This window comes from Saccopteryx leptura, chromosome 3 (assembly GCF_036850995.1).
Source record: "Saccopteryx leptura isolate mSacLep1 chromosome 3, mSacLep1_pri_phased_curated, whole genome shotgun sequence".
Taxonomy (NCBI): domain Eukaryota; kingdom Metazoa; phylum Chordata; class Mammalia; order Chiroptera; family Emballonuridae; genus Saccopteryx; species Saccopteryx leptura.
The window spans coordinates 309,718,461-309,790,549 of NC_089505.1; the positions used below are offsets into that span (position 1 = coordinate 309,718,461).

General features: G+C 39.9%; 2 pseudogenes; one reads left to right on the top strand and one right to left on the bottom strand.

Annotated features, from left to right (window-relative positions):
• Window positions 1-6,333: 6,333 nt before the first annotated feature.
• On the bottom strand, window positions 6,334-30,950 carry LOC136398541 (large ribosomal subunit protein eL31-like; annotated as a pseudogene).
• Window positions 30,951-55,644: 24,694 nt separating this feature from the next.
• Window positions 55,645-57,387, top strand: LOC136398542 (AP-2 complex subunit mu pseudogene; annotated as a pseudogene).
• The last annotated feature ends 14,702 nt before the right edge of the window (window positions 57,388-72,089 follow it).

The window sequence follows — 72,089 nt, forward strand, 5'->3', positions numbered from 1 at the left end:
TTTCAATACACACTTACATAATACAGATTCTGTATCTGTGTGCCCTCTAAGTAGTGGTTTTGATTTCAACTGAAGATTTGAAAGTTTTTATTTTCATGAAACTTTACCCTTCCTCCCCTCTTCTGGCAAATGAACCATTGAAGAAAAAGTATGAAAGGAGAGTGATTCTGTACTCAATTTTGAGATTTCAGACTATTCATTTTAGTAGTTGCCTCTATGCAGTCTTATTCGGTTCAAGTTTTCTGGTTTGAGGTTCTTAAATATAATTGTGCAAGGGCTCTGTAGTGTTAATATTTTTGTGCTATGTATAGGCAGTTTTCCAGAAGTAAACCTAAAACTAGAAATTAAGTGTGCTCTATAAAATCAATATCAATAAATCTGAATTGCTCTAAAAAAACTTGCATGTTATGTGAAATTTATAAAGATACGCTCATTTTCCATTGTGTTTTGTTCTTTCAAGTTAAAGAGAGGTTCATCTGGTATGGTGATTGGAGGTGGTAGAGGACATGGTAGGGAGAGAGGAAGGTATAATTCCTAGATGTATATGGTTCAGATTCAGAACCCTTCTTCAACTTATTGAACAAAATTATCCATTAGAATATTCAATGTTCATTATACAAAATTAATATCATGTGGATGCATTACTCTAAAATTAAACCCAGCTCAGTAATAAATTAATAAGTCAAATTGTGAGCAACAGAAAAAATTTCCAGCTAAATCTTAGACTGAAGATATGTGGTCTCCTAAGAGCTCATTCCAGAAAACTGACTATCTTTGCTAACTTTGCCACTATCTACTATGATGCCCGTCACAGTGGTTCTTGAAGGGGTTGAGGAGTGTAGTATGGTTTTCAAATCACTGGGGGCACATTCAAGCTTTTTGCCCACACGTTGCCATGGTCATAATAAGGGAACAGACTATTGATTGTACTTAGCCTGCTGGGTCCAGGGCTGCTCAATGTCTTCCAGTGCTCAGGACAGTCCCAGATCTAGAGGATCGTCCTGCCCCAAAATGCAAGTAGAGAAAAATTGGCAATATATTCAGTGCATAATAGTAATAATGCTATAACTTGACTGATTAATAAAAATTATGTAATATTTGATCAGGTATTTTACATTTTATCTGTATATATCAATAGCTGGCTCAAATTTTAAAGCAAATTGGGACAAGATATTTTGTGTTATATATTCATTAAATCCCCTAGTGAAAGTATGGTAGCCACTAGGAAATCATAAAGTCCTAAATCACTAACAGAGAGGTGCTTCTTCAATGACTGACAGATGCTCCAATGCAAGGTGGTTTGATCAGTCTGAAAAACCTCTGTTCCCAAAATATATACTAAAGGTAAGAAACAATTATATTTTATTAAACTGAGTCAAACAAATAATGACTTTTGAGTAAATATAATGAATTACTTAAATTAATATTGAAAATTTTAAACTCCATTTTTCTTTAAAAAATTTTTTTTTGGTCAAACAATCCAATAAAACAATGGGAAGAGGACATGAATAGACACTTCTCCCAGGAAGAGATACAAATGGCCAACAGATATATGAAAAGATGCTCAGCTTCATTAGTTATTAGGGAAATGCAAATCAAAACTACAATGAGATACCACCTCACCCCTGTTAGATTAGCTATTATCAACAAGACGGGTAATAGCAAATGTTGGAGAGGCTGTGGAGAAAAAGGAACCCTCATTCACTGTTGGTGGGACTGTAAAGTAGTACAACCATTATGGAGGAAAGTATGGTGGTTCCTCAAAAAACTGCAAATAGAACTACCTTATGACCCAGCAATCCCTCTACTGGGTATATACCCCAAAAACTCAGAAACATTGATACGTGAAGACACATGTAGCCCCATGTTCATTGCAGCATTGTTCACAGTGGCCAAGACATGGAAACAACCAAAAAGCCCTTCAATAGAAGACTGGATAAAGAAGATGTGGCACATATACACTATGGAATACTACACAGCCATAAGAAATGATGACATCAGATCATTTACAGCAAAATGGTGGGATCTTGATAACATTATAAGGAGTGAAATAAGTAAATCAGAAAAAAACAAGAACTACATGATTCCATACATTGGTGGAACATAAAAATGAGACTAAGAGACATGGACAAGTGTGTGGTGGTTACCAGGGGTGGGGGGAGGGAGGACAGGGAGAGAGTTAGGGGGAGGGGGAGGGGCACAGAGAACTAGATAGAGGGTGGCGAAGGACAATCTGACTTTGGGCGAGGGGTATGCAACATAATTTAATGACAAGGTAACCTAGACATGTTTTCTTTGAATATATGTACCCTGATTTATTAATGTCATCCCATTACCATTAATAAAAATTTATTTAAAAAAAAAATTTTTTTTTGGTGAGAGAGACAGACATGAAGGGAGAGAGATGAGAAGCATCAACTCGTAGTTGTGTCACCTTAGTTGTTCATTGATTGCTTCTCATCTGTGCCTTGTCTGGGAGGCTCAAGCCAAGTCAGTGACCCCTTTCTCAAAACAATGACCTTTGAGATCATATCAATGATTCCATACTCAAACTGGCAAGCCTGCGCTCAAGCCAGATGAGCCCACGCTCAAGCCAGTGACCTTGTGATTTTGAACCTGGGACCTCAGTGTCCCAGGGGAGATGCTCTATCCAATGTGCCACAACCAGTCAGGTCAGCAAAACTATTTTTCCTCATGAATCATAATCTTCCTTACAACTCTATTTTTTTTTTTTTTTTGTATTTTTTCTGAAGCTGGAAACGGGGAGAGACACTCAGACAGACTCCCGCATGCGCCCGACAGGTATCCACCCGGCACGCCCACCAGGGGCGATGCTCTGCCCACCAGGGGGTGATGCTCTGCCCCTCCGGGGCGTCGCTCTGCCGCGACCAGAGCCACTCTAGCGCCTGGGGCAGAGGCCACAGAGCCATCCCCAGCGCCTGCGCCATCCTTGCTCCAATGGAGCCTCGGCTGCGGGAGGGGAAGAGAGAGACAGAGAGGAAGGAGGGGGGTGGGGGTGGAGAAGCTAATGGGCGCTTCTCCTATGTGCCCTGGCCGGGAATCGAACCCGGGTCCCCCTCACGCCAGGCCGACGCTCTACTGCTGAGCCAACCGGCCAGGGCCACAACTCTATTTCTGATTAAAACACTTTTTTTCTTTATTTTAGAGAGAGAGAATGAGAGAGAGAGCTAAATAATGATTTGTTTTTCTATTTATTTATGCATTTCATTCATTGGTTGACTCCTATATGTGCTCTGACCAAGGATCAAACCCTGGTCATGTTGGGGTGACGTTCTAACCAACTGAGCTACTTGTCCAAGGCCTATTTCTGATTTTTTAAATGCAAAAGTAGGAAAAGTAAAATTTAGATTGTTTTCCTGACCTTTTTGCTTTAGAGAAATAACAAGCCAGGGGAAAGACATTTTTACTAGGAACAAAGCCTTTTGAGCATTGTCTTTCAGCAAGTTTGGTCTGCATAGACGGCATTCCTAGCTTTCACTGACCCTGTAATGCAAGTTGCTAAAAGTATAAAATTTGTCTTTTTCTGGCTGCTACTCAGGTCACACACTGTCTTGCCTTATACTTGTGACCAGTTGAAAGGTATTTGTGCTACATAAGGATGGGCCCATGAGGGGATAGCCTGTTAAGTTACCTTTGTCAGAGGAAAGGAGCCCAAGGCAGCGCTGTGTGGAATAGGAGTGTTTGCATTTTGTCATGTGGATTCAGACATGGCTATAACTTTAGAGATCAGTGCATTTTGTCATGGTGTGGATTCAGACATGGCCATAACTTTAGAGATCAGTGATGAGTGGTGACAGAACGACCCAGTCAGCTTTCAGTTTGGATTATTTGGAGTTAAAAAAGCCCTGACATAAACAGAGATAATGTCAAAGTACTTGTGCCAGTAGTGAATCTGATGTGTCTTTAAAATAAATCTTTTTCTCTTAAATTTACCTGTGCTTGTTTCTTATTTGTAACCTGAGCACAGCAGTAACAGAAATTGGTACCAGGAGTAGGAAGGATATGAACCACCATCTTATTTCACTATTAGTATCTTTATGAACATAGGGAGTCCCATCAGAGGCACATTCTAAAAAATTATTATTATTTTTTATTTATTCATTTTAGAGGGGAGAGAAAGAGAGAGAGAGAGAGAGAGAGAGAGAGAGAGAAGAGGGAGAGGAGCAGGAAGCTTCAACTCCCATATGTGCCTTGACCAGGCAAGGCCAGAGTTTTGAACCGGCAACCTCAGCATTCCAGGTCGACGCTTTATCCACTGCGCCACCACAGGTCAGGCCAAGAGGCACATTCTTTTATAAATCCAGCTATATGTGCTGGGGAGAGAGAGCATTTAAGTCATGTGGGCGCTTCTGCCTACCATTTCTCTTGAATATTCCCCTGACGGGTGTTAAAACGAAGACGTTAATCTATAGGTCCTTCAATTGGTCAAGGATTCTTTGTGCCTATAGTGTGAGTTTTGCATCGTACACAGTGTGATTCTGGTGTTTAAAGATAAGTACTTTTTTTTTTTTTTAATACAAGATGGCCTCAAATGCAAGCCAACTACTTCATCTGGTGCTCACCCAAAGGATGAGCCATCTGTTTGAACACTGAGGAAAAAATTGGCTGTGTTGGACATATTGAGAGTCTGCTTCCAACATGGTCTGTAAATGTTGTATACTGTATTTTAAAGGTGACTTACATTTCCAAGCATAATTTTGACTCCATGAAGTTTTTTTCTTGTGTATACATCTCTGTATGAAATGCAACTTACTAAAATAAATGCTGCATCCTTCCAATTTTCCTTTGTTACTAGAGAAATAGATATCTGCAACAATTTTTTATCTTCTAAGGTATATGGAGATTTTAAAAAATCATTTCCTTAAAAGAATTAGTGACCTGAATATAAAGCCAGGTTTTGAGAAAATATTTTTAAAGTTTATATATAGTTATAGATGACTCATACAAAGTCAGGGCTATTACAAAATTTTATCAAATTGTGTATTCAGTGAAGAAGTACTAATCATGGCAGCAACCTTATAGGTTACCCTCTGTCATCATCTTTCGTCCAGCCTTGGAAACTGTGTGCAGGATTGACTATGGCTAGAAGTTGATGCTCTAGACCAGCGATTAGCAATTCTTTTCTACAAAGGACCAAGAAGTAAATAGTAGTAGTAAATAGCAAAGGACCAAAAAAAGGTTTTCAGGCTATAAAGTCTATTGCAACTACTTACCCCTGCAGTTTTACCAAGAAAGGGGCCATGGACAGTATGTAAACACAGGAGTATGGCTGTGTTACAACAAAACCATTTATATAAAGAAATGACAGGTTGAGTTGGGCCCACTTGCAGCTCTGAGCTAGAAAATGATGCCCTGGGCAGAGGTTCTCAAAGTGTGGCTCCCAGATTAGTAGTGCTGCCATCACTAGAAACCTGTTAGCAATGCAGATTCTCAACCCCCACCCAACAGGAGCTACTGAGTCAGAAAGGCTGAGGCCCAGCAAGTCCTGGTTTAACAAGACCTCCAGAGGATTCTGAGGCATGCATGTTGACGTCTGAGAACCGCTGCTCTGAAGTTTAAAACTACACAAGAAGATATTTCTGGTAGTGTTACTATTGGCGCACAAGGCAGTAAAGTAATTTGAGCATTGACAACTGTAAATACTATGAAGTCAGAAAGTAATTGTATACTTTTAGTAAGGAAATAGTTGTTTTTCCAATTTCTGAAATTGTTTCCGTTTAAATGTATTCTAAATTTCTCTTGCGAAAAAAGTTTTCCTATCATCATATGTACTAAAATCTGTGAAAATAGTACAAAGACATTAGGCCACTTTCAAGCAAGAGAAACCCAACTTTAATTAAAGCCAAAAGAATGCTTTGGTTCATATAGACATACCCCTGAAAGGGCAGAACTGAATCAGCCTGAGGGCTGGCTGGGTCTAGAGAGTTGATGCCACTGGAACTTGTGCCCACACTGACTGCAGTTTTGCCTCCACAGACTATGTTGGAAGGGCTTTTCTTAAATGGTGAGGAACAAGGTTCAGGTCACTCCAGAATGTTCCCCATCTAGTGCTGCAACAGAGTCAATAAGGTCTCCTTCCTAGATCTGTCCATTGTCCAACCCTGGACCAGTTTCATGGCCAGGGTGGAGAGGTACCCTGTGACTCACCCAGCCACGTGCCATCTCTGGGGCCCGGGAGATGCACGCTCTGTTAGCAGAGAGCAGCGAAGAGCAGCAGCACGGCTGAGACCTTGGGTGATCATTGGCAGTTGTGTGCTCCCCTCCTTTGTTTTTTTTTTTGGCAGTTTAATAACTTTATTTTACAGTCAGCATTTAGTTCTCATCCACATTAGTTGTTTGTAGATTTTTGAATGTGGTGACAGGTAAGTAGGTGACCAATGTATACAGCTTATTTGGTGAAACTTCATCTTCATTATATTTTCTGGACAACTGCACCTAGATACCTATACAGGACATTCCTAATTCCTTTGGCCCAGAAGCTTTGCTGAGCCTGGTGTCAATGTACACACATCTGGATTTCCCATCCCCTTCATGGCAAATTTCTGGATCTCTCTGAGGACTCAAGGAGCACCCTTCTTGAAACCCATCCCATGGATGCTCTTGTAAACATTGATGGTGTACTCTGGTACCTTGTTGGTGGCAGAATGGCCCTTCTCGCCACCCTTCTCTGTGGGAGCCCTTTTGCAGGGCTCAAGTTGGAAAAGCTACCTCAGTGTACTCTGGTTTGTAATCACATGGGATTTTTAGGCCCTGTTTCTATCTGCAGATGAAGCCCTTAGCCTATAAAATTTTTGTGGGTTTAAGATTAGCTGCTCTCTTTTTGATTGATGTAATTGGTCTCTATTCATGTTTCTGCAGTTTGATCACATTGTTTGGCACTGCACTCTTCACTGTGCTGTGCTTGTACTGTAGGCTTACCATGGAAGTGTTGTCAGGGGAACACTGATTAATCCTCCCATGGTCAGGAACTTCTCCTAGCCAGATAGTCCTGTGGCAAGTGTTAAATTCTCAATTCTAGACTCTCTGTGTCCTGTAATTGCAGGACTGATTCTGTCTTGCTAATTAACTTTTAGTGTGGCTTGTAGATGATGCTCATGAAACAAGTGAAACGTGACAGGCTTACACTCCATAAAGAAGCCCAAGTAAAAGCGACTATTCTATACATGGTTAACTCTACTTGGGACTTACTGCCAGATTGATGTAGGGTCCTAAAACACATGCTAGGAAGAACTCTGTTCTCCTATGTTTTTTCTGACAGTATGTGAATAATTTTTACCATCCATCAAGGATCAAATATTTTATCAGAAATATTTCCTGCCCTGGCCGGGTGGCTCAGTTGATTAGAGTGTCATTCCGATACGCCAAGCTTGTGGGTTTGGTCTCCAGTCAGGTACATACAAGAATCAACCAATGAGTGTATAAATAAGTGCAGAAACAAATCAGTTGTTTCCCTCTCTCTTTCTTCCTTCCTCTCTCTCTAAAATCAATAAATAAAAAACGCAAAAGTATATTCTTTTCAGCATAAATTTTGGAGGCAACATCTACTCAATGTGAAACATCTTATATATGAAAAACTCAGAGTTGAGAGGAATAGCAGCAATTCAGTTCTGCCCTGTCACCCGATTGCTCTGGTGGCCATCAAGTCAGCCCTTTCCAGGCAGCCCTTGGTTTTCAGACAACTCTGGGTATCAGAAAGCTTCCTTGTGGTCACCCGGGCATCTGCGTTGCTGCTGGCGCTCGTTGGGTTCTCTCGGCACAGGCTCAGCAGGCTGCTCCGTCTAGCGTCCTGTCTACTCCCACCCCGCTGTCCCCTCTCCAGCTGAATTTGTAGACATGTTAGACAAGGAAGTGCTTATCGGGTGATACCTTTTCACTGTTTTTTTCTCTTCAATTAAAATTTCTATTTCTGGAAGCTTCTTATTAAAGCCCTAAAATGGTCAATCACCCCTAGTAACACAAATTTAGGAATATAATCTTTGACTAAATGTTTTTATTTTCAATTGCATTTGTTTATGCTTGTGAAACATGAAAAAGCTTTTTTTTTGTGACAGAGACAGTGAGAGAAACAGAGAGAGGGACAGACAGGGACAGACAGACAGGAAGGGAAAGAGACGAGAAGCATCAGTTGTTTCAGCTCCTTAGTTATTCACTCACATGTGCCTTGACCAGGTGGCTACAGCAGAGTGAGTGACCCTTTGCTCAAGCCAGCGACCTTGGGCTTCAAGCCAGTGACCTTTGGGCTCAATCCAGCAACCATGTGATCATGTCTATGACCCCACGCTCAAGCCAGAAACCCCAGGCGCAAGCTGGTGAGCCTGTGCTCAAGCCAGATGAGCCTGTGCTCAAGCTGGCGACCTTGGGGTTTCGAACCTGGGTGTGTCCCAGTTTGATGCGCTATACACTGTGCCACCACCTGGTTAGGCTGAAAAAGAGCTCTTAAAGAAAGGGAATGTGGGCCCTGGCTGGTTGGCTCAGTGGTAGAGCGTAGGCCTGGCGTGCAGGAATCCCGGGTTCGATTCCTGGCCAGGGCACACAGGAGAAGCGCCCATCTGCTTCTCCACCCCTCCCCCTCTCCTTCCTCTCTGTCTCTCTCTTCCCCTCCCGCAGCCAAGGCTCCATTGGAGCAGAGTTGGCCCAGGCACTGAGGATGACTCTGTGGCCTCTGCCTCAGGCACTAGAATGGCTCTGGTCACAACAGAGCAACGCCCCAGATGGGCATAGCATCGCCCCCTGGTGGGCATGCCTAGTGGATCCCGGTCGGGCACATGTGGGAGTCTGTCTGACTGCCTCCCCGTTTCCAACTTCAGAAAAATAATAAAAAATAAATAAATTAAAAAAAGAGAAAGGGAGTGTGAGGCCCTGGCCAGTTGGCTCAGTAGTACAGCATTGGTGCGGTGAGTGGATGTCCCAGGTTTGATTCCTAGTTGGGGCACAAAGAAGAAGCAACCATCTGCTTTTCCACTCGTCACTCTTCCCCTACTTTCTCTCTTTTTTCTCCTCCCACAGCCATAGCTCAATAGGTTCGAGCACATCTGCCCTAGGCGCTGAGGATGGCTCAGGGGAACCTCTGCCCAGGCACTTAAAATAGCTCAGTTGTGAGCATGGGTCCCAGATGGGCAGAGCATCAGCCCCAGACAAGGGTTGCCAGGTGGATTCTAGTCAGGGCGCATGTGGGAGTGTGTCTCTCTATCTCCCCTCCTTGTACTTGGAAAAGAAGAAAAAAATAAAAGGGGAGTATGAGTTTGTTGAAGCTAAGGAAATTCTTACTTTTGAAATAAATTATTGTAAAAGTTGTATTATTAGAATATAGAAAAGTCCAGAGAAGTTTACTGTTAGAACAATGGTTTGCTTTAAGCCATTAAAGCTGTGGTAAGCATGTGTGAGTGTTACTAGGTGACCAGTTAGTTACGAGACAGCGCAAGTATAGTAACAGTTTTTTAGACTTCAGTATAATATTTTGGGGTTAATACCAGCATACGCCATGTAGAAAACCATACTTATGTCCTGAACTAAAATTATACTTTTAAGGTTATTACTAAGTAATATATACACTTAGTTAAAAATATCAACTGATGTTAAATGGTTTTAATAAATAAGAAGTCAAAATCTTCCATTCTATCTTTAGTACCTATCCAGAGGTAGTCACTTCTTGACTGTTCTAGTTTTAATTCTGAAGGTGGCTAACCCCAGACCAAATAATGTTCTTACTTCTCTGTTTCTTGCTGTCTCAAATTTTGACTATGTTAGTCAATTTTTTAAAAAATTTATTCATTTTAGAAAGGACAGAGAGAGGGAGAGGAGAGAGAGACAGAGAGAGAGAAAGGGGGAGGAGCAGGAAGCACCAACTCCCATATGTGCCTTGACCAGGCAAGCCCAGGGTTTCGAACCGGCGACCTCAGCATTTCCAGGTCGATGCTTTATCCACTGCACCACCACAGGTCAGGCCGTCAATTTTTAATATAAAAGATGACTCCCACCTTTTTCTTCTGCCTCTTCCACTGAGTTTTCTAATTATGTTATTATTTTGTTTCTTCTGGAGGTGCTTACTTTTACAACTTTAACTAATGTACTTAAACATCTATTTTTATTCCATTAGCCTTAGACAGTATCTATTAATACTCTATGGAATCAGCCTTCTCTTGCTCCCAGTGATTCTTATCTCCTCGTATTTATGAATAGGGATGACCTGTGTCTCACATTGAATAGGGATGACCTGTGTAACCAATAGAGCATTGCAGAAATGATGGTGTACGACTTCCAAGGTTAGGTCATAAAAGACATTGTGGCATCTGCCTTGCATCTCTCTTAGATCATTTGTTCTGGGGGAAGTCAGATCTCCTGTCATAAGGACACTCCAGCAGCCCTAAGTGGAAGTCTATGTGGCCAACGACAGACTTCCTGCCAATAGCTAGCACCAAATTTTCCAGCCATGTGAATGAGCCATTTAGAAAGCAGAGTAGGCCCTGACCGGTTGGCTCGGTGGTAGAGCGTCGGCCTGGCATGCAGAAGTCCCGGGTTCGATTCCCAGTCAGGGCACACAGGAGAAGTGCCCATCTGCTTCTCCACCCCTCCCCCTCTCCGTCCTCTCTGTCTCTCTCTTCCCCTCCCGTAGCCGAGGCTCCATTGAAGCAAAGATGGCCCGGGCGCTGGGGATGGCTCTGTGGCCTCTGCCTCAGGTGCTAGAGTGGCTCTGGTCGCGACATAGCGACGCCCCGATGGGCAGAGCATTGCCCCCTGGTGGGCAGAACATCGCCCCCTGGTGGGCGTGCTGGGTGGATCCTGGTCGGGCGCATGCGGGAGTCTGTCTGACTGTCTCTCCCCGTTTCCAGCTTCAGAAAAATGGAAAAAAAAAAAAAAAGAAAAAAAGAAAGCAGAGTATTCAGCCCCAGTCAAGCCTTCAGATGACTGCAGCTTTTTTTTTTTTTTTACAGAGACAGAGAGAGTCAGAGAGTGGGATAGATAGGGACAGACAGACAGGAATGGAGAGAGATGAGAAGCATCAATCATTAGTTTTTCGTTGTGACACCTTAGTTGTTCATTGATTGCTTTCTCATATGTGCCTTGACCGCAGGCCTTCAGCAGACCGAGTAACCCCTTGCTCAAGCCAGCGACCTTGGGTCCAAGCTGGTGAGCTTTGCTCAAACCAGATGAGCCCGCGCTCAAGCTGGTGACCTCGAGGTCTCAAACCTGGGTCCTCAGCATCCCAGTCTGACGCTCTATCCACTGCACAACCACCCGGTCAGGCTCTCCTTAATCTTTTAAAAAAGTTTAAGTGACATAGAGGAAAGGACTCTTGGCAATAAATAACGAGCATCAGTAATTTATAGGTCAATTTCCATACTCTATCTTCCCTGTGAACCAATTGTCAACACAATGTGACTTTTCTGAACCAGTTTGTTTTACTATGTTCAGAGAGTAGCCTTTTGACATGAGCACTTGAAGACAAAGAATGCAATGAGTAGATTTTACCTGCTGAATAAGCTGGAAGCATAACCTCTGACATTAATAACTTTTGTTTGCCTTTCTAACCTATTGTGCACTTGGCTCTAATCAGAGTATTACAGGGTGGTAGCAGTCTTTCTTGAAAATCTTAAAAATTATCTCTGCTTCGATGGCTTTTGTCTCTGGAAGCAGGAACACATTCATCATTTGGACCTGAGAAATGGATCAGTCCATCCTCCCGGCCAGAGCTCACCTGCAGAAGCTGCAGCCAGGAAAAACCTCTAGCAGGAGTCCGTAGGTGAGGGGCAGCTGCTGATGCCCATGGCTGCTGGCTTTGGGTTTATCAAACAGGCACGCCTGATGAGATTGCCAAGGTTATTTCCGGCTTTGACATTTTGTCATGTGACAGACACTATGTATGTTTGATGTTAATCAAGAGTCAGTGCAGACTGTATTGGTCCTTTAAAAAAAAATCTCTTCACCTGATAGTCACACCTTATTAGTAATGGACTAGGTTCTCTAGGGGTTAGAAGAGACATAAAATCTGTGTGTCCCCTGCATTCCTGTCCACACCTCAGTGCATTCTCTCTTCTGTCTCTTCCTCTACTAGACTGTGGCTGCTTGGGAACAGCTTGCTCCCTGCCGGTGCCAAGCACGGCACCTACATGCAGTAGTGCTTACAAAGAATCTGAACTACTGAGCTGCATAATTCTACCTGACCTTCAATTCTGCGCTAAATTATAACCTTAATATAATTGTCCTTACTTTTCCTCCCATGTTTGGAAAAACCTGTTACTCAATGTATTCTTATGCTCTTTTATCTTAATAATAAAAAAATAGATTTATGTTGAAAAGAAATTACCAGTTTGTTTCTTTTTTTCTGGTTGAGATGCTAATTTTCTTTAAAACTCTTTGGAGGAGGAGAAGAAAAAATTCAGGATGCCCATTAGCAATCTGAATTTTAAATAAACAATAAATACATTTATAAATTTTATTGATTTTAGAGAGAGAGGAGGAAAGACAGAGAGAGAGAGAGAGAGAGACAGAAGTGTTGATCTGTTTCTGTATGTGCCTTGACTGGGGATCAAACCAGCAACCCTTGCATATCAGGATGATGCTCTAACCAACCAAGATATCTGGCCAAGGCAATAAATACATTTTCAATAAATATATATGTACCAATTGTTTTTCCTGAAATTCTAATATAACTGGATATCCTCAATTTCCCCCCCAACTCGAGCAACCAGGTGCTCCTCCTGGTCAGTCTAATATTTTATCTCAAAGCCCTCAAATTTAGGTTCTACAGAACCTAATGGAGAGGTAGCATGTTCAAGGCCATGATCTGTCTCAGAAGATATGATCTGTGAGGTCAGAGCCCCTCTCTTCACATAGAACCAACTAAATTAAAACCAGAGCCCAAAATACACCCAACTGAGAGCGTATTAGTAGCCTGCTTTCCCACCTTCCTCTAAAACTGACTCACTGTATGCAGTGCCGAGCTGCTGAGAGACGTTCATCTGGCTGGGAATGTGAAAGTACATTCTAGATCTTGTTCATGGGGTTCTGGAGAACAAATATGAGGGGTCTCATAGTCTCTTTTTTTTTTTTAATTTTTTTTTTTTTTTGCATTTTTCTGAAGCTGGAAACAGGGAGAGACAGTCAGACAGACTCCCGCATGCGCCCGACCGGGATCCACCTGGCACACCCACCATGGGGCGACGCTCTGCCCACCAGGGGGTGATGCTCTGCCCATCCTGGGCGTCGCCATGTTGCGACCATCCTGGGCGTCGCCATGTTGCGACCAGAGCCACTCTAGCGCCTGGAGCAGAGGCCACAGAGTCATCCCCAGCACCCGGCCATCTTTGCTCCAATGGAGCCTTGGCTGCGGGAGGGGAAGAGAGAGACAGAGAGGAAAGCGCAGTGGAGGGGTGGAGAAGCAAATGGGCGCTTCTCCTGTGTGCCCTGGCCGGGAATCGAACCCGGGTCCTCCGCACACTAGGCCAACGCTCTACCGCTGAGCCAACGGGCCAGGGCCTTCTCTTAAAACATCCTTTGAAGTCCTTCTCAAATGGGAACTATTATACTTTCTCACATTTACTGGGGACTGAAAGAGGGGGGGAGTAGGAAGCAGATTGTGCAGTTTGTTCTCTAGTTCTTCAATACATACTTAGGACTAACAAGAATTTCTACTTTTCCCCCCTGTATTCCTTTCGCGTTTATTGTGACCCTAAAGCTTGGATACGTATGGAATTCCTGTAAGTCCAGAAATGGTATGGGAAGTGAGCATGAATTAGTCACTGTACTTGACAGTGGGTTTGGCAGCCATATATTCAACACATCCCCGCATTTTACAGTAGCATTCGCCCACCAGGATTGCAGTCAGCCTCTGAGCAGGGATGAGGATACTTAGGATTCTGACATGTTTTCCAACACCACCAAGTGATTCTCTGACACCAGCTGGGTGTCCTATGATTCAACTCAGTTCTGATACCATCTGGAGAGAGCATCAGATCCTACAGGTTAAGAGCTAGCTCAGTCCCACAAGACTGTGTCCACTTCAGATGCCCATGCAAGTCCAGGTTGTCACCTGTGCTTCTGACTATCTAGCTATTGATGAGAGGTTTTAAAGACCTCTTCCTTGAGTTTGATTAATTTGATAGAGCTGCTCACAGAACTTAGAGAAATGTTTTACACATTAACTTACCTGTTTATTATAAAAGGAGAAGTAACCAGGTCTAGGCAGATGGAAGAGATGCACAGGGCAATGTCTGGGGAAAGGGAGCAGAGGCCCCATGCCCTCTCCAGGACCTCCACTCATGTACCAACCTGGAAGCTCTCTGAACCCTGTCCTTTGGGGTTTTTCAGGAGGCTTCAGTACATAGGCATGATTGATACAATCCTTGGCTACTGGAAACTGATTCAACTGCCAGCCCCTTTCATTGAACGCTCCAACCCTCCACTCATATGAGTGGCTCCATTGGCAACTACCCACCCCCAGCCTTTGGTATTTTCCAGAAGTTACATCATCAACATAACAGGAGACATCTTTATGCTCTCATCACTTGGGAAACTCCAAGGATTTTAGGAGCTCTATGCCAGAAATAGGTTGAAGAACAAATATATATTTCCTTTTATAAATCACAATATCACAATACTCGTTCCCCTTTCCCTGCTCTCACTCTTCCCTGTTCCCAATCTTTGTGTGTGTGTGTGTGTGTATGTTAAATCTGACATTATCACACTCCTCGTTCACCTAGTAGAAACCAGGCTGGCCTTGATACTTTTGGTGGGTGTTCCAATCCCGACTGCACCTATTGTGAAGTCGTGTCATCAGGTGAGTTCACACGTCCTGCCCAGGGGTTCATGCTTTGGAGGTGACTGGTGCTCACAGATGTGGGGGAAGGGTGCTCAGACAGAGAGCTCAGGCTATGGAGGGGTGGTAGGGCCCATCTTTTACCTTACCGCCACTTGGCGAAGACCACAAATCACTTCTTGCTATGTATTTTGGGATTATTTTCAAGTGGCATACAGCTTTGGAAGTACAGGGCCTGGAATTAGGTTGAAACGCCATGTACATTTATCTTTTAGGTAGGGGACTTTAACTTTCTCGTCTAAATTTTATTATTTGGTGGCAGAGATAATGCCAACCGTATGCATGAAAAGTTAGTTTCTTTTTTAGTGATGATTGCTTTAACATAGGATTTTAATAACATCTTTTGTAGTAATTATTGCCTAAGCAGTGGCAAAAGCATTTTGTTTATCAAGGTAACAACATTTAAAAGTTAGAAGACCTTGAACTTATAAATAAACTTAGTAACAGGTTTAATATGTTAGAAGTATAATGTTGTATACATTAAGTTATATTTTGTTCTGTCAAATGAATGGCTTTAAGGAAAGTCTTTTCATATTTGGCATAAAGTCCTTCTCGGGAGCTTTGCCTGCTCCTGAGCTTTGACTGCATTACTTAAATAATCCACGAGATGGCAGCAGAGAAATGTTCATTTAAATTTATCATCTACACAGAGGTTGTTAGAAGTCCACTTTAACAAAAAATAGGCTACTCTTTGTAATTTGGTCCTTTCCAAGCTTAGAGTCGTCAGTGAGAGTTTTCAAACGATTTCTGAGGTCTTTTATGAGAGCTGTAATGAGGATTTTATTTTCTTTATGCATTTAAAGCCGTTTTCCTTGTTTACCACATTTTGCAATGAGTCAGATCTAAATGTGATGCAGTGTACACACCAGTCTATGTGTTTCTGTCACAGTTAGCATTCTCATGAGTAATCTCAAAAAATCTGGGAACAATAAACTTTGGAGTCTTACTGAGTGCGTCCTGTGCGGTGATTTACCATCACTTAGCAACAAGCAAGAAAGAATTCTCAGGTCTTGGGACCTGAGCTTGCTTCTATCTGGGGGAGTGACGGTGTGTGGGGTCAGAAGAGAAGGAGTGCAGGGGGAAAGGATATTTCCATAGAGACTGCAGTTTTCACTGAAATTGATCTCACCTTTACATGACTGTCTTTGTGTTCACTTATTTGTTCATGTGGGTTATTGGAGTTAGCAATAGATAGTTGCAGGTGCTTCTGAGCAAAAAGAAAAATTGTTTTTCTGTGAACCACCCCTGGTTTTCTAATTTTAGGGTTTCATATTTCTTATGAAGTAATAAAATTCCTACTATGTCTGTTGTATAGATATAATTAATGACAAATTAATTATCGTTACTCTGTGCCATTTATTACTTTGGATTTCATTATGCCCGAAGCTTGGAAAACTTAATTACACACACGGTGCATGCGCACACACATATGAACATGGTTTTTGTTTATAGAAATAATAGATGCTTGTCACAAACTTTTAAATCTTGTAAGATTATATTAAATAGAAAATGAAGTTCTCCATAGTCCCCTGAGGCAGTTTGTTAATATCTTTCTAAATGTGTCTCTATGTAAAGATATTTACATTTTTAATAAAATGAGATCGTACTTGTTTTACTTTTACTATACCATAGACATCTTTCTATGTCTAATTTTTACAAGTTGTGTATTATTTCATTGTATGTTTGTGTCACAATTTCTAACTAACTCTTTTGATGGACGCTGTTTTCCATGTTACTTCTTGTTGCTGTGACAACAATGTCATGCCAAACAATTTTGTATGTTTATCCCTGTGAACTTAAAATCTAAACTTTTGACCAAAATTTTTCAAAATTTGCACATCTACCATTGAAATTAATAATAAAATTCTATAATTCCATCGTAGCCAGAGTGGAAGGAGCTTGTACATTAAACCTAAGAACATGTTGATTGATAAACTCTTTTCTCTTTTTCAAGTATTCGGGTGAAGCCTACACTTGAAGTGGCAGCAAAGGACAGAAGACATGCTTTCTCAAGTTTTACATTGTGTTGTAGAGCAGTGATATTTATAAAAGTCCTCTCCTTTCCTTGCAATGTCTTTACACCTGTGCTACTCTGGCGGGGCAGGCTCACAGCGCACTGGGCCGAACAGGGTCAGGTGCTGGCTTTTATCTAGACAGCCGGGTGCTCTCCCCAGGAAGCCTTTCTGTGGTTCTTCCAGGGTGGGGAGATCAAGGAGATGGAGGTTGAAAGTCTGGAAACGCAGAGGCAAGTTTTCCTGAAGGAGGGACTCAGGACCCTGGAATGCACTCCCTCCCGCGGTCCAGCAGAGCCGGGTCTATTTGCCTTCAGGGCACAGCGAAGACCCATCTGTTTACTGGAGCATGGACCGGAGTGGTCGCCGTATGGCGGCTCCCCTCACCCTCGAGCAAGGGGAGCCGAGCAGGATTGGGCGGCAGCGGTGTCTGATCATCTTTGCCACTTCACATGGGGGGCGGGGGGCTGATGCTGGCAGAGGATTGTTTTACAATAGGGCTTGTCAGCCAAAGGATGCAGACTCCTATTTGTTCCACATGACAGATGATAAGCACGTTATACAAATGGTAGAAATGAAAATATAAGACAACAAACGGTTACATTTCTAATTCAGAACTCTTTTCCAAGCCCGTGATTATTTTATTATTTATTAGAACTTTTATCTTATTGGTTATATAAGCCGAGGATAGGGTACTCCCTTTTTTTCCCCTTTCTGGCATTGTATGAACTGGAAAAAATGATCTGACACTTTACAAAATCCCTAGATTTGCAAGTAAGACTTTTAGAGACAAGTTCTTCTGAATACTGTCTGTGTCTTCTCATTATTCGTACACACTAACTTTTCTTCTTGTTCCACTTTTGAATTGTGTCTGATGTCCTAGTCTGGACTCCTAGCTGTGTGCCTGGTGTCTCAGAGGCGCTTTTAAGGTTCTGAATGCACTGACTGCATTATTATTTGTGACTTTACAAGCAAAATAACATGGCTCTGTTGCTTATGAATAAAACATATCAAAAGGTAGAACTATTGAACTGCAAAAGCTCTGTTTTATATGTTCTGTATCTCTATGAAGTTTTAGTAGTAACAAGAGCAAAAGCCATTCCACAAGTCTGCATTGTGCCAGGCACTATTCTTGTTACTGTTATGTGAAAAAAAAATAGACACAAAATCTTGCCCTCGGGGTGCTGGATTTTCATTCGGTAGAGACAAATAATAATCAAATAAATCAATCTTAGCCTATTAGATGGTGGTCAATGCCAGGGTGAAAAACAAAACCAGGAAAGGGAATGACTTGCATCTTTAAGTGGGGCACTCAGGGTAGGCCTTGCTACTAGGATGAGTAAGATGATGTGTGAAGGAGTTGATAGATGGGGAGAGGGTGACCCAAGTAGGAAGGATTGCAAATGCCAGGACCTCAAGAGAGCAGACTGCCTTGTGAGCGTGTGGCTGGAGGGCAGGGAGTAAGGGGGAGAGAGGGATGCGGGCCAGAGAGGGCAGAGGCGGGACTTCATGGGCCCTTGTAGGTCATGCAGGACTTGGCCGTTCATGGAGTGACTTGGGAGCCACTTAGGATTTTAAGGAGAGAAGGAAAGTGAGATGATTAGATTTTTAAAAGGATTGTGGAGCTGCTATGTTGAGAACAGATAGGGTGTGGCACCTGCAGTGGTGATTGCTATAATCCTAGAGGGGATGGTGGCCCACCTGAGGCAGAAGCAGTGGACGTGGAGATCCTGCATATCTATTGAGGGTATATATGCTGACAGAATTTCCAGATAGTATGGGATCTACCTAATTAATAAGACTCCATGGGAGGAGAAAATTTTGGAAATGATTTAAGTGAATGGAGAAGAGGAAAAAGAGAGGCTTAAAGTGCAGAGTGGGGTAAGGTCTTTAGGGAGGGGGAGACTTCGGAACATGGAAGGAAGCTAAGGAATTCTGGTAATTTGTAGCATCTTGATGAAGTGCACAGTGAAGACTTCTATTTTTCAATTACAGTTGACATACAGTATTATATTAGTTTCAGGTGTACACCCCAGTGATTAGACACTATATAACTTACTAAGTGATCATCCTGATAAATCTCATACCCATCTGACACCATACATAGTTATTAAGATATTATTGGCTATGCTGTACTTTACATCCCCATGACTGTTCTGTAACAACCAATTTGTACTTCTTAATCCCTCCACCGTTTCCACCCATCCTCCCAACCACCTCCCATCTGGCAATCGTCAAAATGTTCTCTGTATCCATGAGTCTGTTTCTGCTCTGCTTGTTTATTTTGTTTTTAGATTCAATTGTTGATAGAGAGTATTAATTGCCATTTTATTATTCATATATTTTTTTCTTCTTTTTCCTAAAGAAGACCCTTTAACATTTCATATAATACTGGTTTGATGGTGATGAACTCTTTTAGCTTTTTCTTGTCTGCGAAGCTCTTTATATGTCCTTTGATTCTAAATGATAGCTTTGCCAGGTAATCTTGGTTGTAGAATCCTTGCTTTTCATTACTTTGAATATTTCTTGCCAATCCTCTCTGCCTGAAATGATTCTGTTGAGTAGTCAGCTGTCTTATGGGAGCTCCCTTGTATATAACTAACTGATTTTCTCTTGCTGCTTTTAAGATTTTCTTTGCCTCTAACCTTTTGCATTTTAATTATGATGTGTCTTGGTGTGGGCGTCTTAGGGTTGATCTTGTTTGAGACTCTGCACTTCTTGGTTTTGTTTGTCTATCTTCTGTACCAGGTAAGGAAAGTCATTATTATTATTATTATTATTATTATTATTATTTGTGTGTGACAGAGAGAGAGAGAGAGAGAGAGAGAGAGAGAGAGAGAGGAACAGATAGGGACAGACAAACAGGAAGGGATAGAGATAAGAAGCATCAATTCTTCATTGCGGCTCCTTAGTCTCCTTAGTTGTTCGTTGATTGCTTTCTCATATGTGCCTTGACTGGGGGATGGGGGAGTGGGGGCTGCAACAGAGCGAGTGAACCCTTGATCAAGCCAGCGACCTTGGGCTCATGCCAGTGACTTTGGGCTTCAAGCCAGCGACCTTTGGGCTTAAGCCAGTGACCATGGGGTCGTGTCTATGATTTCACACTCAAGCCAGCAACCCCTTGCTCAAGCTGGTGAGCCCACGCTTAAGCTGGATGAGCCTGCGCTCAAGCTAGCGACCTCAGGGTTTCGAACCTGGGTCCTCCATGTCCCAGTCCGATGCTCTATCCACTGTGCCAACACCTGGTCAGGCTGTCATTTATTTTTTTACACTGGTTTTCAATTTCTTGCTCTCTCTCTTTCTTCTCCTTCTGGAACCCCCATGATGTGAATGTTGGTACATTTGAAGTTGTCCCAGAAGCTCTTTTTCACTATCCTCATTTTTCTGTATTATTTTTTTCTTTTTGCTTCCTCATATTCCAAATTGCTGATTTGATTCTCAGTTTCATCTGCTCGATTGATTTCATATAAATTATTCCTCATTTTAGTTAGTGTATCCTTCATTTCTGGCAGGTTCTATTTTATGGTTTCATTTTTTTTAAAATGCTGTTGGACTTGTAAGTTCATTGAGCATCCTTATAACCAGTGTTTTGAACTCTGCATCTAATAGATTGCTTCTCTCCATTTTGTTTAGTTTATTTTTCTGGAGTTTTGTTTTGTTCTTTCATTTGGAACATATTTCTTTGGCTCCTCATTTTGGTAGACTAGGTAAAGTCACAGGCAAAGAGCAAGTGACCTTCTCTTATTTTAATTAGAAAAAGTAAAGGATCACTGCTGTGTTCTTAGATGATAAAAAGCTTCCACAAGAGGAGGAATAGGAGGAAGCCAGTTCAGACAAGAGTCTAAGATGTCAGTAGTACCCTGCAATTGGCAAGAATGCTAGAGTTACCCTCTCTTCCAAGGATCCTGGTATGATTAGAGATTATGTTTCTTAGCACTCCTGGGAATAAGTTTTGGGCAGAACAGAGGGGAGAGGTACAAGTATAAATTAAAATGAGGGAAGGAATGCCCATGAAGTTTATATTTATTTTTAAAAAGTATTATAAATAACCAGTTGGTGAATAAAACTCATCAAGTTTTGCTGTAACAGGGCATACAATGGACATAACTGGTCTATGGAAAGAGGGTTTTTCTTCACAGAGAAATGTTGCCTTTGGTAACCGCTTGCCTAAAATTCATTTATTCATTCAACAAAACTTAAGTCTTGCTATGTGTCCATCATTGAATTAGATTCTGAGAATACAAAACTGAGCAAGTTATGAACCTTATCCATAAAGTACAGGCAGTTTAATTAGGGGAGAGCCATTCAAACAAGTAATTGCAATACAGAGTGGTACATTCAATAATCAAAGTAAGAAAATCATTTGGGCTTTGTCAGATATTTAAATGCCTGCTTTACCACATCCTTCCTGTGTCAGCTTGGGAAATTTATCTATGATTCTCAACCTCCTTATCTAGAAAACTGATACAATAATTTCTTCCCTTCATGTCAGATACAGGGCATCAAGTTGTGCTGAGGCTTGTGGCAACAAAACAGCATGAACAGTAAAAAGTTTGAAAAAAAATTAGATAAGGGCTTTTCTCAAATAATGTTTTTTACAGTAGGAGAGTCAAGTAAGGTAGAGCTAAGAGACCTTTGACTTTTTATTATTTTATTTTATTTTTTAGGGGGAGAGAAAGAGAGAAATAGACAGGGACAGACAGAAAGGTAGAGAGATGAAAAGCATCAACTCATAGTTATACCACCTTAGTTGTTCACTGATTGCTTCTCATATGTGCCTTGACCAGGGGGCTCCAGCTGAGCCAATGACCCCTTGCTCAAGCCACTGACCCCTCGCTCAAGCTGGTGAGCCCTCACTCAAGCTGGCAACCTTGGGGATTTGAACCTGGGTTCTCAGCATCCCAGGCCGATGCTCTACTCACTGTGACACCACGTAGTCAGGTGAGAACTTTGACCTTTTAAATTTGTATAATATCCTTATTTAAAACACTGATATCTGTTCTTTCCATCCCATCCATTTCAAATGCCACCTGATCCAGGAGACTTCTGTGTTGCCAGCAGTCTGAGCTCTCTCACCTCTTTGACTTTCCTTAGTACTCTTTTGCCTTTTATTTATTTTTTGTGTGTGACAGAGACAGAGAGACGGGCAGATAGGAACTGACAGACAGGAAGGGAGAGAGATGAGAAGCATCAGTTTCTCATTGTGGCTTTTTAGTTGTTCATTGATTGCTTTCTCATATGTGTGTTGACAAGTGACCCCTTGCTCAAGCCAGTGACCCCACACTCAAGCCAGCGATCCTGTGCTCAAGCTGGTGAGCCCGCGCTCAAGCCAGTGACCTCGAGGTTTTGAACCTGGATCCTCTGCATCCCAGTTCTACACTCTATCCACTGCACCACCACCTGGTCAGGCTACTCTTTCTGCTTTGTTAACTTTCTCTATCATCATCTGTATTTTTAGCCCTGAATGAAAAGTTGCTTGGGGTCAAGACTTACGCCTTATTCATATTTGTATCCTTTGAGAACTTAGCTCCATGTCTTACATATCTTGTATGTAGTAGATGATATCTCCTTTTTTTTTTTTTTTGAGAGAGAAACAGACAGGAAGGGAGAGAGAGAGAGATGAGAAGCATCAATTCTTTATTGCAGCCCATTAGTTGGGCTCGAGCCAGTGACCATGGGGTCATGTCTATGATCCCATGCTCAAGCCGGCAACCCGTGCTCAAACCGGTGACCTTGGCGTTTTGAATCTGGGTAGTCAGCATCCCAGGCCGAAGCTCTATTCACTATGCCACTGCCTGGTCAGGTCGTATTTATGAAATTGAATTTGGTTAGGCAAGCCATTTCTTGTCTTATAACCTTAGAATAAGAGCTCATCTGAGGTTGAAAAGGGTTCTGGATCATTGAATGAAAACAGCCCTTGCAGGAGATCATAATTGTTCAAAGCTGGTTATTGTATCCTTTTGAGAAGCAGGTTTTGCTTTGTTACTGCACTCATGTTACCACGACAACCTTAACTTTTGGCACTTTCTGAATATAGTGTCCTACTTAATTTCCTTCATTTGGCTCACATAGTAAAGGGGAATTTGCAGAAGTGATTAAATTAAGGATTTTGAGAGATTATTTGCAGAAGTGATTAAATTAAGGATTGGCGAGATTATTCTGGGTTGTCTGGGTGGTCTGATGTAATCTCAAGTGTTTTTGTAAGAGGGAGGAAGGCAAGAGGGTCAGTCAGTAGTAGGAGAGATGATGATGGGGAAAGATGTTGGAATGACATGAAGAAGGGGCCATGAGCCAAGGAATTCAGGAGTTTCCAGAGGCTAAAAATATCCAGAATATAAAAATTTCCCTGAAGCCTCCGGAAGGAATGCTGGTCTACCTATACCTTAATTCTAGACTCCTGACATCCAAAACGAAAAGAGAATAAATTTCTGTTGCTTTAAGCACCTTAGTTTGGGGTAATTTGCTATAATAACAATAGAAAACTAATAGAAGTGGGTAGCCCATTTTAATAAATAAGTTTCAAAGACCACTTAGTGAAGTTGTTAAGCACAAATCCAATCAGAGGTATTTATGGCTAGATTGTCACAATACTACTTCTAGGAGTACACAGTGATGAAGTGGGAAGGAAGCATAGAGATTCCCTTGTTGATTATATGGTTGCTGTCAGAATTCCAATAATACATACAATGGACTAGAGTTGTCTATAACTATTCCACTAAGTTTAAAAATGTCATTCATTCAAAAGACTTACATTGAGTGTCAAGTGAATGCTAAGCAGTATGCCAGATACGGAGTTTATCATCCACCAGGTCAGATCTCATGGGTCTCAACAGAGATTACCCGTGGTTAGAGGGACTTATATCTTCTAGTCATCTATGAATGAGGAAGTGTGTAGGGCCTCCTGGGGGACTGAATGTAACTTGATTTACTGTGAGGTGGGAATTTATCTGTCAAATCATGTGTCTTCAGCATCCACGCAAACTTTCTATACTAATTGTTCTCAACATTGTCTTGGCATCAGACTCTTTGGTGGAGTATTTTGAAAATACAGATGCTAGTGCCTTACTCTTGGAGATTTTGACTTAATTTAAGTCAAAATTTGACTTAATTTTGACTTAAATTATCTGGGATAGGGCCTGGGAATCTATGTTTTAAAAATTCTTGAGTCTGTGGTATCCCAAAATGTCACACATTCTCATATGTTGGTAAAGACTACTCAGTCCTAAACTGACAACATGGCTTGCTAGTGACTTTACTGAGAGCAGCATTTACAAACGTGTAATCTTAACACACGCCCCCTAGGGTAACACACCAACATCAGGTTCATGAATTCTGGAAAACAATCTATAGTACATTTTTAGATGTTGATGATGGCCATTTACACATTAAAAGCTCAGAGGTATTCTAGATTAAAAGAATCTGTTTAATCCTGCTTAACCCATGTTCTCCAAAGTTATTTGACCATTGAACTGCCTCATCATGTAACTCTAATTAAATATTCTGTGCAATGAGGACTCTCCAGGGCACACTGAGAAAACACTGAACTAGAAAAATGGAGATAGTGATAGTATTTGCCTTATTTAGAAGGTACCAGATGATGAGTGGGGATCTCTGCAATTATCATAAACACACATAAGATGCATTGGTTCACAGGAATAACAAAGGTTATGGTATTTTCTAACCCAGAAGAGTTCATTAAAAGTGTATCTTTTAAGAGTGACAGAATCATAAAACTTCTTCTATCCAGATGGTCATCTCCGTATTGATCCTGGGTGGGAGGATGGGTGTTCATTCACTGAGTGCTCTCTGCTTCTTACATATTCTACAGGCTTTATCTTATTTTCATGTCAGAGCCACTCCACATATTATCACTACCACTTTAAAGATGAAAAAGCTGAGACAAAGAAGAACTGAAGTCAAACACTTACCAATTGTCACATGTGTTGTTCAAACAGTACTGTGTGTCTTATTTGCAGTGTTTCATTTAGTCTTCCCACATAACTTACAAGGTAGGCATTGTAATGTGAGTAAAGTTGTCCACAGCCCCACAGCTCATATGTGACAAATCTAAGGCTGTCTCCATAGACCATGTCCTCCTCACTGCAATGTGTTAGCTTTTCAACCCCTAGAGCACCCCACTTTCATCTTTTCAGGGTATAGCTTAGATGTAAATGTTGACATAGTATAAAATCAATGAGATAGAATATACAATTGAGGAAAAAAGTTTAAGTCCTAAAGGAGTGAATGCCACCAGCGAGGAGAAGAACTAAGAATTTTGATAGAGATATTAGAAGCTGAATTATTACTCAGGAACCTTTGTTCTCTTTAGAAAAGTAATATTACACTTACAAAATAAATAAGTCAGGAGATCAAAATAGCTGTATTTTAATTAAAAAAACTTTCTCTTTTTGTTTTAAAAATATTGGTAGATAACCCAGTGCATTTTATGAAGATTTCTTTTTCTGAGCCATAGATTCTCTCTCTCTCTTTTTGTATTTTTCTGAAGTGAGAAGTGGGGAGGCAGAGAGACAGACTCCCACATGTGCCCGACCAGGATCCACCGAGCAACCCATTAGGGGGCGATTCTCTGCCCATCTGGGGCATTGCTCTGTTGCAACTGGAGCCATTCTAGCACCTGAGGTGGAGGTCATGGAGCCATCCTCAGTGCCTGGGCCAACTTTGCTCCAATAGAGCCTTGGCTGCAGGAATGGAAGAGAGAGATAGAGAGAAAGGAGAGAGGCAAGGGTGGAGAAGCAGATGGGTGCTTCTTTTGTGTGCCCTGACTGGGAATCAAACCTAGGACTTCCATATGCTGGGCCGATGCTCTACCACTGAGCCAACCGGCCAGGGCCTTGAGCCATTAATTCTCAAATGTAGTTGTTAGACTCAATATATAAACAACTTGTGAAACAATACAAATTTGAACCGAGTACTTCGGGTCAAATGGACTTGGAACTGAAAGCACAACGTCAGGCAACTTGGCTGTATGGAGACTTCTGAGAACAGCAGCCTTGATTCATTCAGAGCATTGGAGCAGCCAGCAACTGAAGCAGTCAACAAGAAGGCTAGGTTGCAAAGCTGAAAAGGTCATCTGTACACAGTCCCACAAATCCTAGAATATTCTTCTGAGGAATCAATGAATTTGGCATATAAAGTTTTTGTTCAGCATGCACAGGCAAAGTAATCATAAAAGTCAGTAGCATTGTGTCCAATTAGGAAGAGTAGTATTGAGTGGGGACGTCTGGAGTTTGATATAAGCATTTTCTTTCTCCTTCTAAAATTATTTGTATAAGTTCTGGCCCAATGACCTACCAACCTCCCAGAATAATTTTTTGCTATAATTTTACTGAAAAATCTAATTTTACTGAAAAATCATTTATAGAAACTGAGCATAACATTTTAAGGTATGCTCCTAAATGTTTCCCTTCACCTCTAATTCAGGCTCACAATTTAGAATGTTTGTTTTTTCTCAACATTATTGCCAAAGAGAGCAGAGGTAACAGGGTTGGTAGTTTTTGGTCTTGTAGTACCAGGACTGAAGCTATGAGATGATTTCTCAGTGACAGTAAAAATGGGTGACCTTCCAGCATCAGGCACTCAGGCAATGGTTGGAGACAGAATTCTCACTCTGCAGTGGGCTTTGTGGGGTGAACAAGGCAACTTTTCTTCTCTCTGTCAGCTTTTCTATTTATAAAATAAGGTCACACTACTACGCTAGTTCACAGAGCAGTTGTGAGAGAAATGAATAAAAATAACCATTGCTGGATCTTTGTATGAAATGCCTGCATCCTAAATTTTTAAGAGACATTTAGTATTGTTAGAAACAAAGACACACTAAGATACTAGCAGGTACTTTTCAATAAAAGTTGATAGTGAAGTGAAAAACTTTGCATTTCAGTAAATGGTCTTGAAATAACTGAACACCCACATACAAAAATCAATAAATCAATAAATCTAGGCACAGGCCTTATACTCTTCACAAAAATTAATTCAAAATGGGTCATGGGCCTAATCATAACATGCAAAGCTACTACAAAACTCCTAGAAGATAACATAGGAGAAACATCTAAATGACCTTGGGTTTGGTGATGATGTTTTAAATACAGCACCAAAGACATGATCCATACATAAAATTGATAAGGTAGACTTTATTAAAACTAAAAACTTCTGTTTTGCAAAAGAAACTGTCAAGAGAATATAAAGACAAGCCACGGACTGGGAAAAATATTTGCAAGCCACATCTGATAAAGGACTGTTATCAAAATATACAGAGAACACTTAAAAATGAACAATAAGACAACAACCCAATTTAAAAATGTGCCAAAGATCTTAACAGACACTTTACCAAAGAAAATATTCAAATAGAAAATGAGCATATGAAAAGATGCTCCACATCACATGTCATCAGGGAAATGCAAATGAACACAACAGTGAGATTCTACCGCACACATATTTGAATGGTCAAAATCTAGAACAGTAACAATACTAAATACAAGCAAGGATGTGGAGCAACAGGAACTCTCATTGTAGGGCTGCAAAAGGTACAGCCACTTTGGAAGATAGTCTGGCCATTTCTTAAAAAACTAAACATACTTATCATATGATCCAACAATTGTGTTTCCTGGTATTTACCCAAAGTAGTTGAAAACTTATGTCCACACAGAAATCAGAATATGAATGTTTATAGTAGCTGTATTCGTAATTGTCAAAACTTGGAAGGAACCAAGATATCCTTCAGTAGGTGAATAGTTAAATAAACTGTGGTACATTCAAGCAATGGAATATTATTCAGTGTTAAAAAGAAATGAGTTATTAAACCATGAAAAGACATTGAGGAAACAAATGCATATTACTAGTGAAAGGAGTCAATCTGAAAAGGCTACATACAGTATGTTTATAACATATGACATTCTAGAAAAGGTAAAACTATAAACACAGGAAAAAGATCAGTTTGTAGCAGTTGAGGGAAGGAGGAATGAGTAAGCAGAATAGAGAGGATTTTTAGGGTAGTGAAACTACTCTGTATATATTTATCCAAACCCATAAAATGTACAACACCAATAGTGAATCATACTGAAAAATGTGGATTTTAGGTGAAAATGATGTGTCAATGTAAATTTATCAGTTGTAACAAATGTACCTCTCTGGCGAAGGATTCTGACAGTGGAGGAGTCTATGCATGTTTGGGGAAAGGGAGTGTGTGGAAATCTCTGTACCTTCTGTTCAATTTTGCCATGAAACTAAAAGTGCTTTAAAGAATAAAGTCTATTAAAAAAAAGCCTATTCAGCTTTTGTGAATGATAGCTTCACATTATTCTTTAAAATAAGGACTTCAAGATTCACATGTATAAAGTTGTACATAACCAGATACAACTTGTAGACAATGACAAAGCTACTTCTATCCATACATCTGTCACTTACTCTATCAATCTTTAGTTGGTAGAAATAATTCAAAATCACTCAATGAAAATGAAAATAAAAAACTACTGATATAGGGGTTAATGTGAAAATGAAGAAACACAAAAATTAGATTATCCCATCATCTCAGGTTTTTAACCCACATGTATTAGACCAGTGGTCCCCAACTTTTTTTGGGCCATGGACCAGTTTAATGTCAGAAAATATTTTAATGGACAGGCCTTTAGGGTGGGACGGATAAATGTATCACGTGACCGAGACAAACATCAAGAGTGAGTCTTAGGCAAATGTAACAGAGGCAATCTGGTCATTTTTAAAAAATAAAACATCATTCAGACTTAAATATAAATAAAACAGAAATAATGTAAGTTATTTATTCTTTCTCTGTGGACCGGTACCAAATGGCCCACGGACCAGTACCGGTCCATGGCCCGGGGGTTGGGGACCACTGTATTAGACCATTTGCTGAGCTAGGAAACTAGTAAGTCAGAAGGTGTAAGGAATTTTTCCCCACCGAGAAGGAAGGAAGGGGCCGGAACCACAAAGTGTGGAATAGTAAAAGCTTTATTGAGTACAGAGTGCATCCCGCCCGACAAGGTTCCCTGGCCCCAAGGAAAGATGGAGGCCAGGGAAGTCGCAAGTGGTGACCCGTGTGGGAGATATTTAAAGGGCCCCTAGGGTGGTCGAGCTAATATGACATGATGAAATCTCACTGGCTGGCAGATGGTCGCTTTTTTCCAAAGGGTTCCTGGGAAATTTCTTTTGGCGCGCTTGGTTGTGGGCGGTCCTAGCCAAAGTTCACGGGTCTGGGTTTCCCACGTGACCATCCCCCACTATCCTCTGACCTTACAGAAAGGTCTTATCATATTTGTCTCATCATTAGTAACTATCTATCATAATCATATATATTATATATTGCCAATATACTCATACTTAATCAGCTGTTATAAATGTAAATATAAATTACTGTTACTGGTTCCCAAATGTTGCTACCAGTGTTCCAGAAGGACTGGGCTTCAGAAGTTATAAAGACTATGTCTACTGCTATGTGCTTTTCCCACATCTTCTGTGTTGGTTAAGTTGTCTTATCCCTGACTCAGTAAAGTGACTATATAGTATCTAGATATGTAGGTCTGAATTATGTTACTGCTTGCCACTTGCTCTTATTGTGTGAATGACCTTTTCTTTAGTAGGCCTCCATTCAACTCCACCTCTTTATGTTCTTTCTTCACTGTTTCTGACGCATAATTTTCTGTTTACTGTTTTGATTTGAAAAATGTATTTGTTATCTATTGCTGTGTAACAATTTACCACAAATTTAGAGTCTTAAAACAGCACCCATTTTTTTAGCTCACAGTTCTGTAGTTCAGAAGTCTGGGGCATCATGGCAAGGTTCTCTCTTTAGGATAAACTCGAGGCCAATATCAAAGTGGCAGCTGGACCGAGTTCTTGTCCAGAGGCTCTAGGAGAAAAGTCAACTTCTAAGTTCAGGCTTGTTATTGGCAGACTTGAGTTACAGTCATGTCTTGTTTAAGGGGGGGACATATTCCGAGTGATGTGAGTTCATTATTGTGTGAACATCGTAGCGCGCTCATACACAAACCTAGATGGTACAGCCTACTACCACCCAGGCTATGTGGCCTAGCTTGTTGCTCCTGGGCTACAAACCTGTACGGCATGTTACTGTACTAAATGCCACAGGCAATTATATTTGTGTATCTAAATATAGAAAAGGTTTAGTAAAAATATGGTATAAAAGATGAAGTGTATGTGTGTGAGCATGCTAATGGCAGGGGAGGGCTGTGGAGGGAGGTGCAGTGGCGGAAGGGCAAATGTCAGGAGGAGGGGAGGAGGGGAGGAAGGAAGTACAGACGGAAGGAAGGAGGGAAGGAGGAAAGGGGAGAGGGAAAGAAGGGAAGGGGAAGAGAAAGGATGAGGAAAGCCTGACCTGTGGCAGCGCAGCAGATAGAGCCTTGACCTGGAATGCTGAGGTCTTGGTGGGGAACACTGGCCGGAGGCACATAGGAGAAGCAGCTACTAGGAGCTTCCCACTATCCCCCTCCTCTCTCTAAAATCAATAAACTAAAAAAAAAAAAAAAAAAAAAAAAAGGAGCCTAACCTGTGGTGACGCAGTGGCTAGGGTGCTGACCTGGAATGCTGAGGTCACTGGTCCCAAACGCAGGCCTTGCCTGGTCAAGGCACACAGGAGAAGAAAGCAATGAACAACAAAAGAGAAACAACTGAGTTGATACTTCTCCAACCACACCCTCTCTCTCTCCTCTCTCGGTAAAATCAATAAAATAAAATCTTAAAAAAAGAGAGAGAAAGGAAGAGGAGGAGGAAGAGTGAAGGAGGAGGGAAAGAGCAGAAGGGAGAAGGAGGGAAGAGAAACAAATGGAGGGAAGTGAGTGCGCATGAGTGTGTGTGTGCGTGAGCGTGTGCGTGCAGGGCGTGGCAGGGCTCTTCCTCTCCTGCCCACTCCTCTGCCTCACTCAGTAAGGAATGCCCAGCCAGCTCCCAGTGGACAGCGGTGCACAGCTGCTGAGCCCCCTCTTCTGCTGTTGGAACTGCCCAGAGCTTGCCGTGAATTTGACATCATCCGCAGGTCCAACCTTTTCTTTCAGCATCGCTAACAAACTTTTTGCTTTTAGTTCATTATAATCGATGAGACCTCCGGGGGACATGACTTCGTCCACCAAAACATTGTTATATGGTGCGTGACTGTATCCGCACTTGCAGGACTCAGATTTCTGTCTTCTTACTGGCTGTCAGTAGGGTCCTGCTCTCAGCAACTAGATGCCACTTGCATTCCTTGCTGTGCGGCCTCTGTCTCCAGGACAGCAGTGGTGAGTTGAATCTGCTCATGCTCCAAATCTCTGATTTCCTCTTTTGCTACCAGTCAGAGATAACTGCAAGCTTTGAACTGTGTCAGGCCTTTAGGTAATATACATCATGATAATCTTTCTTAAAGTCACCTGTGCCACACATAACATAATCTAATCAGGGAAGAAAAAACCAGCAGATTCACATTAGAGAAGATCATGCAGGACATTAAGGGGTGAGGGGAGGAGGTGGGACATCTTGGTGACTATCTTAGAGTTCTGCCTTCACTGCACCCCACCCTAAAACTGTGTCACGAGTCAAATCTGTGAGCTTTAAAAGCCTTCTCCAGAATACCACGGACAACCCAGATTTATTTTCTGTGCAGTCTGCTTCTCTCACATGTCATTGTTCTATTGTAAACCTTCCCCTGAGGCAGCCTCTCATGGTGTAATTCCCAAATGTTCCCAAATGCTCGCTGAGCTCCATCACACCAGTCCTCAGTAGCTCCAGCTGCTCAAAGCCCAATCCTTGGGGATCCTTGGCCTGTAAACAATCTATGTTGTCAGACACTGGGGGGCACCCTGCTGATTTTCTCCTAGACAGATGATGAATATTAAGATGTTACAATTATTAAGGACAAAACAAAACAACAGCAAAACTGAAGACAGACAATTCCCAAACCTACAGTGCCTATAGTCACTTGACTGAATTACTTAACATCTTAAGAACTGACAGTCCTGAAATTTCTACCAAGAGACCAGAAATTAAGTTTCTGCCGTCTGCCATCTGGGCCTTGAATAAGAAAGAAATTGTGTCTAATCCTAAGTTCCAGTTTTGTTCAGAGACAAAACATTTAAAAAATAAAAAACATGTCCTTTGCAGGCAGAACCTAAAGAATGGCCTAGTATCCTGTTCTGACTACCACACCTGCTATGTCTCAGCACCTGGTGGCCTACTGATCAGTACTGGATATAACTGTAGGTCAGAAATTCTTTAGTTTTTAACATGGGTATTCTTGATTAAGGTTTTTAATACAATGTGTCTATAAAGTCATGGTGCACTTTTGACTGGTCACAGGAAAGCAACAAAAGACGATAGAAATGTGAAATCTGCACCAAATAAAAGGAAAACTCTCCCAGTTTTATACCTATTCAGTGCAGTTCGATGTGGGCTCACACACAGATTTTTTCGGGCTCCTTAGGTAGCTATCCCTCATAGCCTCTATAGACTCGTCACTGACTGATGGCCTACCAGAACAAGGTTTCTCCACCAAACTGCTGGTTTCCTTCAACTGCTTATCCCACCGAGTAATGTTATTCCTATGTGGTGGCGCTTCATTATAAACGCGCTGATATTCACATTGCACTTTGGTCACGGATTCGAATTTAGCGAGCCACAGAACACACTGAACTTTCCTCTGTACTGTCCACATCTCGACTGGCATGGCTGTGGGCTGCTCCGCTGTATACACGGTATTACGTCATCATTTGCGTGTGCGCACATGCTGCCACATCATCCTACAGAAACTGGGAGGGTTTTCCTTTTATTTGGTGCAGATTTCACATTTCTATCATCTTTTGTTGCTTTCCTGTGATCGGTCAAAAGTGCACCATGACTTTACAGACACACTGTAGATATAATTCAATATTTTTTCCTGGATCTGTGTATCATTTTTTTTATTGCTGTTGCCAGTAACTGAAAACTTGTGTCAAACTAACTTAAAATTAAAAGCGGTTGATTTTTTAAAAATATATATCACTGAAAAGCACAAAGCTAAACCAGGCTTTGAGGCTTAATTTAGAGCTCAATGATGTTATTAAGGGCAAGTTTTACCCCCCTTCTCTCCACGTTGCCTTCTAAATTATCAACTTTATTCCAAGTCTGACTCTCCCTAGTTGTTGCAAGGTAACTTCCAGTAACTCACAGTGCCATGTGGGATTATCATTTCCATCTAGTGGGAGAAAGAACATGTCTAGACCAATATTCTGGATGTCATGTTTACTGGACGTTGTTAAGGCCATGACTACCCCTGAAAAAATGTAGCCAGGGAAATAAACTGCCTTGGTGGATTGAAATCAACATATGATACCTGGGGAGAAGTAATATCAGAAAACAAATCTTGGTATAATATGTATACAAGATGCCAAATACTGTCTGATATAATTCCTGTAATTTAAGAACAACAATAAAAATAATCTTTTCAGGCCCTGGCTGGTTGGCTCAGTGGTAGAGTGTTGGCCTAGCATGTGGAAGTCCTGAGTTTGATTCCTGGTCAGGGTACACAGGAGAAGTACCCATCTGCTTCTCCACCCTTCCCCCTCTCCTTCCTCTCTCACTCTTCCCCTCCCACAGCCAAGGTTCCATTGGAGCAAAGTTGGCCTGGACACTGAGGATGGCTCCATGGCCTCTGCCTCAGATGCAAGAATGGCTCTGGCTGCAATGGAGCAATGCCCCAGATGGGCAGAGCATTGCCCCCTAATGGGTATGCCAGGTGGATCCCGGTCGGGCACATGTGGGATCTGACTGCCTCCCTGCTTCTAACTTTGGAAAAATACAAAAAAACCCAAACAAACCTTTTCATACCTTTAAAAAATGCTTTATTGATTTTAGAGAGAGAGGAAGGGGAGGAGAGAGAAAGAGAGAGAGATACATCTATCCGTTCCTATCTATCTGTTCTTGTATGTGCCCTGACTGGGGATTGAACCCACAACCTTGGCAGATCTGGACAATGCTCTAACCCACTTAGCTATCTGGCCATGGTGAGAACCTTTTAATAGTTTTAAGGATTTTAAGATATAGTTACTGTAGCTGTATTTGAATGAACTGTATTGGCATTTGTATACTTTTCATGGTTTTCATCTACTTTATATCTAGTCTAAAATTTTAAGGGGTATATGTGCTACCTGTACATTTGACTATGTTTTCCAAGCTGAGAAGTACCAAATATTGCTGAAATAATTTCACATTTCCTTAATGGGTGAAGTGCGGATGCTGCCCACTAAGTATTCCAGGAGCATTCTCCTAAAAGACTGACACTCCTCTTGTCACTATAAACAGGGACACGTAGCAGGTGGATTGCTGGGAAGCAATGGGAAAACACTGGAAGTGGAGCCATTTTTGTCTAGGGTTGGATTTTTTAAAACTAATACACATAACATTCTTCTTAAACTCTCTAAGTTAATTCAATAGCAGAGAATAACTTTTAGCAACCAGAAGAAACCGTAATGTGTTTTGAATGAACTAGTTCCCCAAATGGCAAAATTATCCCTTTCCTAATTTAGAAACAAAAGATGAGACCCATCTCTGCTCTCAGGATTATTCTAACTTGGAAACTTAAATACTATCATTGTTGAGAATAGATAATTCAATAAAAAAGGTCAATATCTGAAATAGAGTTAGAGCAATATATTTGAAAAGGACCTTTTAGGACAGCAGATTTCTTTCTGGTTTTTTTTTTTTTTGATTAGTGTACATCCGGAAAACTTTAAGCCACTATTTGGTGACACATGACAGTGCACAAGACCTTTCCTTCCTCTAAAACATATCTGTCAATTCAAATGTTAAAAATAAAAATGATCAGACTAGTCTCACCTATGCTCTTTACAGAGCTGCAACAATTTGGGAATTTTCTCACCAAATACCTGAGCTTTGGTGTGGTTACTGTTTCCTCCTAAATTACATTAATGCCTTCATTCCTCTTCAGTGACTTTAACATCCCCATCATGCTACATGCTGCCTGTGCAGCTTGGCAGCTTCTGCAGAAAAATAATGGTCCAGCAAGGGCTGACAAAACCAGTGTCGAGGGTATGTGTTCAGTGTGGGAAGATGACTTCTCAGGATCTTGTCCTCAACTCCTAGGACTTCCTCTTCAATACTTCTTGGGGGTCTTATAAAAGACTCTATGTCATCTATTTCCTCCAGTGGGATATTTTACGTGGGTTATTATCACAACTATTTTGCTACGTGCAATGAAATTAGTGGTGATTCCATTTGTTGAAATCATATGTAGACAGCAGTGCTCTCTGCCTTATTACCAAATGAGTACAGCGTGCCCTTCAATAATTCTTTAAACTCTCAAATGCCTTGGAAATAATATGCTGGAATATTACTGAGCTGTGACTGAAGCACCATTTGTGCTAAATATGACAGCGCACAAATGATATTCCTCTATAAAAGTTCAAACTACATTAATCTTTTAGGGAGGTTCATTGACTGGGAAGATGGCTTAGATATAAAATAAAGACACCAAGGGCTCACTGAAGAGAGCTGTTCTGCCAGGATTTCTAGGAACAGTGTAAAGTAAGGTTCACAATTTAACCCTTTAGGATTAGGATGTGAGCAAGAGAATGCAGTTCCAAAGGGGAAATACTGAAATTATAATGCATATATTTCAATATGAGTGAAAACAGGCTTCCGGGTCTGAGAACTAGGAATTAAAGGGAAGGTATTAAACAGCTGAGATACATAGACTATATTATTGTTACTGGGAATCTGAACAAAAATGTAATGAGAATCCCCAACTTGATGTTTATAGTCCCTGTCCTTATCCATGTAAGTCTATGTTTGGGAGATTGGCATGCTTTTCTTGTGCAGTCTCTCTAGTGACATTTTGTCAATCACTATTACTTATTTTAAGGGCTGCACAGAAAGAAATGATTGCAGGAATATCTTCTTTTTCCAGGGTTCTAGAAGTAAGTCAGTAGGGTACTAATACATATCAAGAGGTTAGAATGGGTGGGAGATTTAATTAGTATAAACAAAAGTAGTTTTGATGTAAATATGTGATACTATTAAGTTTTTCAATAAATTTTCCTAAAATGTATGGAACATATGGAAAACAACATTGCTGTTTTTTAAAAAATATAAAATCCATATATATATATGTATATATATAAAATACATAAAACATGTGAGAGTATAGAAACACACAAGGGGAAATTCACCTCTCATTACAGTGTCCAGAGCAACCATCATTAATGTGTGGATGTGTATCTTGTCTATATTTTGTTAAGACAAAGACACAGTATCATTTTATAAATTGAATTTTACTAAACAATGTAGTATATTTCCCAATATCAATAAATAAGTATAATAAGGCTTCTTTCACAAAAAAGAACTTATTATGAACATTTTTTATCATAAATTATTATTTTATCTATTATAAATGTAATATACACTTTTCCAAGGAAAAAGGAAGCAATGCAAAAAGTTATTTTTTTTCTTTTTTTCTTTTTATTTTTTTAATAATTTTATTTTTTTAATGGGGTGGCATCAATAAATTAGGATACATATATTCAAAGAAAACATGTCCAGGTGATCTTGTCAATCAATTATGTTGCATACCCATCACCCAAAGTCAGATTGTCCTCTGTCACCTTCTATCTAGTTTTCTTTGTGCCCCTCCCCCTCCCCCTTTCCCTCTCCCTCTCCCCCCTCCCCCAGTAACCACCACACTCTTATCAATGTCTCTTAGTCTCACTTTTATGTCCCACCTACATATGAAATAATGCAGTTCCTGGTTTTGTAAAAAGTTCTTAAAGGAAGTAAGAATCATGTGAAATCCTATCACTCAGAGACAACACCAGTTAACAATTGGAAAACAATTCTTTGATAGATCTTTATCATGAGGGTGATAAATGAGTCTTCCTCAATTTCCTGAAATTCAGAGAGACACAGTTTGAAAACCAATGGATTGGAAGATAGATAAGACCTACTTCAACAATCTCTATAAGAAATGACGAGAGGGCTCTGGCTGGTTGGCTCAGTGATAGAGTGTTGCCCTGGTGTATGTATGTCCTGGGTTTGATTCTCATTCAGGGCACACAGGAGAAGTGACCATCTGCTTCTCCACCCTTCCCCCTCCCCTCTCTCTCTCTTCATCTCTCACAGCCATGACTTGACTGGTTTGAGCGCATCAGCCCTGGGTGCTGAGGATGGCTCCATAGAGGCTCTACCTTAGGTGCTAAAAATAGCTTTGTTGCAAGAATGGCCTCAGGCAGAGCATTGGCCCCAGATGAGGGTTGCTGGGTGGGTCCCTTTCGGGGCACATGCAGGAGTTAGTCTCTCTATCTCCCCTCCTCTCACTTGGACAAAGACGAAGAAAAAGAAGAAAAAAGAAATGATGAGACTATAGGTCAGAAAAGACATTAGAAGGGTATTTATGGGGGAAAGTAAAATGGTACATTGATAGAATGGGAGGTGGTGGGAGAAGTCTGGTCACTCTTACATTTCTGACTTCAGACCTGCTGTAGGAAAAGGATGAGAACTCGACCTCATTTCTTCTACTCTACCCCTCACTCACTTTAGCCAACAAGGGCATTCTTGCATTCCAGGCTTTGAGTCCTTGCTCTGGCTGTTTCCTCTGCCTGGAATGTTTTCCTTACGGATACCTGTTTTGCCAACTCCTCCTCCTCTACTAAGTCTCTGTTAAGGTTTTACCTTCTCCACAAAGACTCCCTGACCAGATTATCCAATACTGTAGCATGCCTTCCCACTGTGCTGTACTGATCCTCTTTGCCTTACTTTAGCTTCTCTCCCCCCCCCCCACCTTTTTGGTACTTATCACCTGGTACCATACTATGTAATTTCCTTACTTATTGTGTTTTTTTCCTTGTATGTTTCCCACAGTAGAATGTAACCTTGTTAAGGACAGAGGGTTCTGTCTGTTTGGTTCCATAGCTGCTCAATTAATCCATGGTGAATGAATTAATTAAAGAACATCAGAGAGTTTGAGATTGTTGCATTGAAGGGTGAGATAATGACAGTGGATATGGGTAAGAGAGGAGGGGAAATATATGAAAGCTATTATAGGGGTAGAATTCATAACACTTATAGGAAAAAATGAAACTGAGATGTTTCTAGTCCCTATATGAAAGTGATTCCTTGCCTTTTCACTGTAAAATTATCTTATCAATTATTTTTTAGTCTTTTACAAATAATGTATAGATAGCTTACTAATAGAGAAAGATTTATAGAACTGGGTCTAAGGAGTCTGTTATTTTTAGGTTAAATATATATTGAATACTTGGAGCTAGAACCAATTGACCTATTGATTTAAGAGCCAAGACAGAAAGTCCATTTATCTGCCAAGTTCTGATTTTCCAGGTCAGAAAGAATCCCTGCACTATTGATTAGCTGTTTCTGGGTACCATCTATATAGTTCATAACTGAATGTTTCTAAATAAGGATTAATGTAGAAATGGTGACTTCTATTATTACAATTCTAGCAATAATAACAGAGACTAGTACTGTTAATAAAGATTTTCTATTTCACGAGCTTATGGGACAAAATTTGACTTTCCCATTCAGCCTCACTTATTATAGGGAAGTCATTTAATTCTCTCTCCTCCAAACCTTTCTTTTTGCATTTGAGGCACTAAGATGGTAAAGAACATCCCTGCTTAGACTCTTCACTGTCAGAGATATATGGTGTGACTGCTAATAAGCTACTTGATGATGGCCATATATTTTGCATTTTTTTTGACTTTTCATATTAAAGAATATACTCAGTTTCAATCTATAAGCTTCACTTTCTCCTTACCCACCAAACTCCCAAATATTTGCACTTGAGTGCTCAAAAAACCAATATATCAAGCCCCAAATGTTCATATCCATCCTAGAGTGGTGGGTCCCATACACCTGGAAACTGGTGCAGCTCTTATATTTTACACTTGACATACTTTTTCTTATTTACATATCCTGTCGATAATATCTTCATAAGAAGGTTTTCCTTAAAAGCTTTGTCTTCCCCTTAAGCATCCATATCAGTGTAAGAGGAATCACATACCTCTGATTACTTAAGTGGAAAACAGCAGTTATCTGTGATTCCACCATTATTCTCACCATCATGTCCAGTCCTTCAGGAATCTATCTTCAGATATTTTCACTTTTACCTCTCTATTTCTCCATTATGAACACCTTCACCTTCCTAACTGCCTTTGAAGGAGTCTTCCCTTTTTAGCCCTTGACCCCGGACAGCAAAGTGACCTTTTTAAAACACCTTGGATTGGATCAATCCCTGTTTAGGCCCCATCAGCTGTTTTATTCACCATTGTATTTTCAGGATTTAGACAAAGCCTGGTACATAGTTCATATCTAGTAAGTACTTTTAGAGTGAAGAAAGTTTGATGACTTACATGTTTCCAAAAAATATGGGGTTCTTTACCCATATATTTTTTTGAATCATAACAGTAAGAGTTGGAATGGACCTTAGAGATTATCTGTTCAACCTCCTTTTGTATCTGTTTCTACAGTGTGCTCCTGGCTCAACAGTTTGGAGTTATTCTGATGCTAGCCTTGCTTCAGGTTGCTATCTAATCAGTCTCCAGGTCATAACAATTCACTATCTATAGTATTTCTTGGGTTGGGTCTTTCTCATTGCTTCTACAACCATAGACTTCATTCTTTCTTTCATCATTTACATTCAAATTGTTGACACAGCATTGTAACTCAGTTTCCTTCTGATTTATTTTCTCCAGTTGTTAGCAGAATACATTTTCTCAGATGTTTATTAGTCTGCTATACTTCTATTTAAGAGTGGGCCTGCCTGATCAAATCTAAATTACTTAGGTGGAATTGAGTGAACATGAGCCATCTTGTCTTCCCTCTCATGTCACTTCCCTGTTCATGTCACTTCTCAGTCATAATCTCTCTTTTTGAAAAGGCAAGCCCTATAGTAAATAGGTGCTCATTCCCAACTTTGTTCATGATCAAGGTCAAGAATTTGCCTTCAGGGCCTAATTCCTAACTAATCAATTTCATGTAAGTCCTTTTCTTTAAAACAGGCTATTTATGGCTTATTACTTATTTACAGTTTTTAGCTATTTTGCAACAAGGATCATGGATGGAGACTAATTGGCAAGTTTACCTTAAAAAATCTGAGATAACAGTGTGGATACCAGACACCTTATTTCTACAAGGAGCCTAAGTCTCCAGGGGATGTGGTGAAGAGAGCTTTGGATTTGTTACTAAACAGAAGTGGTCCATTTGTCTGCATGCATCAAAGCCCAGTAAAACATGAATAGGAGTTTGCAGCCAAGAAAGTACTGGTTTATTAAGGAGGATGGCACCATGCCCGGAGTTACAGGTAGTTCATGCTCAGAGACCCAGCTCCCCAATGGCTTCCAAGGGATGGATTACACAGGAAAAAAATCATTAATCATGGTGACTAACAGAGTTAGGGTCATGGTCTCTACTGATTGGTTGGTGCTAGGGTAGGGTGTAATTGATCATTCCTTTTGGTCCTGATGTCAGCTATGGAGTTGTTCTGTCCAATTTCATAAGGATTTTTTTTTCTGTGAGATCATTCCACTTTCCTGGGTCTGGAGCTAAACACAGTTGAAGCCAGGATATTATGTTAAGTTTAGTTGAAAACTCTGTCTTAATAGTCAATAGAGGAGTGACATCAGAGAAATGGCAGCGTGAGAGACACTCCAGATCTCTCCCCTTGAAATTCCAACAAATTCTACAACTATATGCAGAGAAAAACCCCAGCTAAACCTGAAATATACACACACCACATAGACAAAGGAATGATTGTGCAAGAAGGCAGGCCAAAGATAGAATCGGCTCACAGAAGAAAAAAAATGCCAGAGGATTAAGTCTTTCTCTTTCTTCATGGACCTGAGGGAGGGAGGCACTGTTGGTGCAGGCTTTGTCTCAGAGCTGGAGCCAGGAGAAGAGGATAGTCTGGGGGGAAGGAACTGAGATAGGGGGGCCATGACCAAGGACGGGAGCAGGGCTGTTTCCCGGTGTTTGCCGCACACGTGATTACAGGCGCTGGGTGCTCACAAAGCCCGTGGTGTGCTCCCAAGAACTGGATGCGAATAGCTTGTAAAGATGGCCCATCGGGCACTAGGGTGTGCTTGATCTGCCTGCCTGACTGGCATAGTTTAGCCTTGTGGCTCGAGATGGGCTTGATCTGAGATTTGCACCCCACCCGCTCTGAAGCTCCTGCACGGCTTGCCCTGCAGAGTTTAGCGTGTGTGGGCAGGACTCCCCTGATATGTGATCTCTGTTGCAACTGCTCTGGAAGCTTGACAGGGGCTTATGGAGTGCAGCCCCTGCCCTGCCCAGGGCTGCGCTTTGAGTGCTTAGAGTGGTATCAGAGGAGGGACTGGACTGTGTCACCCCAGCTCCCAGTTTTGTGTTGCTCCCCTCACTGTGTGAACAGTGGCAGTGGCGCACCCCATCAGCTGGGTCTCCAGGTTGCTCTCTCCTGCCAGAGGTAGGGGTGCCCAGGTGCTTGATCCCCTGCTTTGTTGGGATGTGGGAGAGGGCCCCGGAACACTCCTGGTTGGCCATTGCTAGAGCCATAAAATTGCAAAGCTCTAACAACAAGCCCCTCCTACCAAGTGGCAGCCCTGCCTGCATCATTGTGACAGTGATGACACCTCAACAGAGCTACACCCAAGAATCTCGCAGAGGCAATCCTTGTAGTATATAGTGCCTCCTACCAGAAAAAGAAATGTTACCTCTCAAAAACTGGAAAAAAATACTTTTTTTTCTTTTTCTGCTTTATCCCACTTTTTCTTTTTTTCTTTTTCTTCTTTCTCCTTTTCCCATGTGAACTTATTATCCTTAGTTATTATATTTTTTATTCTTGATTTTGCAAGGGTTTCATTTCTGACACTTTTTCCTTTTTTTCTCTCCTCCCTTCTCTTTCTATCACCTTTTTTTCTTTTCTTTTTCTCTCTCGTTTTCTTCCCTCTCATTTGAATGTCATTTTTCATCAAATCATTATATTTTAGACTCATACTTCTTTTTGTGGCATTTTGCTTGTTTTTGACTTCATTTTTTCTCTGTTTTATTTAACTTTTTCTCAGTTTCTGCATTTTATTATCTGTAGTTTTTGTTTTACTTATCATTTAGAGAATTTTCATTTTTTTCATTATATTTTTGAAAATTTTATTTATTATTTATTATTTTTCTCTTATCTCTTGTTAGCGTTATTAACAATACCACACAAAAATGGCATCAAGGAAAAATAAATCAAATATGGATAAACAAGACAGAGATGTAGCTCAGATAGATGATAAAAAATCTCCACAAAATAATCTCAATTACATGGAAGCCTTGGAGCTTAATGACAGAATTCAAAATTGAAGTTCTAAAAATACTCAATAAGATACAAGAAAACACTGAAAGGCAATTCAGTGAGCTCAAAAAACAACAACAAAAAGAGTACTTTACCAAGGAAATTGAAACTAAAAAAAAAAAACCAAACAGAGATGGAAAACTCAATGCATGAACTGAAAAAGGAGGTAACAAGCTTAGCAAATAGAACAGGCCAGATAGAGGAGAGAATCAGTGACATTGAAGAAAGGCAACTAGAGATACTACAGAGAGAAGAAGAAGGAGACTCATGAATTAAAAAAATGAAAAGCCCTACAAGAATTTACTGACTCCATCAGAAAGAGCAATATAAGAAAATGGGTATGTTAGAAGAAGAGAGGGAAAAGTGAATGGAGAACATATTGAAACAAATAATCAGTGAGAACTTCCCAAGCCTGTGGAAAGAGAGCCTGGAATCCAAGAAGCAAACAGAATGCTGAGTTACCTCAACCCCAAAAAACTACTCCAAGGCACATCATAATGAAATTATCACAAATCAATGACAAAGAATCCTCAAGGCAACTAGGGAGAAGAAGAATATAACATATAAAGGAAGGCCCACTAGGCTATCATCAGATTTATCAGCAGAAAGTCTATAAGCCCGAAGAGAGTGGACCCCAACATCTAAAGTAATGAAAGAGAGGAACTACCAGCCAAGAATACTATATCCATCAAAGCTATCCTTCAAATATAAAAGGGTCATGAAAACATTTACAGACATACAGAAGCTGAGGGAATTTATCACCAGAAAACCCCCACTACAAGAAATACTAGAGGGAATTATCCAACCAGATACAAAGAACAAAACAAAACAAAACTACAAGTAAAAATTTAAACAAAACAACAATAAAAACAAGGATAATCTGTGACAGCAATAACATAAAAGGGGAGAGGATAAAGATCAGCAGTAGCAAAGGAGGATGGAGTGCAGAAGCACTCATGAAATAATGGACTCTAATAAATATGATAATTTTTCCTTTAATAACCTAATGGTAACCACCCCTGAAAATGCCACTACTGAAACATATAGCTTAAAAAAAGAAGAAACAAGATAGAAGTATGGAATATCACCAAACAAAAATAGATGACAGAAAAAGAAAAAAGAAGAACCAAATAAGACACAAAGCTATCAGAAAACACTATATAAAGTGGAAATAGGAAATCCTCAAGTGTCAATAATCACACTAAATGTAAATGGGTTGAACTCACCAATAAAGAGGCACAGAGTAGCAGATTGGATCAAGTAGCAAAATCCAACTGTATGCTGCCTTCAAGAAACACATCTAAGCTACAAAAAGAAAAATAGATTCAAAGTGAAAGGATGCAAGATGGTTCTCCAAGAAAATATATTCAAAGAAAAGCAGATGTAGCCATACTCATACCTGACAATGCTGACTACAAGACAACAAAGGTAACCAGAGACAAAGATGGACATTTCATAATGATAAAGGGGACATTGTATCAAGAATACATAACACGTCTTAATATATATATATATATGCACCAAACTGGGGAGCACAAAAATATATAAGACATCTAACTGATCTAAAAGTACAAATGAAAAAAAAGTATAATCATGCTTGGAGACCTCAATACACAATTGATGGCTTTAGATTGTTCATCCAAACAGAAAATCAATAAAGAAATATTGGCTTAAAATGAAACACTAGAACAAATGGACATAATAGACATCTACAGGACATTTCATCCCAAAGTGTCAGAGTATACATTTTTCTCCAGTGTACATGGCACATTCTCAAGAATAGATCATATGCTGGGCCACAAAACTAACATCAACAAATTCAGAAAGATTAAAATTATAGGAAGCATATTCTCTGAACATAAGGCTTTGAAACTAGAATTCAGCTGTATAAAAGAAGTAAACAAAAATGTGGAAATTAACATACTTCTAAAAAATGACTGGGTCAAAGAAGAAATAATAGCAGAGATCAAAAGATATATACAGACAAGCGAAAATGAAAACATGACATCCGAATCTCTGGGATGCAGCGAAAGCAGTAATAAGAGGGAAGTTCAAATCATTACAGGCTTATATATAAAAACAAGAGGGAGCCTGACCTGTGGTGGCGCAGTGGGTAAAGCATTGACCTGGAAATGCTGAGGTCACCAGTTCAAAACCCTGGGCTTGCCTGGTCAAGGCACATATGGGAGTTGATGCTTCCTGCTCCTCTCCCCTTCTCTCTCTCCTCTCTCTCCCCCCCCTTTCTAAAAAATGAATAAATAAAAAAAAAAAGAGGGAGACAAAGTAAACAACCTAACATCACATCATAAGGAACTGGAAGAAGAAGAACAAAGGCATCCCAAAATCAGAAAAAGAAAGGAAATAATGAAAATTAGAACAGAAATAAATGAAATAGAGAACAGAAAAAGTATAGAAAATATTAATACAACAAAGAGCTGATTCTTTGAAAAGATCAACAAAATTGACAAATCCCTGGCAAGACTCACTATGGAAAAAATAGAAAGGACTCATATAAACAAAATCCAAAATGAAAGAGGAGAAATTACCACAGATATCATAGATATACAAAGCATTATTGTAGAATACTATGAAAAACTATATGCCACCAAATTCAACAATCTAGAAGAAATGGATAAAGTCCTAGAACAATACAATCTTCCTAAACTGAATCACAAAGAAGCAGAAAGCCTAAATAGAAGTAGAAAGCCTATAAGCAGTGAGGAAATAGAAACAACTATCAAAAACCTCCCCACTAAAAAAAGTCCAGGGTGAGGTGGTATACTAGTGAATTCTACCAAACATTCAAAGATTTGGTTTCTATCCTTCTCAAAGTCTTCCAAAAAGTTGTAGAAGAAGCAATACTTCCAAACACATTTTATGAGGCCAACATAGCCCTCATACCAAAATCTGGCAAGGACAATACAAAAAAATAAAACTACAGACCAATACCTCTAATGAATACAGATGCAAAAATCCTAAACAGAATACTAGCAAATCGAATACAACAATACATTAAAAAGATAATTCATCATGATCAAGGGGAATTCATCCTGGAAACACAAAGATGGTTCAACATATGTAAAATGACTAACATAGTACACTATATCAACAAAACAAAGAACAAAAACTATATGATCTTATCAATAGATGAAGAAAAGGCATTTGATAAAATACAACATCCTTTTATGTTTAAAACACTTAACAAAATGGAAAGAAGAAAAATACGTCAACATAATAAAGGATATTTATGACAAACCATCAGCTAACATCATACTAAATGGTGAAACACTGAAAACTTTTCCTCTAAAATCATGAGCAAGACAAGATTGCCCACTCTCTCCACTCCTATTCAACATAGTGCTGGAAGTTCTAGCCATAGCAATCAGACAAGAGAAAAAAATAAAAGGAATTCATATTGGGAAAGAAGAAAGGTTTCACTTTTAGCAGATATGATCCTGTATATAGAAAACCTCAAAGACTCCACAGAAAGGCTATTAGAAACAATAAACTAATACAATAAGGTCGCAGGATACAAAATTAATGTACAGAAGTTTATTGTTTTCTTATATGCCAACAATGAAACTTCAGAAAAAGACCTCAAAAAATCCCTTTTACAGTTGCAACAACAAAAAAAATAAAGTACCTAGGAATAAACATAACAAAGGACCTATATACTGAAAACTACAAAGCACTGTTAAAGGAAATTGAAAAAGACACAATGAAATGAAAAATATTCCTTGTTTGTGGATAGAAAGAATAAATATAGTTAAAATGGTCATCTCATTTAAAGCAATTCCCATCAAAATTCCAATGTTATTTTTTCAAGAAATGAAACAAAAAATCATCAGGTTTGTATGGAACCATAAAAAATCTTGAATAACCAATGTAATCCTAAGGAAAAAAACCAAAGCTGGAGGCATTACAACACCTGACTTCAAATTATACTACAGTGTGGGTGGAGCGCAGAGCACATTCCTAGCAGCTGTGGCTGATGCAATGCTGTGAGAATACTCCAGCTCCCAGAACTGTCCTGGGCATACCAGGACAGTTATAAGGAAGTGACTCAGCGCCAACCACGCAGCTCCCTGATCTTTTCAGCCATTGGCTTTGAGGAACACGCTGTAACACCCTATAGGCTAAACCTGTGTATATAAGCTAGCTTACTTGCTGAATAAAGTGGATCTGCATCACTGAACCTGGTCCCCGGAGTCGGGTCTTTGCGTCTCTGTTGTCCTCACCCCTGGCAGGACTTGTCCACACTATAGAGCCATGATAATTAAAACAGCATGGTATTGGGAGAAAAATAGACATATAGACCAATGGAACAGAATAGAGAGCCCAGAAATAAAACCACATATATACAGTCATACCATCTTTGATAAAGGAGCTAAAAACACACAATGGAGAAAAGAAAGCCTCTTCAATAAATGGTGCTGGGAAAATTGGAAAGGTATATGCAAAAGAATGAAACTTGACTACAGTTTGTCTCCTTGCACAAAAATTCATACAAAATGGATCAAAGACCTAAATATAAAATCTGAAACAATAAATTACATAGAAGAAAACATAGGTACTAAGCTTATGGACGTTGGCAGTAGAGAACATTTTATGAATTTGACCTCAAAGGCAAGAGAAGTAAAGGCAAAGGCAAATAAATGGGACTACATCAAACTAAGAAGCTTCTGCACAGCAAAAGAAACTGTCAATAAAACAAACAAATAGCCAACTAAATGGGAGATGATATTTTCAAACAATAGCTCAGATAAGGGTCTAATATTCAAAATATATAAAGGATTCACAAAACTCAGCAAAAAATAAACAAACAATCCAATAAAAAACTGGGAAGAGGACATGAACAGACACTTCTCCCAAGAAAAAATTCAAGTGGCCAATAGATAAATGAAAAAAAGCTCATCTTCTCTAGCTATTAGAGAAATGCAAATCAAAACTACAATGAGATTCCACCTCATACCTGTTACATTAGCTATTATCAACAAGACAGGTAATAACAAGTGTTGGAGAGGCTGCAGAGAAAAAGGAAACCTCATTCACTGTTGGTGGAAATGTAAATTATTAGTACAATCATTATGGAAATAAGTATGGTAGTTCCTCAAAAAATTAAGAATAGAACATATGACCCAGCAATCCCTCTACTGGGTATATATCCCCAAAACTCAAAAACATGGGTACATAAAAAACACATGCACCCCCATGTTCATCGCAGCATTGTTCAGAGTAGCCAAGACATGGAAACAGCCAAAATGCCCTTCAATAGAGGATTGGATAAAGAAGATGTGGTACATATATACAATGGAATACTACTCAGCCATGAGAAATGATGACATAGTACCATTTACAACATGGATGGACCTTGATAACATTATACTGAATGAAATAAGTAAATCAGAAAAAGCTAAGAACTGTATGATTCCATACATAGGTAGGACACAAAATTGAGACTCAAGGACATAGATAAAAGTGCAGTGGTTACCAGTGGGAGGGGAAATAAGGAGAGGAGAGGATGGGGCAGGGGCTTAAAGAGAAACAAAATATAGGGTGACAGAGGATGATTTGACTTTGGGTGAAGGCTATATGGAATTATCAACTGTCCAAATGGTGTGGAGATGTTTTCTCTAAACCTGTGTGCTCTGGTTGCAATGTCACCCTGTTAAATTTAATTGTCTAAATAAAAAGAAAAAAAGTCAATATACCCAGGACCTTGTTTCTAAGATTGCTGGAAACTGAATAGAACCTCATTTTCTTGAGGACTTAATGATTAAGCAAAGGAGAGGGAGGTGGGTGAGTCAGGGTGTTGGGTAAGGCCAGTTTGAATCAAAGGAAAAAATAAAAAATAAAAGTCCAGATTAAGGAAAATAAGGTTTCTAAGTTGTTACAGACTTATTTTTGGGCTTCCAAGATACTGAAATAAGTATATCTCCATAAAGAGGAGAAAAAAAGGTTTTTTATTTTAATAAAATAAAAAGGAGCTGCCTGGGTAAGAAAGGGAGTTGTTTAAGATAAGGTGCACTGTCTGAAATTAAGTCTTGATTGACCCCAGGGCAGTGTGTTTTCCCAAAGAAGAAATGAAATTCAGAAAAATTGAGAGTATGTCATCACCTCTTTACAAAATCTTCTATAAGTATATAAATAAAGTATAATTTACATTGGCAGATATAACATTTTTATAAGAATTATGTGATAAATCCAATGTGTAGATTTGCTGAAATGTGAATGAGACTCAATGACATTGTGAAACTAATCTGGAGGCATTTGAGCTATGCAAGAAAGACCTCAATAAATATTGACTATGTGAATGAATTGACTTCATTTTCCAAGGAGTAAATATTGTGGAATGATGAGTGTTGTTTCTTTGAGAAAGTATTCTTCAAAACACAGTCCATTACCAGTTCTGTGTTACTGTTCCTGAATGTTCTTAAGCTCTTGAAAGTCACAGGACACATCCCATTAGGATGTCAAGCTCTACTGTAGTGAGTTTGGTCATTAGAACTCACCATACCAATTTAGTAATGGAGACATTTTGACTCAAAAAGAAATTGACACTTGAGCTTTGGATATACTTTGTACCCATGGCCTTGGAACTTCCTGATTATATAGCCATTCTGAGGAACACTCCTGTTAAAACTGATGATAGTCCTTAAAATACATGGAAACCTATCTTTCTTTCTCTCTTGATCTATCTTTCTTTTAAAGACCAATATTATGGGAACAAAAGAAGCAGCATATCCAGGAAGAATCTGTATCATTATTTGTAATCAAGTGATTTCCTACTTTCATAAGTCTGTGATTTGGCTCTGATCCTATAGAGAGCAATATAAAACTCCTTGTTTGTATATTGCAATTCTGATTTGCCTCTTGAAATATTTCAAAATGATCTTCTCCTGTGGTACAATTGGGTGAACATTTTCTAAACAGCATGCTCTTATCCATAATAGTTCACAGAAATGTAAAAATGCTAACATCTCTACACGTTTAGGTGGATCTGCCCATTGGCAGGGCGAAATAATCACTTTCTTTAATCTTTAACTCCAGCTGTTCACAGACATTAATTGCTATGTCACTTATGCTCCTCGAAGCAGTATCATTCGACAATGACACACATTTTAATTTGTTTGCTGCGTCTGGTCCTATTACACTTGATACCTGGCCATTGTCAGTGGTGAAGGAATCTTAGTAACAGTGGGTGGCTGGCATTGTTGTGCAAAATGTAATGATCCAAATAGGGTATTGTGAGAATAATTGGATTAATACAATATTAGTTTGGAATATATATCTTTTTTTAGTTGAAAGCATTACATTAGTTGAAGCCATTGTATTTTCAATGAGAGCTTAAAATAACTCAGTGCTGACTTGTATTTTGATATTTATTTATTTATTTTAAAGATTTTATTTATTGATTTTACAGAGAGAGGATAGAGAGAGGGGGCAGGAATGAGAAGTATCAATTTATAGTTGCTTCACTTTAGCTGAACCCAGGGTTTTGAACTGGCAACCTCCATGTTCCAGGCTGACACTCGAAATCCACTGTGCCACCACAGGCCAGGTTCTGTTTTTTATTTTTGATGATGGTTACATTTACTTTTGAAGTTAGGTGATGAGGTAGGGGGCTTTGTTTCTTCCACTGACTAGCCCTCATGATTCACTGACATTAGAAAATGTTTTTAAATTGACATTATTGGGGTACAGGTTCAGGTGTGCAACTCAATAGAACATCATCTACACACTACATAGTGTGTGCATCGCCCCAAGCAAAGTCTCTGTCATCCCCACTCCCGTCCCTTTGCCCACCTCCACCTCCCTCCATCCCCCTTTCCTTCTGGCTACCACCACACTGTTGTCTGTGTGCACTGACATTTTTATAAGAAAATAAAGAGTTACAATGGGTTACTTATAGGATGTTGTCTGTTGTAAGTGGTGTGTCCTGGGAAGAAGCTTTAGGGGAGGGGAATGAGATAGGGGGAGTTAAATGAGACTACCAGGGAGGCAAGAGTCACCAGGAAGATAGTCCTTGATAAGGATTAAATTAACATAAATCAGAGTCAGGGTTTTGGAAATGAGAATCCAAGAAGAAAGTTAATAGTACAATAGATTATTATTATTATTTTTTAAACTGTGATGCTATCTATCTTCTCCTTGTAACCATGAGAGAGCAATACTTGTGTTCTGTGGGCTACACAGAGTACTTCTCTGGTTTTGTCTTCCTGTCACCACTCCTCATGGTCAGCTTCGGAGTCACTTGCTCATGCATTCCCCCTGAGCTCTCCAGGCAGAATGGGCCCCTCCCTCTTTACAAGACAGGCCATGTCTCTCAACAGCCAGTATTGCTAAACCATTTGTTACTCCTTACTGTAGGCACAGTATCTAATGCCTTTTTACCCTGCTAGACTTTGCATTCAAGGGAGAAGGGATCATTTTTCTTGGTTCTTGATCTTCTCTATATTGCCACAGCCTACTAGACCGATTCTTTCTAAAGGATGTGTACTCTTATGGGTCAGTGTCACACTATTAAATTTAATTTTCTAAATAAAAAAAATGGTACACAATACATGTGCGGGATGACTAAATATGGGCAGAGTCCCTTCCAGGCCCTGAAACACAGACACTGATTATGACAACATGCAGGAGTCCCCCTTTTGGTTAGCTGGGGAAGAAAATGACAAGTTACTTCTAGACTAAGGGGACAGTGGGCCCTAGAGAGAATGAAGTTCTCACTTGGTGCCTTAGTGAGAATAAGCCATGGCTCATCTATTTAACTCTGGCATCTCACATCATCCAATCAGAAGTCTTCTGCTCTCATCCTGGTTCCTTGTCTCCATGCTAGTTCCTCATGGGAACCTAACTTTGAATCTCATCTCCATCAGCTCAGAGCTTTGCCAAGTGATCTAGTTTATTTCAAATCTACCTAGAAGCCATGTGACTTCGTTACTCTACCCTGTCCTCCTGACTCTGACACTTAGCTGTCTGAACTTGGGAAAGTTGCTTTATTCCTCTAAAGTCATTTCTTCTTATCTCTAGAATAAAAATGATACTATCCACTTCCACTTCATATGTTTGTTATAAGGGTTAAATGAATTAGTGTGTGTAAAGTACTAAGCACAATGCTTATGACTGAAAAATATTTCACTTAGTGTTAGTGCAGCACCAATAGCAGAGACTTCTTGAGGATCTGGTGTGAGAAATGTTAGTCTTTGTGCCCTGACTGGGTGCACTGGGAGGAGTCTCTGAACCTAAATCTAAACTTGTCACGACAAAGAATGCACAACTAGGGACTCTATTTCCCCTCTCCCTGATGTGAGCAAAAGTCACATGTACTCTTCCACTTTCTCCTTCTTCTTCTCTTAGACTGTGGAGCAGTTTATCAGCTTTGAAGATGGGGATGAGGGTGACACCCTTGGCAGTAAACGGTCATGGATACAGAGGGAATGTGGGTCCCTGTATAATGTCATGGAGCAGAGCTACCAACCCTAGGAGTCTCTATCACCTCAGGCTATTATGGGGGAAGAGAAAAATACCTTCTATATTGTTGTGTTTGAGAGTCTCCTCTGTTAAGTGACTTTCCTGCACTGTGACGAGTACTCCAGCTGAGTGAGACTATCTGGGAGCGTGAGTGGAATGGACTGTGGGAGAGAGAAGAGGAAGCTGTGGGGGAGAGGGTGGGAAAGCAATGGGTGTACCGGCCATCTGTATTTTATTCTTTTTTCTTGTCATGTAGTCATGCTAGCAAGAACAGACTGCAAATATTACACAAAAGTCTTATAGTATTCTGTCACCAGGAGACGCCTTCAATATTATCTGAGTTTTTATGGTATCCATGAGAAATGCCTGAGAGAAAAGCAATGTTATGGGGTTCTTGGAGGAGCTGGCTTGGAATGTGCCTCCACCTGGGCAGCCCTGGCTGTCACCTGGCTCAGGCATCCTCTGAGAAACACGTGTTCTGAGAATGAGGTGGCCGTTCTTACTGCCCAACAGAGAAACACATCAGGATAGATGGGGGGGGGGGAGTAATTGACCTGGATGTGCCAGTTATAATTTAGCAAAAGCACACCTCTGAAGTAATTCACCTCCAAAGTTAATGGAGTGTCAACTGAGGGAAACATTTCTGTGATCTTGAGCGTGGCTACCGTGAACTGAGTCACTGACTAACCGACTGAGAGGGACCTGGAGAGAGAGCCCTTGAAATGGACCCTGCAGGAAAATGCAGAGTGAGGACAGGTCTGGCCTCAAGGTTGATCTTAACAGAAAAGGAATGTCTCTAGCCTGGTTAAATTAATATAATCTTATGTAGGTTGGAAAGAAATAAGTGTTAGTGACAGAACTGATGCTCAGGAAGCTGTCGGACTCCTTTCCAGAGGTGACAGGGAGCTTTTGTGACTGAGCCAGTAGGTGACTGTAAGTGACGGACAGGACAGTGTTTGGATGTGAAAGGCAGCTTTAAGGAAACTGGCTAGCTCCAGTCCAGAGAATAGACTTAGTGTATGTAGTGCTTGCAATATCCCTCCACAATTTCTATGTTGACTGTTTTTTATTTCAGTAATAAATTTAATAGTGCTAAATTTCTTGTCAGTTTTAAAATAATGATTTTAACTTTTAATGATTGGCAGACTTCTGTTTCTTATTTACAATGTCTCAGTATATCAACTTTATGCTAACTTTAGCTGTTCGGTTACAACGACCAAATTAGTCAGTACCTGTAACCATCTAGCAGAACTTATGTCCTGGGCTGAGGTGCTAACAGCTTAGCTAAAGAGGTTTCTGTTGAGAATACTTATAAAAAAGGTGAAGTGGAGGTTAGAAAAAGAAGGGGAGAGAAATGAATGTGGCACAGGTCAGTGCAACCGTGGGAAGAAAGGTAGCCAAGGCAAAGGGCCTCCATCCAGGCCTTTGAATTGTTCTGCCCGCCCCTTAGGAGGAGACTACAGCCTGTATAAGGAGGGCCAACGGGATCCAGAGAGAGAGTTCTCCAAGGCTCCGTGGAAGCTGTGGGCAGCCAAGTCCACACACTGCTTTGTGTTAGGGGAGGAATTTGAGACTAATTTGTACATACACTTTGGGAGTTTATCCTCAACTATATATGTGAATTGGTTACATGAAGATTTACCCCAGCTTTTCATATCTTAAATATCTGCAGTACTCCATACTAGTGGTAACATGTTAAAATGTGCTGTTCTTACATTTGCATCAGTTTGCTTCTATAGGTAAATAGATTTGCAAATGAAGTCAATGTTTTTTTCTGCTTATTTAGGGCAAATCCCAATGTCTTCACAAGAGAAGTGGTCATTGAAAGCACAGTATATAGATTAGCATATGATTTATTAAAAAAAAAATCTAAGCTGGGCCTAACCTGTGGTGGCACAGTGGATAAAATGTTGACCTGGAATGCTATGGTCGCCGGTTCAAAACACTATGCTTGCCTGGTCAAGGCACATATTGGAGTTGATGCTTCTTGCTCCTCCCCCTTCTGTCTTTCTCCCTCCCTCTCTCTCTTCTCTCTAAAATGAATAATAATAAAAAAAAGAACAAAAAAAAATTCAAGCCAGACGGAATTTAATATTATGACATAGGGTCTTTAGGCATCCTTCTGTGACTACTAATAAAAAACAATGTCCTAATAATGTCTTATTTTTATACAGAGCTTTTATAGAGATGATGTCATTTGATTATCATGGTCAGTTAGCAGTGGGTGTTATTACTGTTAAAATCTCCACTACTTCTTGGAGGCTGGACTGTGTCTTCTTGTGCATGAGTAGGAGCAGGGGCAGAGCTGGTGGGTGGAGAAGTTCACATCCAAAGCAATAGGAAGGGGCAGGGGAAAGGAGCTGCTGAACAGCATGAATGAGCCAAGCTCAGCTCTTAAGGTGTGCTGAAATCCAGAAAAGTTGACTGGGGATGTTAGAAGGTCCTCAAAACCCAACAAGGTCAGGGGAACAGAGAGCATCAGAAATGAAGTTCGCCCACCTGTGAATGAATGGGGAGGTGGGCACGTGAGGACTACAGAAGTCTAGTCTAATAGAGCAGGGCCTCTCAGCTGTCTTGACAGACCAGGAGGACTTAAAGCATGGAGATCTTGAGTGAGTTTTCCTGCTCACACAGTAAGGGGCAAGACTAGAATCTGCGTTTACTTGGGCTGATTCTTGTGTCAATGTTGTTCTCAATATGTTGTATGACATATTTAAGATATTTCTCAGCTCTGATTTGTATTTTGATGTTTATTTAAATAAAATATTGTTATTTTATTTTTTATATTTTATTATTATTTTTTATTTTGTGGCAGAGACAGAGAGTCAGAGACAGAGACAGATTGGGATAGACAGACAGGAAGAGAGAGAGATGAGAAACATCAATTCTTTGTTGCAGTTCCTTAGTTGTTAATTGATTGATTTCTCATATGTGCCTTGACGGGGTGGGGGGGGCTACAGCAATCCGAGTGACCCCTTGCTTGAGCCAGCGACCTTGGGCTCAAGCTGGTGAGCCTTGCTTAAACCAGATGAGCCCATGCTCAAGCTGGTGACCTCGGTGTCTCGAACCTGGGTCCTCCGCATCCCACTCTGATGCCCTATCCTCTGTGCCACTGCCTGGTCAGGCAAAATATTGTTATTTTCAATTCTTAACTTTTACTTCCTAACTTTGGTTTCTTTCTAACATTGAGTCTATCCAAATGTAAGTGTAGAATTACATTAAAATTTAATAATATATATATGAATTAATAATTATAACCAGAGTAGCTCCATGTCCTCCAGCTTTTATATTTTGTTTAACATTTATTCTAAACAGAGCAACTTAAGTTTTGTATTACATTAAATGTTGTAGGTCCAATGCTCTTTCCAGTATTTCCAAGGATTCCTGGTAGCATGTACATTGTCTCCTGACATTATTCCTCTTAATCCACACTTGCTCTTCAGTTCCATTTTCCTCTTGCTGATCTCCTATTCTTTGGCTCCTGCCCTTCCCCATCCCAGAGCACTCTACTTGCAACCCAGCCCTTAGCCCTTCATTGCTGAAATCACCACTGACAAGGCTCTCTGAACCTGATAGGAAGGGTTTAGGGATAATAAGGTACTAACTCAGAACAAGAAACAACTTCAACATCAGTCATGATTTTTTCCAAAATAACTTATTAACCACTTCATGTCACAGGGCCAGCTTTCCCTGGTCATAGTCCACTTAAGGGTCATAAACTCTTTAAATATTGCTGGATTTTCTTCATAGCTAGAGAACTTATTATCTCTCTTTTCCAAGTTTTCAGGGCTCCTGGAAATCCATAATTGGGCTATCCTGTACAAAAAAGGAATTTCTTGGCCCTTAAGATACAAAGAACTAATAAGAACTTTGAGTATTAGGGTGGACATCTTGGGATCTGGAGAGTGGCTGGGCTGGCAGAGCTGTAGAATGTGGACACTGGGTCTGTTTTCAGAGTGATGGGCCATGGGGAGTGAGCTGCCATCATGACTGGAGGGTTATTCATCTATAATCACAAGGGGGAGGTCCTCATCTCCTGAGTCTACCAAGATGACATTGAAAGGAATGCAGTGGACACCTTTCAGGTCAATGTTATCCACATCCAGCAGCAGGTGTGAAGCCCTGTCACCAGCATTGCTTGCACCAGTTTCTTCCATGTTAAGCGGTCTAGCATCTGACTGCTAGCTGTCACCAAGCAGAATGTCAATGCTACATGGTCTTTGTATTCCTCTATAAGATGTGTTATGTCATAGCTGCCTACTTTGGCAAGCTCAGTGAGGAAAACATTAAGAAAAATTTTGTGCTCATATACGAGCTGCTGGATGTGATCCTGGACTTTGGCTAGCCACAGGACTCAGACACAGGCATGCTGAAAACCTTTGTTACCCAGCAGGATATCAAGAGCCAGCATCAGCCTGACCAGGCAGTGGTACAGTGGATAGAGCATCAGCCTGGGGTGCTGAAGACCCCGGTTCAAAACCCTGAGGTTGCTGGCTTGAGTAATCTGGCTTGAGCTTGGGTTCACCAGTTTGAGTGTGGGGTCGCCAGCTTGAGTGTGGGATCATAGACATGACACCATGGTTGCTAGCTTAAGCCCAAGGTCGCTGGATTAAGCCCAAGGTCGCTGGCTTGAGCAAGGGGTCACTGGCTTGGCTGGAGCTCCAATCAATGAACAATTTAAGTGCCGCAACTACGAGTTGATGGTTCTCATCTCTCTCTCTGTTTCTCTCTTGATAAGAGAAAAAAAAAGAGAGCCAGCATCAGACAAAAGAAGAGCACTCCCAGGTGTCTGGGCAGACTGGTTGGCAGCGGGAGGACATCAAGTGTCATGAAACGAACTCTTCCTGGATGTGCTGGAGAGTGCGAATGTCCTCATGTCCCTGCAGGGGCAGGTGCTGAGTGTCCATGTGTCAGGCCAGTTCGAGATGAAGAGCTACCTGAGTGGCATGCCTGAGTGCAAGGTTGGGATGAATGACAAGATTGTCTTCGAGAAGCAGAGCAAAGGCACAGCTGATGGGACAAGCAAGAGTGGGAAGCAATCAGTTGCCATCAATGACTGCAACTTCCACCAGTGTGTGCAACTCAGTGTATGTGACTCTGAATGCAGCATTAGCTTCATCCCGCCAGATGGAGAATTTGAGTGCATGAAATATTGCACCAAGGACATCATTCTTCCTTTCTGGTGATCCTGCTAGAGCAGGAAGTGGGGCACACAAACCTAGCAGTCAAGGTGGTCATCAAGTCCAACCGCAAACCCTTATTACTGGCTCAGAAGATTGAGGTGAGGGTCTTAACTACATTAAACACAAGAGAGGTGCAGGGGAAGGTATGCATAAAGGAGAAGACCAAGTACAAGGCCAGTGAGAGTGCCATCATTTGGAAGACCAAGCATGGCAGGCATGAAGGAATAAAAGATCAGTGTAGAGATTGAGCTTCTGCCCACCAGCAAGAAGAAGTGGACTTGACCCTGTCCCCCCCTCATTTCCATGTACTTTGAGGTGCTACTTTTGCCCTTTGGCCTCAAGGTATGCTCCTTGAAGGTGTTTGAAGTGAAGCTGAACTACAGTGACCATGACGTCATCAAATGGGTGTGCTACATTGGCTGCAGTGGCATTTATAAGACCTCCTCACTACCCTCTTCCATGGGTCCAAGTGCCCCGGCCATCACACATCAGTGTTTCCTCCCTCCTTCTTTGCTGCCTTCCCCGTGCACCAGCCCCCGAGTCTAGGTCTGGGCCAACCACATCGCAAGCAGGACTGGTGGAGCTGTCCCAGGGCTCCCTGGGCAGGGTGCTTTCTGGGGCTCTTGCTTCTCTATTTATCTGTCTTCCCTGGCCCAATGCCTGGTTCTGAGTTCTGTGACCAAAGCCAGGTAGGCTTCTCTTTCTCTCCCCTGTGGCCACATCGCTCGAGTGGGAGGTTGGCTGACCCTCATATCGGAGCTCCCCAACAGCTAGTAACAGATCCCTAGCCCTCAGTCCCTACTCTGCTTTGGGATAGTGTGAGCTTCATTTTGTACACGTGTGACTTCATCCAGTTATAGACCCAATAAACTGTAGAGAGAGAAAAAAAACTTTGGGGGAAAAATATCAATTTCTTAGGCAGAGTTTTGTCCTACCCACACAGCTTGTTAGTGAAGGGGTACATTTTAAAATTAATTTTTCTCACTTCAGGAGTGATGATTAATATTTGTTATTGCTGTTGTTTTTCTTCCCATTACAAGATTATTTTACTTAGTTCCAGGCACAGAACTGTTATAGGTTCATTTATTGCATTTTATTTTTACAAATGTCATGTGAAGTAGATACTGCTCTTGCCCCTCATTTTACGGTGGATGGAGCTGAAGCTTAGAGGTTTGGTGTCTTACTTGAAGTGTACAGCTTATACATGCTGGACCCAAAATGGGACATAGGCCTGTGTGACTCCAAGTCTTTGCTTTGAAGTGCTATACATGACCTGCTGAGTACGGTGCACTGAACTGCACATTAGTATCATGCAAATAACATCTTCTCCCAATGTCTTTTTCTGAATGTATGTGTATGCATTTAATAGATGATTTATGCATTTTTAAAAAAAACTGTTATGGGGACAGAAATAGGAATATGAGGAAAGGGAAAGTGCTGCTTGTTGGCAGACCATTGGAGATACAGAGTTTGATTACAATGGTTCAGCAGCCTCACTCCATTTATCTGGCATGCAAATACTGGGAACATACAAGGAGGCAATTTCTTGTGGAGGGCAACTATCAAATGGACAAGGATGACGGGAACATGTGTTCCACAGAATTATTTGTTGTGAAGTACTTGCAAAACACAGTTATAAAGTAACCTTTGGGTAATGAAAACAAACTTTAGTACACTGAAGCTTTCTTGGAAATGTAAAATTATTGGAAGTTATCTGTAGCTTTATTTGGAACAGCTTTAAAAGTTATTTGCCAAATTTGCTCTGAATATTTTTTCTATATTTTCCTAGTTCTATCTAGTTATCAATGCTAATTACAGTGTCCTTTTCAGTAATTATGTCCCTTAACTCCTGGGGTGACTTGAAAAAAAAATAAAGGTAGCTTAATTAGGAGGTTACTGAAGTAATCCAGAAGGGAGATGATCTTTGGATCAAAACGGTGATAGTAAAGATGGTGAGAAATACTCAAATTCTTGATACAGTTTGAATGTAATGCTGATAGAATTTGCTGAGGAACCAGATGTAGGAGGAGAAAAAAAGGGGAGTTAAGGTTTTGCCTAGAGTGACTGTAAGGATATAGTTGCTTTAAATGAGATGTGGAGGATGTTAAGAGTAGTTGTTTTGGGAAAACCATTGGGAGCTCATTTTGGACATACTGATTTTGAGATAAGCATCTTTGAGATAGCAATAGCAAGTAGGCACTTGGATTGACCCTTTTATCATTATAAAATGTTCTTATTTTTCTTTTGTAATAATTTTTGTCTTAAGTCTATTTTGTCTGATACTAGCATAGTCACTCCAGCTCTCTTTTGGTTCCTGTTTGTATGGTATATCTTTTTCCATCCTTTCACTTTTTATTTATTTGTGTTTTTGAATCTAAAGTAAGTCTCTTGTAGAGGACATATAATTGGATCATTGAAAAATCTGTTCTGTCAACCTCTGTCTTTTGATTGTAGTTATTAGTCCATTACGTTTAATGTAATTATTGATAAGGTAGGACTTAGGTAGGCATTCATGGTGAGTTGCTTTACTCTTGCTGTTTTCAAGATTTCTTCTTAGTTGACTATGATATGTTGAGGTGTGTATCTATTAAATTTATCCTATTTAGAGTTTCTTGAGCTTCTTAGACATGCAGGTTAACATTTTCCATCATTTTGGGACATTTTGGGCCATTATATAGTCAAACATTCTTTCTGCACCTTTCTTTTCCTCAGGCGCTCTGGTTATGGGTATGTTAGTGTACTTGAATGGAACCCCATAGGTCTCTGAGGCTTTGTTTATTTTTCTTCATTCTTTTTCTTTCTATTTGTCAGGTCAGATAATCTCAATCAATTTGTTTTCAAGTTTGCTGATTCTTTTTTCTGCCTATTAGAATCTGTTGTTGAGTTCTTTTAGTGAATTTTTCATTTCTATTTTTGTACTTTTAAACTTTAGAATATTTGGTTTCCCTCCTCCTCCTCTTTCATCTTCCTCTTTCTTTATCATCTTCCCCTTTCCTTTTTTCCTAATTTCTTTGTTTTGTTGATAATCTATATTTGGCGAGACATTATTCTCATAATTTCCTATAATTCATTATACATAGTTTTTTAAAAGTTCTTTGACTGTATTTATGATAGCTGTCTGAAAGTCTTTGGCTAGTCAATTCAACATCTAAGCTTCCTTAGGTACAGTTTCTATTACTGATGTTTTTCCTCTATATACCTTATTCTTTTTCTTTCATTGAATATTGTAGTTTCTTTTTCTTTAAAAATCTGAATGCTTAAAATAATGTAATATAGCAACTCTGGAAATTACATTTCTCCCTACTCCTTCCCCACCCTCCTGAGATTCTGTTGTTGTATTTTACTTGCTTATTTAGGTATTTTTCTGAACAAATTCTGTAGTCTGTATGAAGTTTGTAAACTTGTATGTAGCCACTGAAGTCTCTGGAGACCTTAGAGATCAGCTAAGTCTTGAGCCAATAAAGCTCCCAGCCTTTGCTGAAGGTGTATGTGTGTGTTGGGGGACACTTTCAATATTGTGGCAGAATATTTACAAGTCTATCTTAATCTTCACTTTATGCTTGAGCAGAGCATCCAGGTATGAGATTTTGACATTCTTAGGTCTTTTCTGGGCATGCACATAGCCCTGCTTATACACATTACTGTCTTGCTTGCCAGGATACTTCAGAACTTTTCAAATCCTCTATGGACATGTCATTCCCTAGTTTTTCCTTTTAAGAGTTTTGGTCAACCTCTTGTTAGCCCCAATTGGTAATGCTGCCTCAGGCAGCAGCAGTGTTGAACAATTGCCATTGATTGTTTTTGACAAATGCCCTGTAGATAGGTCTGTTTGCACAAAGTGAGTTTTAAGTCCTGTCAAATAAAGATAAGCTCTGGAATGGAGCTTTTCAGTAATCTACCAAACAGATAAAATGGTGACAGTTCTCTGGGGACAGAGCTTTTAGGGGAGCTCCAAGTTCATTCTATTTTGTCTAGTGGCTGCTAGACTACTGTTTTTCACAGCTGCTGTACAGCTTTTATTCTCATGGTTTCCATCTTGAAGCTTCCTTTTAGAAATAGAGAGGGGAAAAAAAGTAAATGTTTCATTTATTATATCAAAAAGAAAAACAATAAAAAGGAGGTATTATGTCTTTTTAAAAATGATTACCCTTGTTTACAAAGAATTTTATTAAAGAAAAGTAAAGTGCCATCCATCACTTCCACCCACCATCAACAATGATATTGATTTCTCCACGTTGCTGGGCAAATGACTGTGAATTGAAGAGAATCCTTGTTCAGAGAAATTCAGCTCCCTTTGATTCATACAGCTTCATAGAAGCACTTGGTTTTATTCCACAGTAGTTAAGTTAAATGCTTTCACCTGATATTAATTTTATTTTTCCTATATTTTAAATTAACATAGGAGTAGCCTGAGTATGTAAGAGGGTTGCAACAACTGGACTTCTGGCTTTATTGCCAAATAAATTTGATTAGGCTGACCTCTAAGTTCTAGGCTACAGAGAAAAATTTCTAGCCAGCATCATCCTTGTGTTTGCTTAACTCAGTAGACAACAACAAAAAACACAAAAGACAAGCAAATATGTAAATAAAATAGCCACAAGCATAAAAATCTAAACTTTATTAGGATGAAACTAAAATAACCAACAATTCATTTTATTCTGGTGCTGATTTTATGGGGCTTAAATTTAATTCAAAATTGTATAATTTAGCTTTCCATCTATTTCTTTTTAAAAAACTTTTATTTAGAAAATTAAATTTAATGGGGTGACATTGATCAATAAGAGTACATAGGTTTCAGATAAACATTTTTATAGTATTTGAATTGTTGATTATGTTGTGTTCCCATCACCCAAAGTCAAATCATTTTCCATCACTGTATATTTTTCCTTCTTTACTCTCCTTGTGGAAGGAGGGGCAGGCCTCTTATTGGCTTAGAAGGAAGAAACGAAAAGAATACAAGGGAAAGGAACCAGCTGGGGTAATCGAGTCAGCCAGTGATAAATTATCTATATCCCATAGTTACAATACAAAACAAGAACAGCAAGATCTGTATGTAACTATGGCCAGTGATCTGGAAACCTGTTCCCCCTTGCTTACCCCACCAAAGATTTCCCTCCCTTCTCCTTGAGTCCTGGGAAAACTTAAACAAAGAAATCACATGCTCACTGCTTAGAAACTGTGAAGGTATATAACCTGTAAGAAAGTCAACTTCAGGGAGCCCGTGTTTAGGAGTTACAAACCCCATCTGCTCTGACGGCTTTAATAAATCCTACTTTCTTCATCAGGTTGTCTGGGCGTTTTTGTCCTCCTTTGATTCCTGCAATATCCTCTCCCCACCTCCATCTTTTCTCTAAGGGTGACTAGTTCACTCAGTTGAGTAGAAGATGGTGTCATTGAGTGCCTGGTATTTTGTGTTAAACCTGATATGCTCAACTTTAATCAGTGATTAAACTTTTTAGTCAAATAAAATTAGTCATAATTTCAGTGTTCTTTTTGACCTTTTTAAACATTAGAAAAATAAAATAGTTGTTTTGTTTCTCTTTCTGCCTATTTTTTTTGCGGGTGTGTGTGCTACTTACTTTAAATCTTTATAACCTAAAAATGTGAGCATTGATAAAAATTTTCTTGATGAGGGTTCTGATAATAAATTGGTAAAAAGTATTTTTGGTAGGAAGAAGGGGCCACAAGCAATCTTATTTAGCCTTCTAATCATATCTGGGTCCTGAATTGTCATACTTGTTTTTTGTAGGCACATTAGCAGAGCTGGAAGTCAAGGTACATTTTCTCAAATTCGTTGTTACACAGAGATTAGTCCCAGTGCAGTTTGAAGTTTTTTTTCCCCTTGTATTTGGTGCAGTTTTTTCTTACTCACAATCAGACTTGATAAATATTTGCCTAAGTAGTAAGGTGACCAGCACTTTAGAAATATATAGATTTGATTTACACATGGGAGTATTTTACTATCAGAGTTAGTATGAATGATAGTTTTGGTTGTAGATAAAACCCTACATCTGTGTTCCCCGCCCCAGCCTCTCCATAGAAACACATGAATGTGGCAGCTGGTTTATGGAGTGGGGAATATCCATTAGTCTCTGGTGGTTTGAGCCAACGTAAATGATTCCTCAGAGCAGTGAGATGGAAAACTAGAAATCTAAGTAGCTCTATGGCAGAGAAAGACTAGAATTCCTCTTATAATTAACGTGCGAGGTGGGAGCATTGGTCCTGGTGATGGCCTCTCTGCCTCATGTAGCTCACTGGGTGTGAATGATGTCTGCTTGTTTATCTGAAAATCCGAAAGTTTGCCTTTGTCTTATCTATACACCTCATTGCTCCTCCATCCCCTTTTCAAATCTCATTTAAAAGGTATTTAGATATTTTCTCCTTGCTCATCTTTCTTAATTTTACTCTGCTTCTCTCAATGCCCTTGTGATTCCAATGTCTAACATTTTTTTTAGGGCACTTGCTAATCTTCTTATTCAATTCAAACCTTGCTATGAAATATCTGCAAATTTGGCTTATGAAACTCAAACTAGTGCATGAAAATACAGTTGTTTAGATTAGTCCAGGACAGTAAGTGGTTTCTATAATGCAAGTTGGTCACTTGTGAAATGGTCTTAACTCGGCCACTAATAATTTCATAACCTAAATTATTATTAGTACAGTGTTCCAAAACACTTATTGCTTAAAGAATATATGTAGATTAAAATATACAGCTGTTCTGAAATAAAGTTATCCTTTTAAGAAAGTGGTTTCTCTTTTTAAAGTAAGGAGTTATTCTAGCCAGCAGGTGGTGGCACTAATGAGTTTGTGAAGATGTTAGGTGGGTTGGTAGTTATTGAGAAGTATAGAACATTTTAGACCAGTGGTTCTCAACCTTTCTAATGCCGTGACCCCGCAATACAGTTCCTCATGTTGTGGTGACCCCAAACCAAAAAATAATTTTGGTGGCTACTTCATAACTGTAATTTTGCTACAGTTATGATTCGGAATGTAAATACCTGATATGCATTATGTATTTTCCGATGGCTTTAGGCGACCCCTGTGTTTTGGTCGTTTGATCCCCGCCGGGGTCGCGACCCACAGGTTGAGAACCGCTGTTTTAGACACTTCTGACCTAGATTTTCTGCCATTCAATGGAAGGGAATGTATTATAATAGTGCCTGCCAAAATTTAAATCTCTTGTAGCCTCTGCATGCTGGTTATCTCCTTGTTAAAAAAGCTGAGGGCCAGTGGTCCAGGAAGGGGCCACTCCTATTCTCTCTAGCCTGAGGGTATTTGAAAGTTTGGTGAGACAAACTGAATTAGCTTTACCCAATGTGTGCATTCTACTGAATCAAGACTGATGTCCGTTAATTAGTTTTAGTTGACTTATTGGAGATCCTTGTCCTCAGTGTCAAACTTCAAACATAAAGTTGAATGGAGACACTGGCTGGATCTGGTTCTGCATCACTGGGAGGTACTGTTCTGAAGAATCATATTTTTTCCAAGTTGCCAACTTTTGAGCATAAATTTATTTTTTCCAAAGCCCTGTGATTTCCGGAGCTACTCTTTGCTCACTAGTAGTGGGTTAGCTAAATCTCTCAGGTATCATGGTAATCCAGACAAAGAAGTGGGGGTGCACATCTTTCTCTGCTGTGTGTGAGTTGAGCATTTCAGTTTCTGGGCTACCTTCAAAGTTTGTGAATGCCAACATGTTTGTCTGTATTATTCTTGGCAATATTGGTCCTGGAGAGACTTTACTTGGATGGATGCTGCACTGCAGGAAATAAGGGTTTATAGCCAATGTGGTACCATTCCAAGGAGCTCTGCCTTCCAGGGGAGGCCTTCTGTGAAATATACCATGGCACTGCTTTGAGAGATGTTTATCAGTATCTCAAGGAGACAAATTGTGATCAAGTGGCTATAAGCAGAGCTTTAAGAGCAGGTGACAAAGTCCAGTAGATTTTCTTTCACACTCACACCATTCGCAAAAACATTTTAGAACTTAAGATCTAGGAGTGTGTTTATCAATTTTCCCCAGAGAAAGAAGGCACAGCTTTAACTTATGCTGCTCCAAAGTGTATTTATTTGATAAATAGGTCTTCTCTGTTAGATCTCCTTGGAGAGAACTAAGACATAGGCTTTAACTTACTTTTTCATGGTAAGGTTGAGGGAAAACTATGTTTGGAGCACTTAATAATCTCTAACTTTTTTTTGTAGAGGAGCCGAAAGAAAGGCCAACACATTGAAATGGAAGAAGTGGGCAAAAATAGGTTTACAGCTGTGAGTATACAAATCCCAGGGTTTATTCTTTATTATTCTTTATTGATTATTTTATTACTATTATTATTATTTTTAAGTGAGAGAAGGGGAGCTAGTGAGACAGACTCCTGCATGTGCCCCAACTGGGCTCCACCTAGCAACCCTCCCCACTGGGGCTGATACTCAACCAACTGAACTACTTTTAGCACCTGTGGCTGATGCACTGGGACCAACTGAGCTATTCTCAGTGCCTGGGGTTGATGCTCAAACCAATTGAATCTGTGGGAAGGGAAGAGGGTGAGAAGTAGATGGTTGCTTTTCTTGTGTGCCCTGACTGGGAATCAAATTCAGGACATCCATACACCAGCCGATGCTCTATTTACTGAGCCAACTGGCTAGGGCCTGATTATTGTATTATTTTCTATACCAACAACTATGAACCTATTTGTTGCCCCACCCTGTACACACATGCCTTTTATGGTTTTTAAAATTTAATCTTTGAGTTCCAGGATCCTATAAGGCCTTTTTAAGGGTCTTTGAAGGAAGGTTGGCCACATGGATATTTAATCTCTGCCTGCTATATTATCACCAGATCTTATCCCCATTATATTTTCAGAGAAGAGATTTTAAGTCATAACTCCCTATCTTCAGAATAACACAATGAACTGAGCTAGATGTATTCATCTCCTTATTCTTTTGTCAACATTTAGATGCCTGTACTGTGAAAATAGAAGTGCATATGTTTTCCTCTGCATAAGTGATTGAGTGTTTGGGCTTTTAATAAGTCGGTTACCCACTGGTATCTGACACCTCTTCAGAGAATGGAAGGTCACTTTACTCACAGCAGGCTCATTTTTTTTAAAAAAAGACTTGATTTCTAGGCCATAGGTTCTATCTCATGCTGCTTCAACTGTGGTGTTTTTTTCTTGTTCAGGATAAGCTTTCACGAGTTAAAATGATTTCCCAATGGTCTGTTTTGTCTCCTCAGAGTACCTCTCCATTCAGTGCCCTCAGATGATGATGGGCATGCCTAGATATGAAAGCTTCGGGCAGAGGCTGACTAAACTCACTCTAAGACAGATGTTTCGTGTGTAGAAATGTAATAGAAAATCCCCTCAGTGTCTCATCAGCCCCTGCTTGATGATGTGATTCAACTTCAGGTGCTTTGTCTGCAGTGTAAACTTTTTCATCTATTACTTTGAAGATAGAATGATGGTTTCAAATTGGATTTGGGATGCTAATGGGGACCATTGCCTACCTCATTGCTCTTGGTGGCCTGCACACTTGTCATTCTTGTCAGCCAGAGAAAAGGCTACATTTTACCTCCTTAAGCCTATTTTTTGTTTAAGATTTTTTTCTAGTCAATATTGCTTCCCTTTTCTTAAGGTCCATGGTATTACATCTTTTAGTTGCTGTGGTAGGTTAGAGTTATCTCTGAATTCAGTCTTCTTTCTTTCCTTCCTTCTCCTCCCACCTGCCCTGCCCCATTGTGTTCTGATGGGAGGACCTCAGGTGCATCTGATTCATGTCCACATTTTCAGTGCAAATTACCAATCTTATTAAAATGCTTCTCTAGATCTAACTTTGTGCAACAGATGTTTTCTATAGGTAGGAGCACAGCTGATGTGAGTCAATGCACACAGGTATACCTATACTATTGAATAGTTAAAACATTGAAGTATGTCTGAACCGGTCTATAAACGGCCCTTTTTTGAGACCTTGGGAACTCCCCTTTTGCTTTTACTTTCTTGGCTCTTCCCCTGGAACTTGCCCATTGGGACTCACCCCCTCCGGACCTTTCAGACCCTAGTCTGGTTCGATGGCACCTAGGAATTCATTCCGATTGATTGCTGTCCATGCTAACCAGTTAGAAATATTTTCAACATTACCCCTGGTTATGAATCAATAAAATTTATTGGCAAACTTTCCAAACCTTAACATGTGTACATACTTCTTCTGGGGACTAAAATTTTTTATTGAGAAGATTGACTTCCAGGATTAGCTATCAGTAGACTTCCGGGAATGAAGGTGAATATTCTGTTAGAAGAGAAACATTATATTCATGTGAATCTGATAGTGGTTTCAAGTAGTTTCTCAGACCTAGGCTAAAGTCTTCATGTGTTCTTGATACTGTTCCAACATCCCTCTCCCCAAGACAGTTCTGGAAGCCAACTTACCTTTTCAAGTTTTGGGAAATGGGAGATTGGACATTTAAGAATAGTCACCTCCACGTCATTAAGAAAAAGTTCAAATCTTTCTGAACGATTTTTGAAAACTTTTTAGTTTTCACCTCTTTGTTTAGTGGTTTGGCAGGAGGAGATATGGAGTTAACCAGCTTCCAGGAATTAAGATTCGTTTTCAAGTAAAAAAAAGTTGTCCTCTATTTGGCATATAAGTAAATGTGATTCAATTTGCACTGTACCCATAAGCTCTAGAGTTACATTTCGGAAACCTGCAAACAAATGGAATGAACTTACTTTTGTGTGTCAATATATGGTTTTATGGATGGAAATAGATGGGCACATGTCCGTTGCAGGCTCATTCATTCCTCTCATGTTTTAAAGCTTTACTCCAAAATGCCTTTAATGGAAGATGTTTGTGTAATATAGAGGTTGTTGTTCACTGTACCATTACTGATGTGCTGCATTTTGACCAAATGACTAACTTTGCAAATAGACTGTTTATGTCGAGTAGGAGCAAAGCTTCTCCTCCGAAGTGCATTTTTAATGATCTACTTTAAGAGTAAGTGGGTTTTGAAGTAGCTGCCCAGGAATCTGATTGGCTGGCAACAATGGCACTTCCCATAATTACCCAATAAACCATAAGGGCTTTTTTGGCACATTTATTCATGCCTGTCATGTCAGACCAGCTGCCACCCAGCATTCAAAGTCCACTTCTTGTATCCTCTTTAAAATCTTTGTGGAGAAATTTGGTGCCTACATACCTTTGAAAAATCTTTGTGGAGAAATTTGGTATCCATGCACTGCAAATTTCATGATAAAATGTTGTGCTGCTTTTTAAAAAAATGTTAATATTTTCCCTAAATAGCTAAAATTATGAAAATCATGCTCTGGACTAAGCTTTTATCTCAAGTTTTAAAAACTGTTTCACTTCTTAGTACTATAAAAATGTAGCTGTAATCTAACCTGAAAGATGCAGATTGTAAATTTGATCTTGACACCAACTCCTGAAACTTGTGGAAACAATGCCCTTAAAAAATTAAAGGAATAAAAAGAAACTTAAATTGCATTCTGGAGGAAGGATGTAACCTGATCAGTTTCTGTGGTAAAAAAAATAAAACAAAGAAACTATAATGTAAGAAATCAGAAAAGTATCTTACACATTAAGTATAATCACAATGTTTTTAAAATTCCTACATGAAGTATTTCAATTGTCTGAAAACTGTGTTAAATCGGCACATTTAGGGGAAAAGCATTTCATTTCACAGAAGTGTAGAGATTTTAGATCTTTTATTTATGCCTTCACATGTTTCTACTAAGATCTCAGTTGTGTTATTTTATTGACTGCAGGTTGAGTGAATGGCAGACTGTGGGCTCTGCCATTCGTTGTTGAGTCTAGAGCAATGCACCCTATTTTCTTAGACGGCTGTGGCACTCTCCGCATTCTCACATAATTAAGCGGAACATGGAAATGGCGACATACTGAATAGAGAACATGAATATACACTGAAAGAAACCAGCTTTTACCATGGTTGTCTAGGCCTTCCAGGAAAAAATAGCTTCACTTTCAGGAAACCATCCCAGAGTGACTTTCTGTATCAGTGTAAAACATACTTCATCTTATCAAAAAAGGCCGAAAAAGTGATATATTAGTGGAAAATAAAAAGCCAGTAGAATATCAGCTCTATGGGGATGAGAATATTGGCAATGGGCTAACATGAAATAGAAGAAATTAAATGTACTTGACAGTAATTGGCTGAAGAAAATTCAGGAGACGTGATAGCAGCGGAGCACAACAAAATAACACAATTAAGGACACATTAGCCATATGTCTCTATTATATTGAGAACACAGCATTATAAATGACCAGGTGATGACCTTCACCCCAAACTGGAAGGTGGATGACAAAGTCCATGTTGGCTTGGAAACTAAAGGTGAAAAAGAGATTAAAAATTACAAGGCACAGGAATGTCAGTCTACAGCTTGGAGCTGATGAAGACTTGATAAATAAAGGTTCATTAGAATGCAATACTGGACAACATGGTCTCTGTATATCCTCTGGATTAGGTAAAAATTAAAAAGAGCTTTTGTTAAATCTCAGCATGACCCCTTGTAATCTGTACTTTCTGTCAGGAAATATTTATATTAGGCACATGTTAGTACAAAAAAATTAGCATGTCCTTCATATTCAAGGATGAATATACTTCCACTGCATCGTGTGCATGCTACACTAGAGCCCCGATGGAATGTTTCTGTGATCGTTGGTTTACCTACGTGCCCCCTGAAAAGCCTCTGCTCTCCTCTCAGTAAGGCACTGTGGCCTCAGAATCCAGGCTTGTGCTGAGCACACAGTGGTCCCTCAATAGGGACACAGTCACTGAATGCGTGGTTCTTGTGCTGACTGGTTATGAGGCCAGCTGTGTCTGAAGAGACTGGTGGATGGCTCTTTAGGAGCCTCACATACTATGTTATTATTTTTTGATGGGTTTGTCATAAGGGATAGCTTGGTCACAATACTGTGTGGTTTTCTCATTTTCATTTTATGTTTGTTGTCAAACTGTCTATGCAGATAAAGTAAATATGTAGAAAGAGGTAAAGAAAGGAAGGGAGGGTTAGTTAATGAAGTGGTTTAATTTTAAGAAATCAAATTTCAAAAATGTTCCATTAGTAGTGGTAGGGTGAAGAATTTAATTAAAAATATATTTATTGTATATACAATACCTGATATTTACACATAACTAATTTAGAACATAGAATCTTAGAACTACCTTGGTTTCCCACACATTCTGTCTCAAATTTTAAGATGAGCACTGGTTATACAAGTATTTGAGGGGTGGGAAAGATTTCATGTTTTATATTACTGGGCTTCTTTTCTATGGTTTCTGTTTTGTGTGCAAGAGGAATAAAGGTTTTTATCTACCTTTTTATAGGTGTCTAGTGTAGCTTAAAAATACTTTGTTTTGAGTCTATATTAGGTTCTAGGTGACATCATTTCATGCTTGTGTTTTGCATTCAGTTTGGTCAAGTTTGCATCAATTTGGTTGGCTGGAATACCAATCTAAGATTTAGTGCCCTGGCTTGGTACCTGCTGGGACAACCATAAGATACAGGTGGAATTAACAGGCTTTTGAGGCCAGATAGTCAGTATTTAGGTTCCAGTTTCTCTCCTTACTAAGCAAACAACTGAAACTCGGTTTTCACATTGTGTTGTTGGATGCAAACTAAGATTAGCATCACTCCAATACCTACTTCCTAAACTGTTGAATGATTATTGTTAGTTATTATTTTAAAATTTATATAATTTTATGCCTGCTAAGAGTGTTTAATCCAGCCTTGAATTTCTAGAATTTCTAAAATTTCAATGGACTTTCTGGGATGAGCTTACTTTATTTTCTGGATATTAGAAGCTATTTTATGGTGTGTATGTGTCTCTGTGTTACTTTAATTGATGCTACTTATGTTCTATCAATTCAGATTCTTTTGCTCTAGCTTATCCATCCCTTGAACATTGTCCTAAATGAATGCAGGGAAGTTTCTAGGTCAGTGAGTTATAAAGAAATTTTGATTTAGGATGCTGCTCTTGATGTAACCACCTTGTAAGGATTATGCCTCAGATATTACTCACCCTCACAGCTTTTCTGACTTCATCAGCCAAGCTCAGCCCCTAGTTCTTGGCAGTAGTTAGCCTGGCAATCTCATGTTTATCAGCCGAGCCATCATTCTCCTTTGCCAAATTCTCTCAGCCTTCCAGAATCCTGCTCCAGGTCCGCAGGCCCAGAATGGTGCTCCTCTTCACCTTTTATATTTTTGCCAATCTATTGGCATCTTTCTGATCAATTATGGTATTAGCTTTCCATTTATGAGTATAAATCCTTACTCCTCTTTTCCTATTATAACAATTCACAGCTGAACTTGGCCTTTATTGCCAAAGTCTTATATTATTCTGGTATAATAATAATAATAATAATAATAATAATAACATAATGATAACAATACCTCCTTTTCTCCTTTTCTTGTTTCTCTCTTTTTGCTTTATGATAAAGGCAGTTCCTCATTCTATTAAAGTAAAAGCTTAGAAGTTTCCTTCCAGTATTTTTACCCAGGCGAATGTACCGGAGGAAGCACTAGAGGGGAAGAGGGGAAAGGTATCACTTGGAATCTCTCTATTTCAAAAGAAAGAAGCACCCTGGAATGCTCTCATGGTCCACAGGGCTGTTCAGGATCTTTCCACTGACTAGTGATACTAATATTCACCTCCACCAGTGTATGTCAGTTGTTTTATCTATAGATCTAAGGCATTTCTGGGCAGCCTCCTTGTTTTGGACTTTAATCCCTAAAATAAAGTTAAAATAAATATTGGAAATAGTTTTGGGGGGCAAAAAGGCAATTTTCCTTGTCCATTCCCACCAAATGACTTCAAGTCCACAAGGCCAAGAATGTGGGTGAATTGGAAAAACTTACATTTCTCCTGTTTCTTTCTCCTTTACTTTACGCTCAGAATCCTTTACTTCTGACACTTCTGGTCAGTGTGTGTGTGTGTATGTGTGTGTGTGTGTTACAGCAAGCAATACTGCGACACCAGGTGGGTGTCCTTTAACTCAATTCTGACACTATCTGTCTAGAGATAGTGTTTGATCCCACAAGGTAACAGTTCAGTCCCCTGAGACTGACCGCACTTCAGATGCCAGTCATATATAGTAGGTCCCCAGGTTACCTACAGTTTCTGTCTGACTTGGCTACAAATCTAAGGTTTCCATGACCTTCACCACAGGGATTCAATTATTTGCCAGAACAGCTTACAGAACTCAGGGAGATGCTTATGGCCCC